This window comes from Oncorhynchus mykiss, chromosome 28 (genome assembly GCF_057628025.1).
Source record: "Oncorhynchus mykiss isolate SJ-2025 chromosome 28, ASM5762802v1, whole genome shotgun sequence".
NCBI classification, from domain to species: Eukaryota; Metazoa; Chordata; class Actinopteri; order Salmoniformes; family Salmonidae; genus Oncorhynchus; species Oncorhynchus mykiss.
Window position 1 is genome coordinate 7368670 of NC_143049.1, and position 69847 is coordinate 7438516.

Below are 69847 nucleotides of genomic sequence, written 5' to 3' on the forward strand. Positions count from 1 at the left end.
GAGCAGAAGCATGGAATATCGTTAGAAGGACAGATAGCTGTGGAATGTGTTGGAATGTGTTGGGGGACGGGATCAGAGAACAGTGTTGATACAGGGAAGACAGATGGACATCTGTGGATTAGGTGAAGGGGGGGTTGAGGTCAGGAGGTGAGGGGTGAGGTCAGTTCCCCTTAAAGGAGTAATCAGGGTTTGGTATCTGGTTACCTTTTTCCTGTTCGGCATAAACTGTAAGGATTGGAGAGAGGGAGTGTCTTAAGTGGGATATAAATATCTGGATGGGACAAATGCTGGGTTGTCTGATTACAGCTGTACAGAAGCTTTGGGAAGAATTAAACTTGGTGAAAGCTTCTCCAGTGTCCGTGGGTTATTTACTCTGAAAAATAAGAACCTAACAACACTAAAGTACACACACTAAAGTGGGAAGAAAATATGTTTTCAAATTTGATTTGATCATTGTTGTTCTGCTACTGGTACGCTCAAACACAGTTCCAGGAAGTGATTGTATGTGAAAACTGTATTATTGTGTTTGGTGTGTCATGGGGTTGGGCACGGTGACAACAAAAATACATGTTTCCATTATACACATGCACACCCTGTATGTGTGGGTATATAGCGGTACACTATGTGTATTTTGGCAACACAAAAGGGGGTACACCATAATGCATTCATTAGACCTTTATTAAATAATGAATAAACACTTTGTGAATGTTTTAATACTGCATCATTCATGATAACCCTCATACCACATTAATACAACATCAATCACATGTAATCTTCTAAACAAAAGGCCTGTTTTCATCACAGTATTACAAGTTATTTTATAGTAGAAATATCTGGTTGGATTGAATTGGATAGTTGCTGGTGTTACTGACGAGGTTAATTCTGCGCACTAAAATACTTTGATAGACTCTGCTGAGCTTAAGCCAAGATGTTAGCTTGAGTAGCTAATGAAAGGTTTCAGGTTTCCAGCAAGGTTACTCAACATTTTAATATGACACCAATTGCCCTGGTGCATTCCAGATCTTGGTTCAATAGTAGTTTAAATACTTTTAGCATTTGCTTTGGCCTGCCTGGCGTGCCAGATTGATGGCTTCTATACTTTTGGGACTATTCCATGTACATCAAAATAAAGGACATAACACATAAAAACATAGATTTTTGTATGCTATTACATGATCAGTTGAAGTTATCACGTTATTCATCATTCATGTTTAAACCTCCTAGACTTATGGCCTATGATCTATAATCACACTATGTACACTCTTATTCCCCCCTCTCGGCGTACAACTGATAATGACATTTCAGCTGGAGCTTTTGAGTTTCTCCATTTCAGCTGGAGTTTTTGAGTTTCTCCTTTTCAGCTGGAGCTTTTGACTTTCTCCATTTCACCTGGAGCTTTTGACTTTCTCCATTTCACCTGGAGCTTTTGACTTTCTCCATTTCAGCTGGAGCTTTTGACTTTCTCCATTTCAGCTGGAGCTTTTGACTTTCTCCATTTCACCTGGAGCTTTTGACTTTCTAATTTTCCTCCTTCGGGTTCCTAAGAGAGTGATAACACAATACTTGAAAAGCAAAGTAAACACAAAAAATAACAAGTATTAACATACTCTCCCATTATTGCCAGATCACTAATGTGAATAACATCAGTCTAAAACGTTGCACATACACTGCTGCCATCTAATGGCAATAATCGACGTTGCACCTGGGCTGGATTATTACATTATGGCCTTTCTCTTGCATTTTAAAAATTATGGTACAAAATAAAAAAATAATAATTTTGCACGCCCAATTTTTCAGTTTTTGATTTGTTAAAAAAGTTTGAAATATCCAATAAATGTCGTTCCACTTCATGATTGTGTCCAACTTGTTGTTGATTCTTCACAAAAAAATACAGTTTTATATCTTTATGTTTGAAGCCTGAAATGTGGCAAAAGGTTGCAAAGTTCAAGGGGGCCGAATACTTTCGCAAGGCACTGTATCAATCAGTATGGCGACTAAGTCAGGGAAAGCTCAATCTAAGTCTAGATATACAGATGTACACACAATTTTAGAAGAAATTGATCGGGAAAATGAGACAGAGATTGTTGGAGGACAATTCATTTAGCGATTCCCAAATGGAGGAATATTTTTTGAATGGAGAGGACATCGTTTTGGACTGGTAAGTTTTTATCATGCCAATGCCGTTGTTTGAAATTAATAATATAAAATATTATTTGTGAAATTAAATAGCCTATTTGAGGCTGTTGAGGGGAGGGCAGGCCCACAACAATGGCCAAAGTGAAATGGAGACAGTAGATACAGCTGGTCTGTTGTAATATAATAAAGACAGTAGATCTAGCTCGTCTGTCATAATATAATAGAGACAGTAGATCTAGCTCAAATGTCATAATATAAAATAGACAGTAGATCTAGCTGGTCTGTCATAATATAAATGAGACAGATCTAGCAGGTCTATAATAATATTTTCAACCTTATGTTCCTTGTACCCTATATATATCTGTTTATTATACCTGTTGATACAAGGCTCATATGTGAAACTATTCTAACTGAACATTTTCTTTCACAGTGACACTGACTCCGAATGGGAGCCCCCAGTGCCAAGGTGTCCATCCCCCACTGAAGCTGGTTCATCCAGCTCCTGCCACAAGTGGTGTTCATCTGCCCAAATTTATTTCTGCAGACATGGATGTGCCTCAGGGCCAAAAGGGCACAGCATGGAGGCGTCGCTGTGTTCTTTGCAAAATGAAGTTCCCCATCACCTGCACCACATGCTTGGTGACCCTCTGCTTTACAGCAGAAAGAGACTGCTATGGCACCTGGCATCAGCAGCACAATATTGTGTAGAGGACTGAGGATCTTCCAAATATTGAAAGTGTTATTTTGTAAATGTATATTTTTTTTCATGTTTTTTCTCCATTTTTTGGGGTGTGTGTTAGAATACCACTTTGGTATTTTGTATATAGTTATTCCATTCAAAATGTATAACTTCACCAATTTGGCCACTTGGGTACATCTAAACCAAAATTAATTGTGTTATATTCTTCTACATTCAATTCACATTTACACAAACTTCAGAGTGTTTTCTTTCAAATTAAATCAAGAATATGCATATCCTTGGTTCTGAGCCTGAGCTACAGGCAATTCGATTTGGGTATGTGTAGTGGAAATTTCCCGTATGTACCAAATCATGAGAGCAAACCACCACACAAGTCAGAGTTATCATAAAGTCCATCTTTAATTATTATGAGCTCCATCACAACCCTGTGACTCTCAGATCAATTCAGTGTCTATAAATTAATTCTCTGAGAGTGCTTACACATTGCAACTGAGATCCTTTATAGCAAAGACACACATAGCCAGACAGCATTGGCTATAAATTAGCGTTCAGATTTGTCTCCGAAACTATGTTCTTATCTCGCTCTTGGTACCCCTCAGGACCAAAAACCAAACCTCATCCACTAGCACATATCAAATACACCCCTCCTGGAAAAGATCACAGAGACACAGTGACTGCCACACAGACATTGTGGAGCCAAAAGATCATTGGTTACCCCTCAATCATCCCTTCACATGGTTTAAAATATATGTTTACATATGAAGACAAGCTTGACCTCTCCCCTCTCTGCGGCCCAAGTAACTGAACCCAGGACAGAGAAAGGATAACTGCAAATGGCCACCACTATAGTACAACAATATACATTCTAAATGAGAAGTAACTCACAAGCATATAATGAAAATAAAAAATCTTATCTATGTTACCCAACTATTCTGATTCATCCCCAACAGTATGTCTTCAGGCGGAAATTGAAAAAAGTAGGGGGGTAGCTGTAAGAGGTTTAATTAACACAGTGTCCAAAGAGGGGCCAGAAGTATACAGAATGGTGTCATCTGCATAAAGGTGGATCAGAGAATCACCAGCAAGAAGAGAAACATCATTGATGTATAGAGAGAAGAGAGTCGGCCCGAGAATTGTACCCTGTGGCACACCCATAGAGACTGCCAGAGATCCGGACAACAGGCCCTCCGATTTGACACACTGATCTCTATCAGAGATGTAGTTAGTAAACCAGGCGAGGCAATCATTTGAGAAACCAAGGCTGTGGAGTCTGCCAATAAGAATGTGGTGATTGACAGAGTCGAAAGCCTTGGCTGCATAGTAATGTCTCTTATCGATGGCGGTTATGATGCCGTTTAGGACCTTGAGCATGGCTGAGGTGCTCCCATGACCAGCTCTGAAACCAGATTGCATAGCGGAGAAGGTACGGCGTTATTCGAAATGGTTGGTAATCTGTTTGTTAACTTGGCTTTCAAATACCTTAGAAAGACAGGGTAGGATAGATATAGGTCTGTAGCAGTTGGGTCTAGAGTTTCACCCCTTTGAAGAAGGGGATGACCGATGCAGCCTTCCAATCTTTGGGAATCTCAGATGATATGAAAGAGAGGTTGAACAGGCTAGTAATAGGGGTTGCAACAATTTCGGCAGATCATTTTAGAAAGAGAGGGTCCATATTGTCTAGCCCGGCTGATTTGTATGGGTCCAGATTATGCAGCTTTTTCAGAACATCAGCTATCTGGATTTGGGTGAAGGAGAAATGCTTATTGAAATTCTCAATTATTGTGGATTTATCAGTGGTAAAAGTGTTTCCTAGCCTAAGAGCAGTGGGCAGCTGGGAGGAGGTGCTCATCTCCATGGACTTTACAGTGTCCCAGAACTTTTTTGAATTAGTACTACAGAATGCAAATTTCTGTTTGAAAAAGCTAGCCTTAGCTTTCTAGCTGCCTGTGTATATTTGTTCCTAACTTCCCTGAAAAGTTGCATATCGTGGGGGTTATTCAATGCTAATGCAGAACGCCACAGGATGTTTTTGTGCTGGTCAAGGGCAGACAGGTCTGGAGTGAACCATGGACTATATCTATTCCTAGTTCTAAATTTATTTGAGTGGGGCATGCTTATTTACGATGGTGAGGAAGGCACTTTTAAAGAATAGCCAGGCATCGTCTACTGACAGGATGAGGTCAATGTCATTCCAGGATACCCCGGCCAGGTCGATTAGAATGGCCTGCTCGCAGAAGTGTTTTAGGGAGCGTTTGACAGTTATGAGGGGTGGTCGTTTGATCACAGACCCATTACGGATGAAGGCAATGAGGCAGTGATCGCGGAGATCTTGATTGAAAACAGCAGAGGTGCATTTGGGGGGCGAGTTTGTTAGGATGACATCTATGAGGGTGCCCGTGTTTACGGACTTAGGGTTGTACCTGGTAGGTTAATTGATAATGTGTGTGAGATTGTGGGCATCAAGCTTAGATTGTAGGATGGCCGGGGTGTTAAGCATGTCCCCATTTAGGTCACCTAGATGCATGAGCTCAGAAGATAGATGGGGGGCAATCAATTCACATATGTTATCGAGGGCACAGCTGGGGGAAGAGGGCGGTCTATAGCAAGCGGCAACAGTAATTTGTTTCTTGTTTCTGGAAAGGTGAATTTTTAGAAGTAGAAGCTCGAATTGTTTGGGTACAGACTTGGATTGTAATACATAACTCTGCAGGCTATCTTTGCAGTAGATTGCAACACCGCGCCCTTTGGCAGTTCTATCTTGGCGGAAAATGTTATAGATAGCGATGGAGATTTCAGAGTTATTGGTGGTTTTCCTAAGCCAGGATTCAGACACGGCTAAGACATCTGGGTTGTCAGAGTGTGCTAAAGCAGTGAGTAAAACAAACTTAGGGAGTAGGCTTCTAATGTTAACATGCATGAGACCAAGGCTTTTACGGTTACAGAAGTCAACAAATGAGAGCACCCGGGGAATAGGAGTGGAGCTAGGAAGTGCAGGGCCTGGATTAACCTCCACATCACCAGAGGAACAGAGGAGAAGTAAGATAAGGGTACGGTTAAAGCCTATACAAACTGGCCTTCTAGCATGTTTGGAACAGAGAGTAAAAGGAGCAGGTTTCTGGGCACGATAGCATAGATTCAATGCATAGTATACAGACAAAGGTAAGGTAGGATGTGAGTACATTGGAGGTAAACCTAGGCATTGAGTAATGATGAGAGAGATATTGTCTCTAGAGACGTTTAACCTCTCTAGGATAGGGGACGCTAGCATCCCACTTGGCCAAAAGCCAGGGAAAATGCAGCACGGCAAATTCAAACAAAAATGAAATAAAAATCTAACTTTCATTAAATCAAGATAAAAATAAAGATACTAAATTGAAGCTACACTCGTTGTGAATCCAGCCAACATGTCCGATTTTAAAAAGGCTTTTTCGGTGAAAGCATAAGAAGCTATTATCTTATGACAGTAAACAAAGAGAGTAGCATATTTAAACTCTGCAGGCGCTACACAAAACGCAGAAATAAATATAAATCATGCCTTACCCTTGACGAGCTTCTTTTGTTGGCACTCCAATATGTCCCATAAACATCACAATTGGTCCTTTTGTCCGATTAATTCCGTCCATATATATCCAAAATGTCAATTTATTTGGTGCGTTTGGTCCACAAAAAAACAGCTTCCAATTTGCGCAACGTCACTACAAAATATCTCAAAAGTTACCTGTAAACTTTGCCAAAACATTTCAAACTACTTTTGTAATACAACTTCAGGTATTGTGGTATTGTGTAGAATGCAAACCCATACATCTCAACACAGCCTGCATGCTTCCTCCAATCAGTCTACATTAGAGGGAGCATCAAGGAGCTTGCTGGCTGCAGCACCACTACACCAAGCCCTGTCCCTTCTGCCCAAATATATTTGTGCAGGCATGGATGTGCCTAAGGGCCAAAAGTACATACACACACACACACACACACACACACACACACACACACACGCTATGGTTGTTCTCATACAAACAAACAGACCCTCACTCGCAATGACTAGCTAACGTGTACTTTACCCATTTCATTACATCTTTATATATTGCAAATAAAATGTAAAAACAATCACAAATATTTTAGATTATTTTCAAACAACGGCATTAGCATAAGAGCAACTTACCAGTCCAAAACAATGTCCTCTCCGTTCAAAAAATATGCCTGTTTCAGTCTTCAAAATGGAGTCTTCAAAAAAGCAGATCTGTCTCACTTTCACAATGAATTTCCTCTAAAATTGTTTCTACATTCGTCTACCTAGTCTTAGAATTAGCTTTCCTTGACTTATTCGCCATGATGTTGGATAAATAAACAGCTGAAGATGCAAGTCACTGAAAAACTGCGTGCATAATAATCTTTGCTGCTTCGCGGTAGAATTGGCAATGGCGAAAGAACGGTCCTTACGCCAGCGTTCAATGGAAAGGTTTGTCTTACAACAAAGAATCATGGGATTTTGCCGTTTACCTATGCCCATTGGCTATCTACCCAGCTAGATTTCAAGACTATCAGTGGTCATTGGGTTAAAAGACAGTCAATCAACGAGACAGTGGTCATATAATTGGTGCACAATGGGCTCGTCACTTGTTGTCTTCCAATCGGTTTTTCCCGGGTCAATACGTCCCACAAAATGACCCATCATGTTTGGTTGTGTTACAAACAAACAGTTGATTGCAAGGAAACCAAACATGACTGGATAAAGTCAGGGAAAGTCTGTCTATTTTACGTTGGATGTTAAGTCAAAAATTGAAATTCAACGAGATAATAATTCACAAAATGTTTTGTGTTAGGCTATAAAAATGTTTTATTTAACCAAACAAAAGACCATTCATTGTGTAACAATGAGCCTTGGGAAGATCTTCAAAGGTAAACGATTTATTTCAATGCAATCTGTGATTTCGTTACGCAAGTGCGGGCTGAATAAGTAGTTTGATATGGGGGTCTGTGCTCAGATAATCGCAGCGTATTATTTCGCAATAAATCATTTTTTAAATTAGCAAGATTCTAGGCTTTCGAATCATGTGAGACACTTGTATTTTCATGAATGTTTAATATGACTATTTATGTAGCGATCACCTATGTTGTCAAATTGAATCCCGCTAACGGGTTCGGTGCGCAGAGATGTTTAACAATTTTACTATTCCTTTTATGAGGTTTCTGTGTTATGCACTATAGCCCTGTCACACCCTGACCATAGTTTGCTTTGTATGTGTCTAGGTTTTGTTTGGTCAGGGTGTGATCTGAGGGGGCATTCTATGTTGTGTGTCTAGTTTGTCTGTTTCTGTGTTTGGCTTGATATGGTTCTCAATCAGAGGCAGGTGTTAGTCATTGTCTCTGATTGGGAACCATATTTAGGTAGCCTGTTTGGTGTTGGGTTTTGTGGGTGATTGTCTCCTGTGTCGGTGTTTGTACCACATGGGACTGGTTTCGGGTTTTCACTTTGTTGTTTTGGTTATGTGTTCAGTTTTCTAATTAAAAAACCATGGACAACTACCGCGCTGCATTTTGGTCTGCCTCTCCTTCCAAGGAAGAACCCCGTTACAAGCCCGTTACCATATATGTGATTAAATATTATCTGCTGTTGGCTTGTGTGGATGTATGTAGGTGTTATGCAACATAGCTGACTTGAAACATTGTTAACAGTTTCAGGGCCATGGGCCTTTCTCATGATGGAAAAATACAGAATAACATGAAGACAGGAACTGTGCAATGAGTTGGGGGGGCACTTTCAGAATGTAGTGTTGCGAGAACAAACTGTCTTTTGTTAGATAACAGGAGCCAGGTGCGAGATAACGGTATCTAGGGAATGAGCGCATAGATACTCCACACAGCAACAGTTACATCTATCAACTGGAGCGCCCGGGGGCTTGTACCAGCTCGTACGACAACAATCAACGATAGGCTGGGTGAGTCTAAACCACGCCCAGTCTCTACTCTGACAGGCCGGCTCGGAAGCAGGAACTTTTTCTGTCAGGGTATATTTATAATATCTTTGTCAAGAACAAGTCAGTTCTCCGTTTTCCCTGCGAGGTGGGACAGAGAGCCCGTATATACGAAAATTGCATTTACCACTTATTACTTAGCTAATAAAAAATACGTAGTATACAATCGGTGACTCATTGTCATATTCATCTTGATACCAGATTCGAATTAACGCAACTCTAACACTTTCTTACAGACAAAGGGGAGGCTATATGGTCAACCATCACATCCATCCGTCTCTAAATCCCCATCTTCAGGGTCTGACTGGTTCAGACAGTGTCTCTTCCTCACTTCCCGCTCACTCCAGGTTCCGTATGTTTTCTTTCCCTGGATAGATCAAACGTCTTGCCTTTAGGGCCTGGGTCTTTAAGGATAGAAGCGCCCAGCGGCGTAATTGTTCTCGATGTTGGAAAAGATTGTCCAGCTGTTTCATCATGGCCAGGAATATATGATAATCATCCCCACTTAAAGCTAAATACAGGCACATAATAGGTCACATCCTTGCAGGCTTTTGAAAATACATACAAACTAACCGATGTTGTAGCATTTGAACTATTGAATTGAGGCTGCACCAATACCCCAGGACATTACTGTTTCATATACAACAGCCCTAACGTCACTACAACTGTAACGGTCGTTGATGTTGGAAGGTGAGGACCAAGGTGCAGCGTGGTATGTGTCCATGTTTATTCAATGAACACGGAAATAACAAAACTAACAAAGAGAACGACCGAAAACAGTTCTGGCTGGTGCAGACACACAACAGAAAACAATCATCCACGAAACACAATAGAAAACAGGCTCCCTAAATATGGTTCTCAATCAGGGACAACGATTGACAGCTGCCTCTGATTGAGAACCATATCAGGCCAAACACAGAAATAGCAAATAATAGAAAACCCACCCAACTCACACCCTGACCATACTAAAACAAAGACAAAACAAAAGAACTAAGGTCAGAACGTGACAACAACAGGGGGGGCATACTCTTTGAAATGTTCAAACACATTCCCAGTTCAACGAGGTCCCTACACATCAATCATCATGACACCTTTACTTCAAAGGAACAGATGCACTATCTGGTTAAATAAGCACTCACTCTATAGCGTGAGAACTTCTTGTCAAGATGTCAGGACGTATATGGGCATAAGCACTCCCTCATACCGTGAGAACGTCCGGACAGGATGCACTTATATGGGCGTAACCTCCGGACCATAAAATAGGGTCATAAATCACACGCTATAGAGTGAGTGTTTATTTAACCAGATAGTGCATCATAAATCACACGTTTGACATGTACCGTCCACTGTATTATCTCTATTATTAACTAAATTGAAAAGTTATTACATCTAGAAAAGTTATTACATTAACCATTATTAGTTTGATTACCCTGACATAAAATGTGTAGTGTATTTGAGGTTGAAAAAGTCTTCTGAAGTTTGTAATTTCCACTTTTAAATTTCAGACTTGATTTTCCCTTGCGAAAAATATATCAACACCTACGAAAATTTACATTTATTACAATCCACATAATAATTCACATTTCCTGTTGCTGCAGGATTATTTTCCTGTCTCAAAGTAAGATCCCATACTGTAACTAACTGCAATGTTGTTTATCCATCCTCTGTTCTCAGTAGTCACAGTGGTAAATCCCAGCAACAAATAAAGGTGTATTTGGGTTTATTTGGCTTTTCTATAACAAGATAATTTTCTTGGGAACAGTCATATTTATACAACATGATGCCAAGTGTGTTGTTTTTACATAAACAGCCACTCCTTTCCCTTTTTGCAATATATCACACCTGAGGATATTTTAACCACAAATCTCAATATCCTTATCCGAGACCGAATCAGTCAGCCAAGTCTCTGTGAAAACCAGAATATCAGGGAATGTGTCCTGCACCCAGATATGAGGAAGGTCCAACTGAGATACCAACAAAGAAACAGCCAGGAGTACACTCAGACTAGCTTGGAACATAGAGTAGCTTTTTGTACCTCTTATCAGGGTGTTTGACAGTTTGTTGATAATTTTGAGACCTTTGTGAGAGGTTTTTCCTCCGCACACTGTTTCAGACTAGAAGGACAGACAAAGAGACATAGACAGAAAGAAAAGAGAGAGACACACAAAGCAATAAACACACAGACATTCAGTGTTGGAAGACAGCCATGGGAGTTGAGGAACAGAGGGCTGGGGAGTTTTACGTGGAGAGGGATGTTATGAACGAGCTTTGCTTGGACAAGTTGGCCAGAAGACGGACTCACTCCACCAGACCTCTCCTGAAGGAGCGGGTGAAAGATTCCCTCAGGTAAGATAGTAACATTCCATTGGGCACAAACTGATTGAATCAACTTTGTTTCAATGTAATTTGTCAACGTATTGTGATGTGGAATTTATTAAAATACATTGGATTTGCAAAAGTCATCAATGTTTGACTGATTTAGAGGGTGAAATTTCAACAACGGGATTATGTCATGGTAATCAATTTTCAACATAGACAAAACCTTGCATAAATGTGCCTCCACTTAAAAACTCAATACATTCACTATTGCAATCAAAGTCATTTCAAAGGGTAGATTTAACAGAGCAAATGAAAAGTAAATATACTTTATCATTCATATATCATCAATTATGCTTTTTAGGCCCATGTCTTCTAAAGCTATCATTTCATTTCAACCCAGAATTCAACAAGAAAATTGAAAATAGGCCTAATGTTTCAAGCTTTGGTTTATTTCACATCTCCATCGCTTACAAACATCTAAGTTAAAGAATAAGCCTAAATCAAACTTTAAATTATCAAACTTTAAATAATGAAGTTTAGTATAATTGTGGGATTTAAATTAAAAACCAATGTTCCCAGAGACTGCATTCATGGTAAATGCTGGATATCTGGGCTCAATTAGAAATTACCTTTAAATTTCAATCGCGCTACAGCACTAAACTTCCGCAATATGGATTCAATCAAAATCAAATGTTATTGGTCGTATACACATATTTATCAGATGTTATTGCGGATGTAATGAAATACTTGTTTTCCTAGCTCCAACAGAGAAGTAATATCTGACAATACACAACAATGGACACAAATCTTATTCCATCCCTTTACATTTGTGTGTATTAGGTAGTTATTGTGGAATTGTTAGATTACTTGTTATATATTACTGCACTCTCAGAACACTCGCATTAACATCTGCTAACTGTGACCAATAAAATTTGATTTGATTTGAAAAATCTAAAAGTAAAAGAATAGAATTAAGATATATATAAAAATTAGGATTAGCAATGTTGGAGTCCGGAGTGTATATATACAGTGCATTCGGAAAGTATTGAGACCTCTTGAATTTTTCCACATTTTGTTACGTTACAGCCTTATTTTCCTCATCAATCTACACACAATACCCAATAATGACAAAATATATTTAGCAAATATTGCAAAATGTATCACATAAGTATTCTTTTTTTTTTTTTTTTTCAATTTAAAGTTTTATTAAGTTCTTGTTTTTCAATCAACCAACAAAACACATTTCACATTCACAGGCTTCAAAAAAATAAAAAGTCAAAAAATAAAAATACAATTAAAATGAATGATAAAGTCAAATGAAAGCATTTATTTTCCTTGGTATATATATATATATATATATATATATATATATACATACATACATACATACATACATACTCAAAAACGAAATTAAAATAAAAAACAACATATAACACTTGCAGCAGCTCTATCAAGGTTCTTATCAGCTATTTCAAGCATTCGCTGAGACGACGGGCCAATAATTCGTTTTTAGGTTTTACAGTACCTTACACAACATGTATCTGCGCATTTCCCTAGTCACCCCGTTCACTCTGTCCAGTTTGAAATATAGTTGAATAGTGGAGACCAGAGTCTATCAAACTTGGGCTGTCTCTTGTGGAGGTCATAAGTGAGCTTTTCAAGAGGAAGAAAGTCAACAATCTGGTCAATCCACATTTTAAATGTAGGAGGGGTATTTGAGGCCCACAATAGAAGAATACATTTCTTAGCAAAGTATGTAATAGTCATGAGCAAATTTTCTCTGTCAGGATCAAGAACAAAGTCCTGCTGGGCATTAAGAAGATAGATACACGAGGTCATATCAAACTGTACCTCTAGTATTTTCTGTGCAGCAGTATGTACAGATTGCCAGAATCTGGCAATCTCCCTACAGCTCCAAAATACATGCATATAGGTTCCACTTTCAGAGGTACATCTTTTACAGTTAGGAGACATATCTGTTTTCATTCTATGGAGTCTCAAAGGAGTATAATAAAATTTGTACAAACATTTGTAATTAGATTCTTTCATTTTTACACTGGTAGAGGAGCAGTATACCCTGTCGCAAACCTCCGCCCATAACTCATCACTGATAGTCAGACCAAGGTCCTTTTCCCAGATTATTTTCAAAGGAGTAAAGGAGGAGCTTCCTTTCTCAGAAAGGAGTCTATAGATGTAAGATATTTTGCCTTTAATGGATTGTGCTGTGACAAGAAGGGTTTCAACTTCATTCAACTGAGTGCTAAAGCTCCTCTTGGAGGTAAATGAGGAAATGACATGTCTAATTTGAAGATATTTGAAAAAATGGGATCTTGGCACATCGAATTCACTGCAGAGCTCTTGAAAGGATTTCAGTTTTCTGATGAAATAGGTCTGAAAAGGTCCTGATTCCTAGAGTATGCCAAAGATTAAAGTTGGCCTCCCTCAGGGCTTTTGGCAAGTCTGGGTTGCCCACTATAGGCGAGTGAGAACATATTTGGGAGGAAATGCCCAGGTATTTCTTACAGTCCCTCCACGCTAGTAGGGTGCTGTAAATCACAAAGGTTTTGGCTATGTTTCCCACTTCACTAAAGTTATTAATGAATATAATTGAGCTTAAGGGCAATGAACCACAGGATTGGGCTTCTATCTGAATCCACGTTGACTCTTGTCTGTTTGAGATCCATGTTAGCATGTTGCGGATTTGGGCAGACCAGTAGTACAATTGAAGGGAGGGAAGGGCAAGACCACCCTTAGATTCAGGTTTCGATAGAGTGGAAAACTTGATCCTAGGTTTTTTATTGCCCCATATAAATTTGGTGATGCTTTGGTTAGTTGTTTTGAAGAAGGAAACTGGGAGATAGCATGGGAGCATCTGAAATAAGTAGTTCAGTCTAGGGAGGACGTTCATACGGATTACATTAATTCTTCCTACTAAGCTAATTGGGAGGGAGATCCAGGTTTGGAGATCGTTCTTCATTCGGTCCAGGAGTGGAAAATAGTTTTCCTTAAAAAGGCTATTCAGATCTGGTGTTATGAAGATCCCGAGGTATTGAAACCCCTGTGTTTTCCATTGGAAAGGACAAAGTGTCTTCATAGAGCTGGTGAGTGTAATATTGAGAGGGCAGGCAGTGGATTGGTTAAAATTGATCTTACAACCTGAAAACTTGCCATACTGAGCAATTGTGTCTAAAATGAGAGGGAGGGATTTCTCAGGGTTGGATATGTAGAGCAAGACATCATCCGCGTAAAGCGAAATCTTGTGCTGCAGGCCGCCTGCAGAAACACCCATAATACTTGGATTGCTCCTTATCAGCTCTGCCAGAGGCTCCGTCCCCAACAAGTAGAGCAGCGGGGACAGCGAACACCCTTGTCTTGTGCCCCGTTCCAGAGGGAATCTGTCAGAGTTCAGTCCATTAGTAGTCACCATGGCATTTGGATGAGAGTATAGTGATTTGATCCATTTAATAAAATTTGGGCCCATATTGAACTTTTCTAAGACTGAAAACAGAAAGCTCCACTCCATCCTGTCAAACGCCTTCTCAGCATCCAGTGAAGCCAGCAGGACAGGGGTCTTCTGTGTGTTTACTTGATCAATAATATTAAACCTCTACAGGATCGGTGTCACCCCCGTGGGACGGTTGAGCTAATGTAGGCTAATGTGATTAGCATGAGGTTGTCAGTAACAAGAACACTTCCCAGACAGACATATCTGATATGGGCAGAAAGCTTAAATTATTGTTAATCTAACTGCACTGTCCAATTTAAAGTAGCTATTACAGTGAAATAATACCATGCTATTGTTTGAGGAGAGTGCACCGTCATGAACTTGAAAATGCATCAATTAACCAATTAGGCACTTTTGGGCAGACTTGATACAACATTTTGAACAGAAATGTTAATTGGATCAGTCTTAAATTTTGCACATACACTGCTAGTGGCCAAACTCAATATTGCGTCTAACCTGGATTAATACATTGTGATCTTTCTCTTGCATTTCAAAGATGATGGGGGAATGTTATGCTTTTTCTTTGTTTACCAGATCTAATGTGTTGCATTATCCTACATTAAGTGTTTCCTTTCAAATTGTATCAAGAATAGGCATATCCTTCAGGTCCTGAGCTACAGGCAGTTAGATTTGGGTATGTCGTTTTATGCGGAAATTGAAAAAAAGGGTCTGATCCTCATATTTTCTTAAAACTGCATTGTTGGTTAAGGGCTTGCACTGCAATTAAACATCTAATGTATCTGGTTGAGAGAATTCCAAGAGTGTGCAAAGCTGTCATCAAGTATCCCTAACCCTAAATATATTTTCATTTGTTTATCACTTTTTAGGTTACTACATGATGCCGTATGTGTTATTTCATAGTGTTGATGCCTTCACTATTATTCTACAATATAAAAAATAGTAAAAATATAGAAAATGAATGAGTAGGTTTATCCAAACTTTTGACTAGTATATTAAAATATTAACTCAATATGTAAAGTGTTGTTCCCATGTTTCATGATTTGAAATAAACATCCCAGATATGTTAGATTTAAAATAAAAGCTAATTTCGCTCAAATATTGTTCACAAATTTATTTACATCCCTGTTAGTGAGATATGTATATTTTGCCAAGATAATCCATCCACCTGACAGGTGTGGCATTTCAAGAGGCTGAATAAATAGCATGATCATTACACAGGTCCAACTTGTGCTGGGGACAATACAAATATACTATAAATTGTGCAGTTTTGTCACGCAACACAATTGCACAGATGCCTCAAGTTTTGAGGGAGCGTGTAAATGGCATGTTGACTGCAGGAATGTCCAACAGAGCTGTTGCCAGATAATTTAATGTTACTTTCTCAACAATAAGCCGCCTCCAAAGTCATTTTAGAGAATTTGGCAATACGCTCAACCAGACTAAAAACCGCAGACCACATGTAACCATGCCAGCCCAGGACCTCCACATCCGGCTTTGTTACCTGAAGGATCGTCTGAGACCATCCACCAGGACAGCTGATGAAACTGAGGAGTTTTTCTGTCTGTAATAAAGCCCTTCTGTGTGGGGAAAACTCATTCTAATTGACTGAGTCTGGCTCCCAAGAGGGTGGGCTTATGCCCTCCCAGGCACACCCATGGCTGCGCCCATAGATTAGGGCCAAATTATTTTATTTAAACTGTATCTCAGGAAAATCTTGAAATTGTTGTATGTTGCATTTATATTTGTTCAGTATATACAGTGCATTCGGGAAAAGTATTCAGATCCCTTGACTTTTTCCACATTTTGATAAGTCACAGATTTTTCTCAAATGTATTAAATTATTTATTTTTCCTCATCAATCTACACACAATACCGCATAATGACAAAGAGATAATGGGTTTTAGAAATGTTTCTAATTTACTTACTTATTTAGACCCTTTGCTATGAGATTCATCTCAGGTACATCCTGTTTCCATTGATCATCCTTGAGATGTTTGTACAACTTTATTGGAGTGGTAAATTCAATAGATTGGACATGATTTGGAAAGGGAAACATCTGTCTATATAAGGTCCCACAGTTGACAGTGCATGTCAGAGCAAAAACCAAGCCATGAGGTCGAATTAATTGTCCGTAGAACTCAGAGATAAGATTGTGTCGAAGGCACAGATCTGGGGAAGGGTACCAAAAAATGTCTGCAGTATTGAAGGTCCCCAAGAACACAGTAGCCCCCATCATTCTTAAATGGAAGAAGTTTGGGATCACCAAGACTTTACCTAGAGCTGGCCGCCCGGCCAAACTGATTAATCGGGGGAAAAGGCCTTGGCTTCAACACCTCCATGCTATCAAACGAAGCGTTCCATACATTGGTAACTACATGGATAGACAACTACACACAAGACAATAAAGATTCTCCTGTTTCTCCGGCCACAATGTGGGACGCTGCTAAAGCCACACTAAGAGGTCATCTAATTGCATATGCTTCCTCTAAGAAAAAAGCAATGGAAGCACACAGGCTAGATCTTGAGAGGGAGCTGGAATGCTGTGAAAAAAATACATAAACAATCCCTAGACAGCACCTCCTGGAGTCATCTTAAAGCATCCAAAACCAAACTGAATTTGGACTACACTCGGGAGATAAAAAAAAGTTTTCTTGACTAAACAGAAATACCATGAGTATAGCAATAGGCCCAGTAGATTGCTTGCTTACCAATTAAAAAAGGAGCAGTCAGAGCGTACAATCATGGCTATCCGAACAGCAGAGGACGAGGTCACATATGACCCAAAAAATATCAATTTACATTTTCATGATTTTTACTGCAAACTATATACCTCTGAGAGAAAACACACGGAGGCAGAACTCCACTCTTTCCTAGAGGGAATCTCGCTACCTAAACTATCAGAGACCGACTAAGAAGACCTCAACTCCCCCTTCACTCCTGAGGAGATCCTGGAGGCAATTACCTCCATGCCACCTAATAAGTCCCCAGGCCCAGATGGATTCCCCAGAGAGTTCTACAAAGCTTTTTGGCCCCAGCTCAGCCCTATCTTCATGCCAATGCTGTAGGATTTTTGCAAAAACGGAGTTCTCCCAGACTCAATGCACACAGCTCGCATTACAGTGTTGCTAAAAAAAGACAAGGACCCCCTATCCTGCTCGTCCTTCCGGCCCATAAGCTTGTTGGATTTCGACTATAGAATAATTACCAAATTGCTCGCCAAAAGACTAAACACTCTTCTTCCCAAAATAATAAAAGCGGACCAAACTGGATTTATTAGAGACAGATACTCTTCTGATAACATTCGCCGTCTTTTTAATAACTTAGCTTCACAACCAAATACAATTCAATAAAGCTTTTTCAATACAGTTAAAAAGCCTAAAGTGAATGTGATCTTACTATTGTAACAGTATTTATTCAACCTTAAAATTAGAAAGACATTAATTGACACATTTGTCTTGAAGTTTACTGTAAATGTCCTCTTATGTAATCATAGAAAGCGTGCATGTTCAAGATAGCAAGCAAATGTTGCAGGTCTGTGGAGATCATATTTGCTTTAATAATCTGCACAGAACTTTGTTGTGCTTTAAAATGGTTAAAAGCGCAGTGACACATTGGGAATTTATCAATCTTTTGGCTGTCTTTTTGAGTGGGTATTGAGCAAAAATATAAACGCAAGATGTAAGGTGGTTCATGAGCTAACATAAAAGATTGCAGAAATGTTCCATAAGCACAAAAAGCATGTAAAAAAATTTCACAAAATAGTTTACATTGCTGTTAGTGAGCATTTGTCCTTGTCCAAGATAATCCATCCACCTGACATGTGTGGCATACCAAGAAGCTGATTGAACAGCATGATCATCACACAGGTGCATCTTATGCTGGGGACAATAAAAGGCCAATCTAAAATGTCCAGTTTTGTCCCACAACACAAAGTTGTGATGGAGCATGCAATTGGAATGTTGACTGCTGAAATTTCCACCAAAGCTGATGCTTGAGATTTTTATGTTAATTTCTTTACTATAAGCAAATCAAATCAAATGTATTTTTATAGCCCTTCGTACATCAGCTGATAACTCAAAGTGCTGTACAGAAACCCAGCCTAAAACCCCAAACAGCAAGCAATGCAGGTGTTGAAGCACGTTGGTTAGGAAAAACTCCCTAGAAAGGCCAAAACCTAGGAAGAAACCTGAAGAGGAACCAGGCTATGAGGGGTGGCCAGTCCTTTTCTGGCTTTGCCGGGTGGAGATTATAACAGAACATGGCCAAGATGTTCAAATGTTCATAAATGACCAGCATGGTCAAATAATAGGTCTGGGACAGGTAGCACGTCCGGTGAACAGGTCAGGATTCCATAGCCGCAGGCAGAACAGTTGAAACTGGAGCAGCAGCACGGCCAGGTGGACTGGGGACAGCAAGGAGTCATCATGCCAGGTAGTCCTGAGGCATGGTCCTAGGGCTCAGGTCCTCCGAGAGAGAGAAAGAGAGAATTAGAGAGAGCATACTTAAATTCACACAGGACACTGGAATAGACAGGAGAAGTACACCAGATATAACAAACTGACCCTAGCCCCCTGACACATAAACTACTGCAGCATAAATACTGGAGGCTGAGACAGGAGGGGTCAGGAGACACTGTGGCCCCATCCGATGACACCCCCAGACAGGGCCAAACAGTAAGGATATAACCCCACCCACTTTGCCAAAGCACCGCCCCCACACCACTAGAGGGATATCTTCAACCACCAACTTACCATCCTGAGACAAGGCCGAGTATAGCCCACAAAGATCTCCGCCACGGCACAACCCAAGGGGGGTCGCCAACCCAGACAGGAAGATCACATCAGTGACTCAACCCACTCAAGTGACGCACCCCTCCTAGGGAGGGCATTAAAGAGCACCAGTAAGCCAGCCCCTGTAATAGAGTTAGAGGAATCCCAGTGGAGAATCCCAGCCACCTCTAATGTCGTTTTAGAGAATTTTTGCAGTACATTCAACAGGCCTCACAACCGCAGACCACGTGTAACTATGCCAGCCCAGCACCTCCTAATCCGGCTTCTTTACCTGAAGGATCGTCTGAGACCAACCACCCAGACAGCTGATGAAACTCTGGGTTTGCATAACCAAAGAATTTCTGCACATACTGTCAGAAACTGACTTCAGGAATTTCCACCAATGCTGTTGCCAGAGAATTAAATGTTAATTTCTCTACTACTGTATAAGCCACCTCCAAAGTCGTTTTAGAGAATTTGTACATTCAACAGGTCTCACAACCACAGACCACGTGTAACGACGCCAGCCCAGGACCTCCTCATCCGGCTTCTTCACCTGAGGGATCATCTGTGTCGTATCTTTGGCATCATTAAAGTGAAGACTGTTACTTTATCAAATCAATTCTCTGTAATTATTATTACGTGATTAAACTAATCATGTAAATGTAATTAACTAGGAAGTCGGGGAGCCAAGGAAAATCTTCAGATTATAATTATCCTAATATAACTCTTCTGGTATTTTAATATCTGATCATTTAGTCTTCTAATTAATGAATTATTCATTACCTCACATTAGTCTCATTCCAAACGTTGTAAATTGTTGGTTATCTGCACGAACCCAGCCATTACTATGAATAATCCATACATCAATTGTCTTAATCATGTTTATACTAACTAAATAATCACTGAAATGCATAAACAAACAACAAGGCAGATATGGTTACAAGGAAATGATAGGGGAGGTTTCCTAGTGGGCTAAGCCAATATGACGGCTTGGTGGACAAAGGGAAGTGGGAAAAAAGGCAGGAAAGAAGAGAAGGAGTCACTACACAGTTGATAAATATATTAATTGAAATGCTAATCCTTTGCACATGAACGCTCACTCATTCGGAAATAATTGCAATCTATATATATTTACGCCCAGTGTGTCGTCGTGATCTCTATTGGAATCGTCAATCCTTCTGTTGGAGAATCAGTTCATCATCGTCTCTCTCTCTGCTTCCCTAAAGATCAGTCTTTCATGGTTAGAATGGATACTTCAGAGTACCATTCAGCAATGTTCTCATAGAATAGATGTTTCAGCAGTTGTCTGTCTTCTCATCCCAGGTTGACATAATTTCTAGCTGCAGACAAGTAATTAGTATCTAAGATTTGCTCTTATTCTGTCAGGATCCATAGTCTCAGAGTTTAACCATTTCCCGCCGTGTAGACAATGCTACACGTGGTATGGTTAAGAATTCAACAACCGTTGCAGGCTTACCTTAAACTGAGGTTTTTGTGGTCTAAACTCAACCTGTATCCCCTCGGTGTCCATCGAGGTACGCGTGGCCTGAAGAGGATTTCCTCAGGAGGGTTCTTTATTCGTAACAGTAGAAAAGGGCTGTTCCATGATGCCAGATCATGTCTGTGTTCATGGGGGCGGGCCAATGACTTAGTTAATCTCTCTTGGGTAGGGGGCAATATTTTCACCTCCGGATGAAAAGCGTGCCCAAAGTAAACTGCCTGTTACTCAGGCCCAGAAGCATATATAATATGCATACAATTGGTGGAGATGGATAGAGAACACTCTAAGGTTTATAAAACTGTTAAAATAATGTCTGTGAGTATAACATAACTGATATGGCAGGCAAAATCCAAAGGACAAACCATCCAGGGGGAAAACAAATTGAGGTCATAGGATTTTCTGGTTGCAGTTTCTATGGCTTCCACTAGATGTCAACAGTCTTTAGAAAATGTTCGATGTTTTTATTTTGAAAAATGAAGAAGTAGTGCTATTCATTGTAAGTGTCACTCCAGGTGGACTCTACTGTTTTGGTGTGCGTGAACTGGAGCGCGCTTCACGTGTTTTTTTCCGGTATTAGAAACAGTTTATTCCGTCTTAATTTGTGACTAGGGGGCAGTATTTTTTGGGGAAAAATAACGTTCCTGTAGTAAACAGGATATTTTGTCAGGACAAGATGCTAGAATATGCATATAATTGACAGCTTAGGATAGAAAACACTCAAAAAATATTGTCTGTGAGTTTAACAGAACGGATGTTGCAGGCGAAAGCCTGAGAAAAATCCAATCGGGAAGTGCCTCTTGTTTTGAAAGCGCTGCGTTCCAATGCGTCCCTATTGAGCAGTGAATGGGCTATCAACCAGATTACTCTTTCTCTGTATTCCCCAAGATGTCTACAGCATTGTGTCGTAGTTTTACGCATTTATGTTGAAGAATACCCGTAAGCGGCTACATTGCGCAAGTGGTCACCTGATGGCTCCCAGAGTGACTCTCGCATAAAATACAGAGGTAGCCATTATTCCAATCTGTCCTACTGAAAAAACGAATTGTCCCGGTGGATATATTATCGAATAGATATTTGAAAAACATCTTGAGGATTGATTATAAACAACGTTTGCCATGTGACTGCCATGTGACTGCAATTTCCGGGCGATTTCTCAGCCAAACGTGAAGAACAAACGGAGCTATTTCGCATAAAAAAATAATATTTTTGGAAAAAATGAACATTTGCTATCTAACTGGGAGTCTCGTGAGTGAAAACATCCGAAGCTCATCAAAGGTAAACGATTTAATTTGATTGTTTTTAATTTTTCCGTGACCAAGTTACCTGCTATAAGCTGGACAAAATGCTATGCTAGGCTATCGATAAACTTACACAAATGCTTGTCTAGCTTTGGCTGTAAAGCATATTTTGAAAATCTGAGATGACAGGGTGATTAACAAAAGGCTAAGCTGTGTCTCAATATATTTCACTTGTGATTTTCATGAATAGGAATATTTTCTAGGAACATTTATGTCCGTTGCGTTATGCTAATTAGTGTCAGTCGATGATTACGCTCCCGCATGCGGGATGGGGAGTCACTAGAGGTTAATTAACCTCACTAGCGTGGGGGCAGAAATCAAAATTTTGGATGAAAAGCGTACCCACAGTAACCTGCCTGCTACTCAGGTCCAGAATCTAGGATAGGCATATAGAGAATAGAACTGATATGGCAGCCGAAAACCTGAGGAAGATCCATCCAGGAAATGCTATTATTTTGAAATGCCTGTTGTTCCATTAAAAGCCTATCCACCATACAAAGATTTATGACCCAGTTCACAATCTCTATGGCTTCCACTACATGTGGCCAGTCTTTAGGCATTGTTTCAGGCTTTTACTCTGAAAAATTAGGGAGAAACACCACTTTCAATGAGAAGACAGTAGAAATTTCCAGACATGAGTCCTGCGCGTGACCGGGAGCGTGCCTTTCTTGATTGATTATAAACATCGTTTGACATGTTTCTACAAACTTTTATGGTACTTTTTTGATTTGTAGTCTGTCTGTTGTGTCTGCACTTTGTTCAACTGGATTACTGAACAAAATGCAACAACAAAACGGAGGTTTTTGAATATAGAGAGGGACTTTATCGAACAAAATGAACATTTATTGTGTAACATGGAGTCTTGTGAGTACAAGCATATGAAGATCATCAAAGGTAGTGATTATTTTATCGCTATTTCTGACCTGTGTAACTCCTCTTCTTACTTGTATATAACACATATATTTTCACGCTCTGCAATCTCGCAGGATGTTGGCCAGGTGGGACGCTACCGTCTGACCTGGCCATAAGAAGTTAAACTTTAAAGGGAATACAATTATTTCACATTAAAAGTTTAATATCACATTACTTCATTTCACAAATACACTGCTCAAAAAAATTAAGGGAACACTTAAACAACACAATGTAACTCCAAGTCAATCATACTTCTGTGAAATCAAACTGTCCACTTAGGAAGCAACACTGATTGACAATACATTTCACATGCTGTTGTGCAAATGGAATAGACAACAGGTGGAAATTATAAGCAATTAGCAAGACACACCCAATAAAGGAGTGGTTCTGCAGGTGGGGACCACAGACCACTTCTCAGTTCCTATGCTTCCTGGCTGATGTTTTGGACACTTTTGAATGCTGGCGGTGCTTTCACTCTAGTGGTAGCATGAGACGGAGTCTACAATCCACACAAGTGGCTCAGGTAGTGCAGCTCATCCAGGATGGCACATCAATACGAGCTGTGGCAAGAAGGTTTGCTGTGTCTGTCAGCGTAGTGTCCAGAGCATGGAGGCGCTACCAGGAGACAGGCCAGTACATCAGGAGACGTGGAGGAGGCCGTAGGAGGGCAACAACCCAGCAGAAGGACCGCTACCTCCGCCTTTGCGCAAGGAGGAGCACTGCCAGAGCCCTGCAAAATGACCTCCAGCAGGCCACAAATGTGCATGTGTCTGCTCAAACGGTCAGAAACAGACTCCATGAGGGTGGTATGAGGGCCCGACGTCCACAGGTGGGGGTTGTGCTTACAGCCCAACACCGTGCAGGGCTTTTGGCGTTTGCCAGAGAACACCAAGATTGGCAAATTCGCCACTGGCACCCTGTGCTCTTCACAGATGAAAGCAGATTCACACTGAGCACATGTGACAAACGTGACAGTCTGGAGACACCGTGGAGAACGTTCTGCTTCCTGCAACATCCTCCGGTTTGGCGGTGGGTCAGTCATGGTGTGGGGTGGCATTTGTTTGGGGGGCCGCACAGCCCTCCATGTGCTCGCAAGAGGTAGCCTGACTGCCATTAGGTACCGAGATGAGATCCTCAGACCCCTTGTGAGACCATATGCTGGTGCGGTTGGCCCTTGGTTCCTCCTAATGCAAGACAATGCTAGACCGCATGTGGCTGGAGTGTGTCAGCAGTTCCTGCAAGAGGAAGGCATTGATGCTATGGACTGGCCCGCCCATTCCCCAGACCTGAATCCAATTGAGCACATCTGGGACATTATGTCTCGCTCCATCCACCAATGCCACATTGCACCACAGACTGTCCAGGAGTTGGCGGATGCTTTAGTCCAGGTCTGAGAGGAGATCCCTCAGGAGACCATCCGCCACCTCATCAGGAGCATGCCCAGGCATTGTAGGGAGGTCATACAGGCACGTGGAGGCCACACACACTACTGAGCCTCATTTTGACTTGTTTTAAGGACATTACATCAAAGTTAGATCAGCCTGTAGTGTGGTTTTCCACTTTAATTTTGAGTGTGATTCCAAATCCAGACCTCCGTGGGTTGATAAATTTGATTTCCATTGATCATTTTTGTGTGATTGTTGTCAGCACATTCAACTATGTAAAGAAAAAAGTATTTAATAAAAATATTTCATTCATTCAGATCTAGGATGTGTTATTTTAGTGTTCACTTTCTTTTTTTGAGCATTGTAGTTTAATCTTTACTCATTCATTTCATACAAGAATTAGATGCAAACCCCATAATTGAGAAATGTACATATTCAGAGATATAGTTATGTGTGTTTCCTGTCCTCTCTGAGGTCACCAAATGAAACACACTCGGCATAAGTGTCCACGGACCATTCCCACCTTATCCCCATTTTGGTGGATTTAGGAGTTAGCCATGTGAAATCCTTTGTTCTCGCTATCTGTCTCTTTCTGTGTGGCCAGGGGGAGAGAGTCTCGACCTGAGTTAACAGAACCTGTGTGTAGGAGAGAGAGAGGGAGAGGTGGAATCCTCTAGCTATACCCAAAAAGGGCCATGTCATCTGGGACCAACCACCCAGAGAGCTGATGAAACTGTGGGTTTTAACAACCAATTAATTTCCGCACAAACTGTCAGAAACTGTCTCAGGGAAGCTAATCTGTGAACAGAGTGCCCCATGTTGACGGTGGGGTTATGGTATGGTCATAAGCTATGGACAATGTTCACAATTACATTTTATTCATGTTCATTTGAATGCAATAAGACTGAGATAGAAATCGAAAGTTATGCTTTTCCTTCAGCAAGCACACCTAATAACATGAGTATGTAAGAAATCTAGAGCTGATTTCCTGGTGTTTTTATAGTATTTTGTGTCTAATGACATAAGACAAATTAAACCACTCGTGGGCCAAATTCGGCCAGTTGGCCACCAGTTGGGGAACCCTGCCTTACAACCTCCCCCCCCACATTGTGGACTTCAAACCGCGAGCAGCGCAAGTGATTGATACAAAATCTGAGCGAATTAATTGTGCTTCCTCACAATAATATGGTCAATGTGATAGAACATTGATTTTAATTGTAGAATTTCACCTTTTTTCAAAATCCTATGTAGGCTTACTCCCTTTCCCGCCTCGATTGTAACTACAGCCCTATGACACAGTGTTACCAGGCTCTATGTGCCACCAAAAGAGATGAAACCTGGTCCTGAATGGCCACCGTGTGTGCTGGCTTATGTTCCAGCCTAGCTGTAAGACTCCTGGTTAGTTTAATTAGAAGTGTAAGAGATGGAATGGAACAAAACCCTACACTCACTGTGGCACTCAAGGAGCTGAGTTGCCTGCATGCCCTATTCAACACACAGCAGAAACACATCCGTTGTCACAAATGGATAACAAAAATGTATTATTCTTTTCTCCACTTCTCCAACTCTTCCCCCTGGCCGCAGGTGTTCAGTGCCCAAGCTGAAGCGTTCTGTGCTGAGCTTTATACCTATCCTGTCATGGCTGCCTCGTTACTCAGTGAGACAAGACGCACTGGGAGACCTCATATCTGGCATAAGCATTGGCATCATGCACCTGCCTATGGGTCTGTATCACCTCTACTGTTTGAACAGACATACAGGGCCCAATCCTAACTTGAAATCAACAACACATGGTGGGAAAAGTACTAAATAGTCATACCTGACCAAAATGTATAGAAAATGACTCAAGTGAAAGTTAACCAGTAAAATACTACTTGAGTAAAAGTCTAAAACTATTTATTTTAACATGTACTTACAATAAGTACAATGGGGGAAAAAGTACCAATTGCTATACTTGAGTATAAGTAAAGTTAAATGCTATGCTATGAATCAAACTCCTTATATTAAGCCAACCAGACAGCAGCATAAAACAAACTCCAACAATCTGACATGATTTACAAATGAAGCATTTGTGTTTAGTGAGTTTGCCAGATCTGAGGCAGTAGGGATGACCAGGGATGTTCTCTTGATAAGTTAAAATATTGGACAGTTTTCATGTCCTGCTAAGCATTCAAAATGTAACCAGTACTTTTGGGTGTGAATGAAAATGTTTAAAAAGTACATTATTTTCTTTAGGAATGTAGTTAAGTAAAACTTGTGACAAATAGAAATATTTAAGCACAGATAGGCCTAACCATATAAATTACTTAAATAGTACTTTACACTACTGAGTACTTAGTCACTTTAAGCCACTGCATTTAATCACCTGTAAATCTTTCATTGATACCAATGCTTGAGGTACGTGAAAGCCTGATTTACACAAGTTGATCTCAAGTTAGTGTTGCATCTCTTTGAGCTGAGAATACTATATGATAACTATCTATTTTGTGAAGTCTATGAAGACTGACATTTCTGTAATGTTTCCCCAGGTTTGGCCTATGCTCTGCTGGCCTCTGTGCCCCCAGTGTTTGGCCTCTACACTTCCTTCTACCCTGTACTCATGTACTGCATCTTTGGCACCTCCAGACACATCTCCGTAGGCAAGACAGAGTGTGGAAGGGGGGAAGGAGAAAGAGAGAGAATTTGAATGTTTTAATATAATTTGGTCAAAGGAATATGCTAATGATTTCCCTACCATGATCTTGTGTGTGTTTTCTCAGGCGCATTTGCTGTGACCAGCATCATGATAGGCACCACGACAGAGAGGCTGGCCCCAAACAGTAACTTCATGATTCTAAATGGAACCAATGGGACTGAAGTTATAGATGTAGTAGCCCGTGATGTCGCCAGAGTACAGATAGCAGCCAGCACCACCTTACTGAGTGGGATCTTTCTGTTTCTGCTGGGCATGATTCGGTTTGGTTTTGCGGTGACGTTCCTGTCGGATCCCATGGTACGTGCTTACATGACAGGAGCAGGTATACATGTGGTACTTTCCCAACTCCCAAGCCTCTTTGGGATCCGCGTTGGACGCTTCTCCGGACCGCTGTCTCAGGTCTATGTGAGTGCACACAACACAGAAACAGATGATTCACACATACAAAAGTTGTAAATGTTTTCCAACTGCTGCATGTATGCAGAAACTCACTCACTCACTGTCTCTCTCTGTCTCTGTCTCTCTCTCTATCTCTCTCTGTCTCTCTCTCTCTGTCTCTCTATCTCTCGCTGTCTCTAGCTCCTAATAGATATCTGTAGACATCTGCCAGAGACTAACATTGCGGCCGTGGTGGTAACTCTAGTGGCCTTGGCGGTCCTCATAGCGGTCAAAGAACTCAACATTTACTATGAGAAGAAAATGCCTGTGCCCGTTCCAATAGAACTCATAACGGTAAGTCCTCTACACCAGGGTTAACCAAACTCGGTTATTTGAATCAGCTGTGTAGTGCTAGGGAAACACCTCTCAGAAACACCTCTCTGTGTCTCTCACCTCTCTCTTTCGCTCCTCATTCCTGTCTCTCTCTTTTGGTCTCTTGAACGACATGTCTAGTGAAAACCACTAGTGGGCAAGCTGTCACCATGGCTGATGTCACCAAACCATTCCAGTTTAATGTTCCGGTTTAATATTCCGGTTTAATGTGCCGGAGGAGTGTATGTATTGCACTGTGTGCATGTGCCCAGTTAGTCACATTGATCCAATAAAATATGGTAAAATGATTAGTTGTGTTAAATAATAGGCCTGTATTTGTGCATTGATCCCGAACAAAGCAAAGCTTCTGAACACAGCAAAACTTATGTGTGTCTATGTGTATGTTACAGATCGTAGTAGCAACACTTATCTCTTACTACTGCAAACTGCACAGCCTATACAAAGTGGCCGTCATCGGACAGATCCCCAAAGGGTGAGTGTTTATGAGTGTGTGTGTGTGTGTGTGTGTGTTTTTACGTTATTGTTTGTGGGTGGGTAGGGGAGTTCTAAGGTCAGTTGAGTCCACAGGAGAAGAGGAGAGGAAGAGGGTAGATAGGGGAAGGTGATATGGTGTAGTTCATTGGGAAAGAGTCATCCTATTCGCCTTGTTCTGGAATGTCACAGTGATCATGGCGAGTTAGTTGCAATTGTGTTTCTATTTCCGATGCTGGCGCATGCAGAAGTGGTACTTTTAGTTGAGAGCTTGACAGTTTCACACTGACAGAACCGTACAAAATCCTAAAATTGGTCAACATGACAAGCATTATATGTTCAGTACGAGGCTGTCTCAACAATTGGATGAAGAGAAGGCAGTTTTTACAACAGCAATGTTTTGAACACCAACCTCAACGTCCATCTGAATGTACCTGAGGAGCCCCAAATGACCTGTATCCACCTTTTAAAGATGCTGAGTCTTTGTGGCTCTGGACCAAAGCGATGGACTTGACAGACCAACTCCTGATAACACTGATGAAGCTGAAGCTCAACTTGCTGCAACAGTAGCTAGCAGAAAGGTTTGGTGTTTCCCAGAGTATTGTCAGTCGAGTGATTAGTTATTGGATTGACATGATGGAAAAGGAAAAGAGTACATTCCATGGCTGCCAAGGGTAACCATTCATGCTACAATGCACAATGTTTTAACAATCACTACCCAGGAACAACTTGCATTATTGACTGCTCAGAAACTGCTTTACAGAAGTGAAAGAATATGGATTCAAGGGGAGAGTCATTCCAGCCATTACTACACCCAGAACAATATCAAGTACCTGGTGGCAATTGAAGTTAATCTCCTCAGCATATGGAGGTAGATGTAGCAACAAACATATAACATCAGATTCTGGGTTCCTGGAGTACCTCTGTCCAGGTGATGAGGTCATGGCTGACCAGGGCTTCACAATCTGTGATCTGCTACATGAGAGTAAGGTCAAATGAACAATTCCAGCCTTCACAAAAAGAGGCACACAACTGTCAGAAGAGGACACCCCATGTACAAGATGGATAGCTAACGTGAGGGTTCATGTGGAACACGTAATTCAAAGGCTAAAACGTTTTAGATTAATCTCACAGACAGTGTCAATCAACCTCTAATCTAATGTCACTCATGGACGGATGGGGTACCTTATATCTTGTTTATCTTGGAACTACCCATCCCGGATCCGTGAGAATTGTCGGTCAAAAATATAACAAAAATAACGGTCAAAAATATTTAAAAAAAATATTCATATTCATGAAATCACAAGTGAAATATAGCGAAACACAGCTTAGCCTTTTGTTAATCACCCTGTCATCTCAGATTTTGAAATGATGCTTTACAGCCAAAGCAAGACAAGCGTTTGTGTAAGTTTACCGATAACCTAGCATAGCATTATGTCCAGCTAGCAGCAGGACGCTTGGTCACGAAAATCAGAAAAGCAATCAAATTAACCGTTTACCCGTGATGAGCTTCGGATGTTTTCACTGACGAGACTCCCAGTTAGAGAGCAAATGTTCCTTTTGTTCCATAAAGATTATTTTTAGACCCAAAATTCCTCCGTTTGCTTGTCACGTTATGTTCAGAAATCCACAGGAAATAGCGGTCACGACAAAAAATTCTAATTATATCCATAATATCGACCGAAACATGGCAAACGTTTTTTATAATCAATCCTCAAGATGTTTTTCAAATATCTATTCGATAATATATCAACCGGGACAGTTGGCTTTTCAGTAGGAGCGAGAGGAAAAATTACTACCTCTGAGAGCCCTCAGCTGGCCACTGATGCAATGTAAGTCGTTTACGCTCAATCTTCAAAATAAAGGCCTGAAACTATGTCTAAAAGCTGTAGACACCTTAGGGAAGCCACAGAAAAAGGAATCTGGTTGATATCCCTTTCAATGGGAAAAAGGGATGCATAGAAAGACAGGGGTTTCAAAATAAGAATCACTTCCTGATTGGATTTTTCTCAGGATTTCGCCTGCAATATCAGTTCTGTTATACTCACAGACAATATTTTTACAGTTTTGGAAACTTTAGAATGTTTTCTATCCTAAGCTGTCAATTATATGCATATTCTAGCATCTGGTCCTGAGAAATAGGAGGTTTACTTTGGGAACATTATTTTTCCAAAATTAAAAATAGTGCCCAATAGTTTCAAGAGGTTAAGATGTGTTAATGATGCATGTTTTTTAATTATTAGCTGGCTACCACTCTGAGGTAATTCGCTAGCGTTGACAGAAGTTGTGAATGGAAACACAAACACAATCGCGTTCGAATGGAACTGGGTCGAGTGGGCCGGGCTACATAAAGCGAATAGATAAAAATGTCAAAGTCAAATAAGGAAACACAGATACAGTGAGCAGAGAGAAGTGTGTTGACAGTGAAACAATTATCAACAGCCAGTAAATGTCAACCTGTTTCATCAAGATTTGCTAAGGCAGTTTTGGACATGTGTTTTAGCTGATTCTGCATGGTCTTCAGATTGCAGGACTGCCAAAGACAAAAATTACAGTAAGAAGTGGCTACTGCTCAACATAAGCTGTTGTAGGCAGCTTATCTGAATGGAGGAGATAGTATTCATAGGCTTGATCATTGTCACTGGTGTAAATTGATCATTTAATTCTTTCAAGTATCAAATCATTTTCTTCATGACATGGCTTTACCTCAGGTAGCCTACAGGTCCTTTATCACTTTGTTTATCATTTAGGTTACTTTGAGCAATCATAACTTAGCCTGTGCATTGATACACAATTAAACACCAATGTCATTATTTGTTTGTGTACATGTTTCAACACTTGTTACCAGCAGCAAGAGTCAAGGGGATGTGTTGGGGAAGGGGGAGGGGTCTGGATGAGGCAGTAATCAATGAGATACATATTGACAGTGTCTTTGAACCACATAATTCTCCTCTTTCCCGTCCTCTCCCTTTCTCTCCACTACTGTTGTCTCCACATCTCCCTTTCCTCTTTATCCTTAGACTAAAGGCTCCCAGGTCACCTGACGTTAGTATGTGGGGTTCGGTAGTTGGTGATGCATTCGTTGTAGGCATAGTGGGATATGCCCTTAACATCTCCTTGGGAAAAATCTTTGGCCAAAAACACGGCTACAATGTGGACAGCAACCAGGTGGGACATGCACGTACACACACACACACACACACACACACACACACACACACACACACACACACACACACACACACACACAGGCATGCAGGCAGACCAACAGGGGCATGTGCTTGGGGTTGCTTTGCACTGAAGGAGTGAGAGAGGAAGGGAACACACAGTGTGTGTTACAGCTCTTTGATCCTGAATGTTTAATGGCTGACACGTTCAAATAAGCACAAGGAGTTATTTACTGGGGGTGGCCACAAGTAAATAAACCCCAATTTAATTGAGCTGCTCCATTCTTCTAATCTCCCCCCACTCTCTCTTTTTCTCTCTCACTCTCTTGGTCTTCTTTCTCTCTTTCTAGGAGATGGTAGCTATTGGTCTCTGTAACATAGTGGGAGGATTCTTTCAATGCCACGCTATTGCTGCTTCTCCGTCACGTACCCTCCTCCAGGATAGCACTGGGGGCAAGACACAGGTAACACACAAAGACCTACACTCATGCATGCACATACACGTATCTCCACTTGCTAATATTTACGCACACGTGCACACTAACTAATGTGTGTGTTTGTACATTTTGTCAGGTTGTGGGGCTGATTTCTTCAGTACTTGTGCTGATCTTCATTCTGCAACTGGGGTCACTATTTGAGGAGCTACCCAAGGTATCTATGTCTCCATCACCTCCACACCATCCAAACACAGACAACACCATTGATCTGATGAGTGTTTGTGTGTCCCCTAGGCTGTCCTGGCCTGTATAGTGCTTGTGAACCTGAAAGGCCTTTTTATGCAGTTTAAAGACATTCCTGCACTCTGGAAGAGCAATAAGGTCGACCTGGTGAGAGCTTTTTTTATTTTTATTTATTTGACCTATATTTAACTAGACAAGTCAGTTAACATCAAAATCGTATTTACAATGAGGGCTTACCCTGGCGACGCTGAGCCAATTGTGTGTCGCCCTATGGACTCCCAATCCCAGCCAGATGTGATTCAGCCTGGATTCCTACCAGGGACTCTAGTGACGCCTTTTGCACTGAAATGCAGTGCCTTAGACCACCGCGCCACTCGGGAGTCCGAGGGGCGAGTTACACATTCATACACATTATAGATATATCCTAAAACATGCATCCTAACTTGAGATTGACGTATATGACTCAAATGGGGTTTGGGAAACCCTGATTCCTGGGTATTCCCCATACTGACTACATGTGTCTCTGCTGTCCCCTAGCTGGTGTGGTTGGTAACGCTGGTGTGTACTATCTTACTGAACCTGGACATCGGCCTAGGTGCATCCATCGGCTTCTCTATGCTCACTGTCATCTTCAAAACACAACTGTGAGTCTGAGTGTATTTTATTTGTATTTACTATGGATCCCCAAGGCAGCAGCTACTCATTCTGGGGTCCAGCAAAAGGAAGGCAGATTATACCATTTTAAAAAGTGTGTTTGCATGAGTGTGTGTGCATGAGCACACGTGTTTGTGTTTGCTTGTTTTCTTGTGAGAGAGAGTAAGATAGATTAATCCTTCTAAAACAGTGGTATTCAAACTTTTTCAGAGTGGGCCCCATTTTTTTCACAATAATTTCTCACGACCCCACCCCAAATAAGATGATACAACCTTAAAAACGGTACATTTACATTTTTGCATCAACAAATAACCTTCATTACGTTTAAATTTCTTACCGAAATGAAAAGAAACCAGTAAATATCTTTCTCAAAAATGTTTGTATATTGTCCCATACAAAAATCTGTACACGTATTATTATAATTTTTTGGACAATCCCACTGGTCGCAACTTTGAATACCATTGTTCTAAAGTGAATGTATTGTGTTTCTCTTCTTCTTAAAGTAGATAACATCTGTTCTCTCTCTCGCGTGCATGCTCTCTTTCCCAGGCCGAGGTACTCTATCCTGGGGCATGTTCCTGGGACTGAGCTCTACTTGGATACAGACACATATGAGGAGGTGAGACGGAGGAGTTGACATTTTTTTTTTGTATCGCTTTAGTGCAATTTTCATGTGGTACATTTTCACAACTTTTAGTCCAAAACTCAAAACAGATCATCAAAAAGGTAGTTGTTTCAAAATTCTAAGTACATTTTTTAACTGACCAACTACAACACCAAATCATACAGTCCCTTTTTCACCAAACTTAATCAGTGTTTCATCTAGAAATACATGTTTCACATTGCAACACATGTTCATATATAAAGTATTTGCCTTTTACAATGCAATGCAGAGTTCACACTGCTTTACTAAAATTGCATTGGCCAATACAGTACTGTAATATATGCTATTTATGTAGCAGATACTTTCATCCAAAGTCACAACATTTTTGGTATGTGACCACAGAACTCTGGTGTTGCTAGTGCCAGGCTCTTACAAACTGAGCCATGTACAGGACTACTACATTAATGTAAAATACAATACAGCATTACAATACAGGTGGAAGATTTATGATTGCCATCCCCATGAGCACACCACCTCATGGATGAGTCATGCAACGATTTCAGTGGTTCTGTGGTGAACAAACAAAATGAATGCACAATGAAAGGTTTTGAATGCAAGACTGTCCATGTTACAAGTGTTGTCAGTTTGGAGCTTTGTACTAAGAGTTTTGGAAACTCATCACATACTTTTGAAAATAAGACCAAAGCAATAAAACAAAACTGTAATATGTAATTAGGGGGGTGTGAGTGGGTTATTCAACAGTGGGTTTTAAAACAGTTTTTAGATTACCATCTATTGAAGTCCCCTGTTTGTGTGTTGGTTTGTCCAACAGGCTAAAGAGATACCAGGTATCACCATCTTCCGTTCCTCCACCACAATGTACTATACCAACGCTCAGCTATACCTGGACGCACTGCAGGAGAAGGTAGTTTGATTATTTCATGACCGGTATACGCCCACACCATTCCAACACAGAAAATCTGCTTTTTAAAAAACAATTCTTAGGGAAAATGATTTCACTCATATTGTAATTAATTATAGGTCATATCTTATTGTAATCTGTAAACACTGGGCAGTTGCTTTAAATACACACATGATTAGTACAATTGGCTAATTTGAAACTTGCTAGACTACAAGGGCAATATTGGTCACACCTTTTTTACAGTTGTTATTACTCGTAGCCTATGCTATTTAATAAACTGTAGTATCAATCCACAATAGAACCCTACCACTGAAGAACCATATCTCAGTTTTGGAACATTTTGGTGATATGGAGAAGTTTTGTAGTCGATCAAATCAAATCAAACTTTTTTGTCACATGCGCCGAATGCAAGTGTAGACCTTACCGTGAAATGCTTACTTACAAGCCCTTAACCAACAGTGCAGTTCAAGAAGAGTTAATAAAATATTTACCAAATAAACTAAAGTAAAAAATAATAAAAAGTAACACAATAACATAACATTAACGAGGCTATATACAGGGGGTATCAGTACCAAGTCAGTGTGCGGGGGTACAGGTTAGAGGTCATTTATACATGTAGGTAGGGGGGAGTGACTATGCATAGATAATAAACAGCGAGCAGCAGCAGTGTACAAAACAAATTGAGGGGGGGAGTCAATGTAATTGTCAGGTGGCCATTTGATTAATTGTTCAGCAGTCTTATGGCTTGGGGTAGAAGCTTTTAATGTCCCGTTGGTAGGATAATCGTAAACGTAGGTCATCAATTTCATTTTCCAATGATTGCATGTCAGCAATTAGAATAGATGACAGTGGGAGTTTACTCGCTAGCCTACAGATTCTCAAAAGGCAGCCCGATCTGCATCCTCTTTTCTTCACGCAAATGACTGGGATCTGGGCCTGTGCCCGGGAGAGCAGTATATCTTTCTCATCGGACTCGTTAAAGGAAAAATCATTCTTCCAGTTCGAATTGAGTAATCCCTCTTCTGATGTCCAGAAGTTATTTTCGGTCATAAGAGACGGTAGCAGCACATCGATATGAATCATCCAGAGTCTTGATTTTACATACAGACTATAAGCAAGTAGCCTAGCGCTTAAGAGCGTTAGATGAGTAATCAAAAGTTTGCTGGTTCGAATCCCTGATCAAACTTGGTAACAAAATCTGACATGTGCTCATGAGCAAGGCATGGAACCATAATTTATCCTGTAAGTCACTCTGGATACGAATGGCTGCTAAATGAGTTAAATGCAACTTAAGACAAAGGAGATGATTGTGGACTACAGGAAAAAGAGGACCTAGCACACCCCCATTTTCATCAACGGGGCTGCAGTGGAGCAGGTTGAAAACTTCAAATTTTCCACATCACCAACAAAACTAACATGGTTCAAGCACACCATGACAGCTGTGAAGCGGGCAAGACAAAACCTATTTCCCCTCAGGAGACTGAAAAGATTTTGCATGGATCCTCAAAAAGATCTACAGCTGCACCATCAAGAGCATCTTGACTGGTTGCATCAATGCCTGGTATGGCAACTGCTCAGCCTCCGACCCCAAAGCACGACAGAAGGTAGTGCTAATGGCCCAGCCCATTCCATCACTGAGGCCAATCTTCTTGCCATCCTAGACCTCTATACTAGGCGGTGTCAGAGGAAGGCCCTAAAAATTGTGAAAGACACCAGCCACCCTAGTCATAGACTGTTCTCCCTGCAACCACACGGCAAGCGCTACCAGAGTGCCGAGTCTAGGTCCAAGAGGCTTCTAAACAGCGTCTACCCCCAAGCCATAGGACTCCTGAACTTCTGGTCAAATGGCTAACCAGACGATTCACATTCAGAATAATAGTAGAGAGAATGATTAATTTCAGTTTTTATTTCTTTCATCACATTCCCAGTGGGTCAGAAGTTTACATTCACTCAATTTGTATTTGGTAACATTTCCTTTAAATTGTTTAACTTGCGTCAAATGTTTCGGGTAGCCTTCCACAAGCTTTCCACAATAAGTTGGGGGAATATTGGCCCATTCCTCTTGACAGAGCTGGTGTAACTGAGTCAGGTTTTTAGGCCTCCTTGCCAGCACACCATTTTTCAGTTCTGCTCACAAATTTTCTATAGGATTGAGTTTATAATTTTTTTATTTCACCTTTATTTAACCAGGTAGGCTAGTTGAGAACAAGTTCTCATTTACAACTGCGACCTGGCCAAGATAAAGCAAAGCAATGCGACACAAACAACAACATTGGAGATGTTTAATATGAGTCTGGAAGGAGAGTTTACAGTCTAACCAGACACCTTGTCCACATGTTCTAAGTCAGAACTGTCCAGAGTAGTGATCCTAGTCGGCCGGGCGGGTTCGGGCAGCGAACGGTTGAAAAGCATGCATTTAGTTTTACTAAGATTTAAGAGCAGTTGGAGATCACGGAAGGAGTGTTGTATGGCATTGAAGCTCGTTTGGAGGTTTGTCAACACAGTGTCCAGAGAAGGGCCAGATGTATACAGAATTGTGTCGTCTGTGTAGAAGTGGGTCAGAGAATCGCCCACAGCAAGAGCGACATCATTGATGTATACAGAGAAAAGTTTGGTTCTAGAGTGTCACCCACTTTGAAGATGGGGGATGACCGCAGCAGCTTTCCTATCTTTAGGGATCTCTGACAATATGAAAGAGACGTTGAACAGACTGGTAATAGGGGTTGTAACAATGGCGGCAGATAATTTTAGAAAGAGAGGGTCCAGATTGACTAGCCCAGCTGATTTGTACTGGTCCAGGTTTTACAGATCTTTCAGAACATCTGCTATCTGGATTTGGGTGAAGGAGAAGCTGTGTAGGCTTGGGCAAGAAGCCCGGGAGGGTGCAGAGCTGTTGGCCGGTGTTGGGGTAGCCAGGAGGAAAGCATTGCCAGCCATAGAGAAATGCTTATTCTAATTCTTGATTATCGTGGATTTATCGGGGTTGACAGTGTTACTTAGCCTCAGTGCAGTGTGAAGCTGGGAGGACATGCTCTTGTTCTCCATGAACTTTACAGTGTCCCAGAACCTTTTGGAGTTAGAGCTACAGGATGCAAATTTCTGTTTGAAAAAGCAAGCCTTTGCTTTCCTGACTGACTGCGTGTATTGGTTCCCGACTTCCCTGAACAGTTGCATATCGCAGGGACTATTCAATGCTATTGCAGTCCGCCATAGTATGTTTTTGTGCTGGTCGAGGGCAGTCAGGTCCGGAGTGAACCAAGGGCTATATCTGTTCTTAGTTCTACATTTTTTGAAAGGTGCATGCTTATTTAAGATAGTGAGGAAATTACTTTTTAAGAATGACCAGACATCCTCAACTGACCGGATGAGGTCAATATCCTTCCTGGATCCCCGGGCGAGGTGTAATTGAAAGGCCTGCTCGGAGAAGTGTTTTAGGGAGAGTTTGACAATGATGAGGGGTGGTTGTTTGACCGCGGACCCATAACAGATGCAGGCAATGAGGCAGGGATCGCTGAGATCGTGGTTGAAGAAGGCAGAGGTGTATTTGGAGGGCAAGTTGGTCAGGATAATATCTATGAGGGTGCCCATATTTATGGTATTAGGGTTGTACCTGCTGGGTTCCTTGATAATTTGTGTGACATTGAGGGCATCTATCTTAGATTGCAGGACTGCCGGGGTGTTAAGCATATCCTAGTTTAGGTCACCTAACAGAACGAACCTTTCTCCACCAAACAGTTCTATTTTTGTTTCATCAGACAAGAGGACATTTCTCCAATAAGTATTTTTGTCCACTTGTGCAGTTGCAAACCGGTGTCTGGCTTTTTTATGGCGGTTTTGGAGCAGTAGCTTCTTCCTTGCTGAGCAACCTTTCAGGTTATGTCGATATAGGACTCATTTTACTGTGGATATTGATATTTTTGTACCTGTTTCCTCCAGCATCTTCACAAGGTCCTTTGCTGGTGTTCTGGGATTGATTTGCACTTTTCACACCACAGTATGTTCATCTCTAGGAGACAGAATGCGTCTCCTTCCTGAGCGGTATGATGGCTGCATGGTCCCATGGTGTTTATACTTGTGTACTATTGTTGGTACAGATGAACATGGTACCTTCAGGCTTTTGGAAATTTCTCCCAAGGATGAACCAGACTTGTGGAAGTCAACTATTTTCTGAGGTTTTGGCTGATTTCCCCATGACGTCAATCAAAGAGGCACTGATATTGAAGGTAGGACTTGAAATACATCCACAGGTACACCTTCAGTTGACTCAAATGATGTCAATTAGCCTATCAGAAGCTTCTAAAGACGTAATTTTCTGGAATTTTCCAAGCTGTTTAAACAACACAATGTAACTCCAAGTCAATCACACTTCTGTGAAATCAAACTGTCCACTTAGGAAGCAACACTGATTGACAATACATTTCACATGCTGTTGTGCAAATGGAATAGACAGCAGGTTGACATTATAGGCACTTAGCAAGACACCCCCAATAAAGGAGTGGTTTTGCAGGTGGTGACCACATACCACTTCTCAGTTCCTATGCTTCCTGGCTGATGTTTTGGTCACTTTTGAATGCTAGCGGTGCTTTCACTCTAGTGGTAGCCTACAACCCACACAAGTGGCTCAGGTAGTGCAGCTCATCTACCATGGCACATCAATGCGAGCTGTGGCAATTAGGTTTGCTGTGTCTGTCAGCGTAGTGTCCAGAGCATGGAGGCGCTACCAGGAGACAGGCCAGTACATCAGGAGATGTGGAGGAGGCCGTAGGAGGGCAACAACCCAGCAGCAGGACCGCTACCTCCGCCTTTGCGCAAGGAGGAGCACTGCCAGAGCCCTGCAAAATGACCTCCAGCAGGCCACAAATGTGCATGTGTCTGCTCAAACGGTCAGAAACAGACTCCATGAGGGTGGTATGAGGGCCCGACGTCCACAGGTGGGGGTTGTGCTTACAGCCCAACACCGTGCAGGATGTTTGGCATTTGCCAGAGAACACCAAGATTGGCAAATTCGCCACTTTCGCCCTGTGCTCTTCACAGATGAAAGCAGGTTCACACTGAGCACATGTCACAGACGTGACAGAGTCTGGAGAGGCCGTGGAGAACGTTCTGCTGCCTGCAACATCCTCCAGCATGACCGGTTTGGCTGTGGGTCAGTCAATGTGTGGGGTGGCATTACTTTGGGGGGCCGCACAGCCCTCCATGTGCTCGCCAGAGAAACCTGACTGCCATTAGGTACCGAGATGAGATCCTCAGACCCCTTGTGAGACCATATTGCTGGTGCGGTTGGCCCTGGGTTCCTCCTAATGCAAGACAATGTTAGACCTCATGTGGCTGGAGTGTGTCAGCAGTTCCTGCAAGAGGAAGGCATTGATGCTATGGACTGGCCCGCCCGTTCCCCAGAGCTGAATCCAATTGAGCACATCTGGGACATCATGTCTCGCTCCATCCACCAATGCCATATTGCACCACAGACTGTCCAGGAGTTAGCGGATGCTTAAGTCCAGGTCTGGGAGGAGATCCCTCAGGAGACCATCCCCCACCTCATCAGGAGCATGCCCAGGCATTGTAGGGAGGTCATACAGCCACGTGGAGGCCACACACACTACTGAGCCTCATTTTGACTTCTTTTAAGGACATTACATCAAAGTTGAATCAGCCTGTAGTGTGGTTTTCCACTTTAATTTTGAGTGTGACTCCAAATCCAGACCTCTATGGGTTGATACATTTGATTTCCATTGATCATTTTTGTGTGATTTTGTTGTCAGCACATTCAACTATGAAAAGAAAAAAGTATTTAAAAATAATATTTCATTCATTCAGATCTAGGATGTTATTTTAGTGTTCCCTTTATTTTTTTCAGCAGTGTACAATTGTCTCAATGTTTCAAAAGCCTAGAATCTTGCTAATCCAACTACGTTGTCAGATTTAAAAAAGGATTTACTGTGAAAGAATACAATGCGATTATCTGAGGATAGAGCCCCATAAAAACAACTATTTCAACCAGCACAGGCGTAACAAAATCACAAACTGCAATAAAATAAATAGTTTACCTTTGATGATCTTCCTCTGTTTGCAATCCCAATGCTCATTGTTACACAATGAATGGTCTTGTTTGATAAATCCATTTTTTATTCTAACACGAAACATTTTGTGAACCGCTTGTGTCGTGAATTCCGTCTCATTCCATTTTCCACAACACATTCGATGTAAATTCACAAACTAAACATGACTTTTCCAGTCATGTTTGGTTTCATTGCAATTAACTGATGGGTAATTTCGCAGGACGTATTGACTGAAAGAAACCGATTTGAAGACAACAAGTAATGACATCATTGTGCACCAATGATATGACCTCTGTTTTGTTGATTGACTGTATTTTAACCCATTGACCACTGATCGTCTTGAAATCTAGCTGGGTAGGTAGCCAATGAGCAGAGGTAAACGACAATATGTAATGTTTATGTTGATGACAATGCAAAGACTATCAATGAACTTGAGACAACGGCATGCCATATTAGGCTGGCTTCACGTCGTCTGATGTGGATGTGTTCAAGTGCTTTTGAACACTGAACAATTCTTCAACCAATAGGATTTCAGATAGCTTAATAATTAAGTTAGCTAGCTTGCTTAACATTGACAATATGGTCAGACCAGCTTCAGTATTTGTATTGATGAGCAATTTGTTGTCATCTTTTGGCTGAAAGAGTAAAAGGTCAGTGGTGAAATGTCACAATTCGGCAACTCAGGTAACAACATTTTCTCAGAGTTTCCCACTTGTTATTCTGACTTGGATTCGGGGTCATTCAAGTGAAATTTCCCACTGGGAACTAGCAGCTTCTGATAACTCTGATAGGACGTGGACACAGCCTTAGGCCATGAAACACATTGATTGGCAAGTGATTTATTCATCAAAACCCAGTCCTTTTGTGCCACTTCCACCTATTGTGCTCGTAATTCCCTCTGTGAAAATAGCACAAATATTTCTGACACCCTGTGGTTGGGTGCAGGTGAACAAACAGCTGACCCACGTATGACTGGTGTTTGTGTGTCATTCTCTCAATTGCTTTCTCTCTCCTTGTCTCAAGCATTCCATTTTCTTACACAGAGTGGAATTGACATTGGAATGCTGCTGATGGAAAAGAAGAAAAGAGACACTGAAGAAAAGAGGAAAGACAAGAAAGAAAAAAACAAAGCAAAAAAGGAGGCAAAAAAGGTATAATACGTCCAACACACATACACCACCTTTCAAAGTTTGGGATCACTTGCTTCTACACCTGCATTGCTTGCTGTTTGGGGTTTTAGGCTGGGTTTCTGTACAGCACTTTGATATAACAGCTGATGTAAGAAGGGCTATATAAATGCATTTGATTTGACTTAGAAATGTCTTTGTTTTTGAAAGAAAACCACAAGTACATTAGAGTATCTAGTTTGAGAAACAGACGCCTCACAAGTCCTCAACTGGCAGCTTCATTAAATAGTACCCACAAAACACCAGTGAAGAGTTGACTCCGGGATGCTGGCCCGGAGTGAAAGAAAAATCCATATCTCAGACTAGCCAATAAAAACAAAAGATTAAGATGGGCAAAAGAACACAGGCACTGGAGAGAGGAACTCTGCCTAAAAGGCCAGCATCCCGGAGTTACCTCTTCACTGTTGACGTTGAGATGGGTGTTTTGCGGGTACTATTTAATGAAGCTGCCAAATGACTTCTTGTGAGGAGTGTTTCTCAAACTAGACACTCTAATGTACTCGTCCTCTTGCCCAGTTGTGCACCGGGGCCTCTCACTCCTCTTACTATTCTGCTTAGAGCCAGTTTGCGCTGTTCTGTGAAGGGAGTAGTACACAGCGTTGTACAAGATCTTTAGTTTCTAGACTGTTTCTCACATGGAATAGCCTTCATTTCTCAGAACAAGAATAGACCGACGAGTTTCAGAAGAAAGGTCTTTGTTTCTAGCCATATTGAGCCTGTAATCGAACCCAGAAATTCTGATGCTCCAGATACTCAACTAGTCTAAAGGCCAGTTTTATTGCTTAATCAGGACAACAGTTTTCAGCTGTGCTAACATAATTGCAAAAGGGTTTTTTAATGATCAATTAGCCTAAAATGATAAACTTGGATTAGCTAACACAACGGGCCATTGTGTTAGCCTCTGTACGCCTATGTAGATATTCCATTAAAAATCAGCCATTTACAACATATTTCTGATCAATTTGATGTTATTTTTATGGTAAAACAATTTTGGCTTTTCTATCAAAAACAAGGACATTTCTAAGTGACCCCAAACTTTTGAACGGTAGTGTAGGACAAACAAACACGAAAAAATTGCACTGTTAGTGACCTTAATTCTCTTCCCTTCCCAGAATGGTGTGAATGGACGCCTACCCAACAATACAGTCCATCCAGATGACAAGTGGGATGAAGTTAAAGGTTCACCAGAGCTGAAATTGAACCAGACAGCCATTGCCCTAGTTGACCGACCCATCAACGGACAGGTTTGTAGTGTGATATCCGAAAGTATAGTGAGGCATTTTAGCAAAACAATTGTGTAGATGTATGAACCCTAAAAAGATTCAGATGTGTAGCCACCCCAGATTTTGCCCCTGGGGCTGTGGCAGCCATTTTTCAAAATGGCAGCATATTGCAACAGTTTGTTTTGAGATAAACACATCAAATCTGGCACAGAGTTAGATTTATGTAGCCTGAAAATATTTACATCTGCAGTCCATGGTGGCCATCTTACAAAATGACCACTATCGGTAATAAAATGTTACAATTCTGAGGAGCTTTTTTGAGATAGATTAATGTACCCTGTAAAGACCATATATAAAAAAACAGAGCTAGATTTATGAACCCTGAAAAAAACTTGCCTTGGCATCTTACACAATGGCCGCTGTTGGTAATACGATGTTACAGTACTGAAGGGCTTTTTTTTTAGATAAACTTACAAAAGGTGGCATATAGGTAGATTCCTAGGGGCATGCAGGTGGGGCAACCCAGCTATATTGTGTGCAAGTAAAGAGAGCTCTACATTATTATTATGAGATAAATATATGCAGGCTGTGCTGTGTCTGTGTGTATATGTATGTATATTTGTGTTTTTTGTTGTTTCATTTTTTTACATTTGTTTCTGAACCTTTCCCTTGGGAAATTATTTTTTTTAAAGATTGGAAGGAAATCGTGTTGGGGGAGAGTTAAAGTATTGACAGGCTGGCTGTGCAGTCTCGCTGTTCTACGGGTCACTCTTGTGGCGATGGATGGGCTTGTCGGCCCGGGTGGCTTGGGCTGGTGGCAAGTGTCTTGGACTCTCCTATTCCTGACAAGTGTCATATGTTTGGACCCATTCTGGTATGTGTGTGCATGGGGGTGTGTGCGGTTGGCGGACATTTGTCTAGGGGGGTGGGCATGGGTCTGCTTGTCCGCACGCATAAACATGGACTGAGTTTGCTCGAGGGTAATGTGGATCCCTGTATCTTTTTCTTTACAATATGGCCTACTGTAATATACTGTGTTACTGTTACAGTTTTTGGTTTTCAGGTGATCCAGGGCAATTGTATAGGCCAAAAATATATCGAAGAAGTATCGGCAATGATTTTGTAGATGAAAGGTTTGTAAAGTAGTGGTACAGTCTGCAACCATAGTAAAATGTCTGTCACGATCCAGGGGACAAATCTATGATGGGACTATATCTAAATCTTTTTAGTGTACATGCATCTTCCTCTGTGGCAAATTTGGTGTGTTTATCTAACATTGTATTACTGACAGTGGCCTTTTTGTAAGATGGCCGCCACATCCCCCATGGTCCAATCAAATGTATTTATAGAGCCCTTCTCACATCAGCCGATGTTACAAAGTGCTATACAGAAACCCAGCATAAAACCCCAAACAGCAAGCAATGCAGGTGTAGAAGCACGGTGCCTAGGAAAAACTCCCTAGAAAGGCCGGAACCTAGGAAGAAACCTAGTGAGGAAACAGGCTCTGAGGGGTGGCCAGTCCTCTTCTGGCTTTGCAGGGTGGAGATTATAAGAGGACATGGCCAAGATGTTCATAGATAACCAGCATGGTCAAATAATAATAATCACAGTGGTTGTAGAGAGTGCAACAGGTCAGCACCTCAGAAGTAAATGTCAGTTGGCTTTTCATAGCCAATCATTCAGAGTATCACTACCACTCTTGCTGTCTCTAGAGTTGAAAACAGCAGGTCTGGGACAAGGTAGCTTGTCCGGGGAACAGGTCAGGGTTCCATAGCCGCAGGCAGAACAGTTGAAACTGGAGCAACAGCACGACCAGGTGGACTGGGGACAGCAAGGAGTCGTCAGGCCAGGTAGTCCTGAGGTATGGTCCTAGGGCTCAGGTCCTCAGAGAAAGAAATAAAGAAAAAGAGAGAGAATTAGAGCAAACTTAAATTCACACAGGACACCGGATAAGACGGGAAATACCCCAGATATAACAGACTGACCCTAGCCCTCCGACACAAACTATTGCAGCATAAATACTGGAAGCTGAGAGAGGAGGGGTCGGGAGACACTGTGGCCCCGTCCGACGATACAAACAGGCAGGATATAACCCCACGCACTTTGCCAAAGCACAGCCCCCTCACCACTGTCGTGGAAGATCGTTTCAAAATATAACACTTACAAGAACTTGTGAATTCAATATAGGCTTTTAATACAAACATATCAGAAGCCTAGATGGTCCGCGGAACACACCCCTTCCCAGAGCACTGGCTCTGTATTTATACACACACAGTATAGGAGTCCATTCCATATGTTAATGGAGTTACTTCCCTCAGGTCATCGGCCACCATTATCTTTCAGTCCAGGCTTCCTCCATGTTCATGCCTAATAATGCCTGTATCCGCTCTTGATTAGATTACAATGGTGGCAGGACCCTCTCGGGTCCTAAAATTAATATATGTCTATCTTACCCTAAGCACTTATGGCCTTTAACCTAAGCACTTATGGCCTTTACCTCTCTATCTAATCTTTATAATGGTGTCCTGCTCTTTCCATAATAGATCATGTATTTAAGTGTCACCTCCTCCTCTTTGCCCTAAGCCCTTATGCACAGTAAAGCACGTATGGCTTCGGCCATTACACTTATGTCTGTTTAATCTTTGGTTTCCTGTCCGCTTTCTGTTTGTGGTCTAATGTACACCTATCTTTGCTCAATAGTGTCATATCGGTCTCTATATGTAACAATAACTACAACACCACTAGAGGGATATCTTCAACCACCAACTTACTATCCTGAGACAAGACCGAGTATACCCCACGAAGATCTCCCCCACAGCATGAACCCAAGGGAGGGCAAGATCACGGTGACTCAACCCACTCAAGTGACGCACCCCTCCTAGGGATGGCATGGAAGAGCACCAGTAAGCCAGTGACAGAGCCCCTGTAATAAGGTTTAAGGCATAGAATCCCAATAGAGACAGGGGAACCGGCCTGTCAGAGACAGCAAGTGCGGTCCGTTGCTCCAGTGCCTTTCCGTTCACCTTCACACTCCTGGGCCAGACTACACTCAACCATAGGACCTACTGAAGAGATGAGTCTTAGGTAAAGACTTAATGATCGAAACAGTGTCTGCGTCTCTCACATGAATAGGCAGACCGTTCCATAAAAATGGAGCTCTATCGGAGAAAGCCCTGCCTCCAGCTGTTTGCTTTGAAATTCTAGGGACAGTAAGGAGGCCTACGTCTTGTGACCGTAGCGTACGTGTAGGTATATCCGATTTGGAAAGATAGGTAGGAGCAAGCTCATGTAATGCTTTGTGGGTTAGCAGTAAAACCTTGAAATCAGCCCTAGTCTTAACAGGAAGCCAGTGTAGAAATTCTAGCATTTGGGTAATATGATAAAAATGTTTGGTTCTAGTCAAGATTCTAGCAGCCGTGATTAGCACTAACTGAAGTTTATTTTGTGCTTTATCTGGGTAGCAGGAAAGTAGAGCATTGCAGTTGTCTAACCTAGAAGTGACAAAAGCATGGATACATTTTTCTGCCTCATTTTTGGACAGAGAGTTTCAGATTTTTTCAATGTTACGTAGTCCAAATCTGTGGGGGCTCCATATCTAAACATTTTCATGCTTGATATATCTGTATTTTTCTCAAAATAGACCTTCTGTATTGTTATAGTGTTATCGTATACGGATATTTCAAAAAAATTGCTGCCACATCCCCCCCAGTGTAACGGTTTTCTAGGTGTGAAGGAGAGTCGGACCAAAATGCAGCGTGTAGATTGCGATCCATGTTTAATGAACGAACGTAAAACATGAATCAATAACAAACACTACAAAACAAAGAACTTAACGAAAACCGAAATAGCCTATACTTGTGTAAACTAACACTGAGACAGGAACAACGACACATAGGACAATCACCCACAAAACACTCAAAGAATATGGCTGCCTAAATATGGTTCCCAATCAGAGACAAAGATAAACACCTTCCTCTGATTGAGAACCACTCCAGACAGCCATAGACTTTGCTAGATCACCCCACTAGCTACAATCCCAATACATACCAAAACCCCAAGACAAAACACACCACAATACAAAAACCCCATGCCACACCCTGGCCTGACCCAATACATGAAGATAAACACAAAATACTTCGACCAGGGCGTGACACCCAGGGACCAAATCTAGGGCGGCTCCATATAGAAATCTTTTCAGTTTACATAAATCTACCGCTGTGCTAAATTTAGTGCTTCAGTAAAACCTCCAGGTGCACCTAGGCTAGCCCAAAAGGCTTTTGAAATGTGTATTTTAGCAGAGCAGAGTAAAGATTGAAACTCTGTCTCTGTCAATCTAAGGTGAACTGGGCCTTTGAGCAGCAAGTTACTGGGTTCGACCGGGGCCCCGAGACTGGTATTCATGGCGATGATCACATAACCCAGATGTCCAGTACAGGAGGAGAAGGAGAGATGGGGAGGAACTCCTTCAACGACACACACACCATCATCCTGGACCTATCCACATCCAACTTTGCTGACACAGCCACTGTGAAGACGCTGAAAAACGTATGTGTGTGTTTTTGAACGATGGTGATGAAGGAGTGGGGTTTGAGCACAGAGGAGATGGAGAGGAGACAAGGAAAGTGTGTGAGAGAGAGAAACAGGTTATGTTACCAGATGTTTTCAGAAATGTGTTATTAGTTTCCTTGTATCCAGTCGCTCTCCTGTGTCCCTTGTGCTTAAAACAAACAAAGGTCTTGTGTTCTGTGAGTTGGCAGGCATAAATTATGTTTTTATGTACTGTATGTCGGGAAGAGGCCCTGATCGAAAGAGGTGGAAATTAAGAGGGATGGAAGAGAAAAACAAGATAAATCCAAACTGTTGTAACAAAGTCCCTTAGAGAAACATGGACTTGTTATTTGACCTTCTCTGTCGCTCACTTTCTCTTTTTTGCAGATATTCCTGAACTACAGAGAGATTGACATTGACATTTATTTAACTGGATGCCAAGGTGAGTATGTGTCAGTGCAGGCTCCTCAGATGAGGAAGGGGAGGACCACCCTCTTCAGTGAAATTCTGCTAAATGAAAATAGTCAAACATAATTTATAACAAACTATACTAAATATATCCACGTCACCAAATAATTTATTAAACCATACTGTTTTACAATGGTCTACAGTATATTCAACAGCACTCTGTAGCATAGCACCGTAGTTTCCGTCCTCCTCTGGGTACATTGACTTCAATACAAAACCTAGGAGGCATGTGGTTCTCACCCCTTTCCATGGACTTTCCAGAGAATGAATGTAGTACTGAAAGCATAAGCTACAGCTAGCTAGCAGTGCATAAAATGTTGTAAGTAGTTGACTCAAAGAGCGAGAAAGACAATTGTTGTAGAGTTAACAAATTAATTAACAAGTGAAGGAGAATTGAGAAATAAAGGGATATTTAGATTTTTTTTTTTTTTACTTTCACTTAGCTAGATAATTCAGCTAGCTAGTTTAGCCTACTCAAACACCCGGCTCAAACTCAAACAGAGAGGGATGTTATGTTAGCTAGCTGGCTATGTCTATCCAGCACTGAAACTCTTCCAAGTTAAGGTAAGCTTTTGGTTTTATTCATTTATTGCCACCAGGTCCCACCGGTGTAACAGCTCAACTGCTTGCTTCTGACTGTACACTGTACTGCATGATTGTAGTGGGTTTACTAGCACGTTAGATCTAGTAGCTATGTTTATAACGTTAATATGGTGACAACAATGTAGGCTGTGTGTAGAGGTTAGCGGTTATTATATTAAGGTTTGGCTTTTTTCGCCTGGTCACAGACAGCTGATGTGTTGTTACTGAAGACCACACGCGAAGGGAAAAGGTGAGAGGAGGAAAGCATGTAGATGCAAGAAGGAATTATACAATGATCAAAGAGATCATGCTGTTTGTAGGTGGCTGATATGAAAGTAATATGTTTGATTTTGATCAGGGGTAGTATTCATTCCCTCGATTCTGTTGAAAAATGTTTCTTAAATGGAAGCAAACAGAGAAACATTTATTTTATTTTACCAGGTAAGTTGACTGAGAACACATTGTCATTTACAGCAACGACCTGGGGAATAGTTACAGGGGGGATGAATGAGCCAATTGTAAACATACCTGAATTTGTCCAATAAAAACTATTTGCAACTGTTGGACTAATGATTACACTCCAGATCAGCTACATGCAGCCAAGAGGTGATACTGTTGGACTAATGATTACACTCCAGATCAGCTAGATGCTGGCAAGAGGTGATACTGTTGGCCTAATGATTACACTCCAGATCAGCTAGATGCTGGCAAGAGTGTGTAAGGCGGTAATGAATGTGTCAATGTCTGTCACCTTGATTACTAAAAGTTCTCAACCTGTGTACCTACGCTGTAAACGTTAATTCATATGCTAGGTTGTAACAACCTCATGATGGGTATAGGAAACATTTGAGTATCATGCAGTAGCCTAAACCTATCGATGTTACGTTGAGCTGGGTTAATGAAATATGAATGACAGTCGTCCAATATGCTGTAAAATAAATATTGTAAGGCCATGCTCACAAAAAAATAATCGTCATCACTCATCTTAAACGGCAGCGACCGCTACTGATATGTGTGGTAATTCAGGCTCCTCGCTCTGGCCGTAGCTTGTGTTGTGTGTGTTTGTGGTTCACGTGTGTATTGTCTAACCTGGTTTGTCTCTCCTCCAGTCTGTGTGGTGGAGCAGTTATCGAGTGCAGACTTCTTTTCTGAGTCCATCCCTAAAAGCTGTCTGTTCAGTACGATCCACGACGCGGTGCTACACAGCCTCCGACTGCATGGGGCCTCAGACGTACCCATCATCTACGAGTATGCTCTGGTGAGTGGAGCAGACTTCATGACTTGTTATTATTTCTTAGGCGATACCTAGAAATGTATTCATTGATTAATTCATATAGTCACAGAATCTTATGTTCTGACACTATCTCCTGTTCTACTAGGACTTGGCCTGCACTACCAAGATGTAACCATCAGGGGTCACATTGTTACTCTTCCACTCCACCTACCTCCTTCCATCACTCCGCTGCCTAGCTTCCCATTGGTTCCCCTCACCTCTTCCCCCTCTGTGAAAGAGAATGCACCACCACCGTGTGTGTGTGTTTTTTTTTATTTTTAGGTTGGACCAAGGCAGTTCCCCCGTCACGTTATGTTTAATAACTGAACCCAAAATACCTCCCCCAAATATTTGTCAGACACTTGAGATGTGTAGTCTAGTCAGCAGTTCTATTCACCTCCCCATCATCCTATTTAATCCATTCCTCCTGGGGCCAGTGTAACCCAAACAGTAGTATATCCTGTACCTGTCAAAAGTTTGGATCCACCTACTCATTCAAGGGTTTCTCTTAATTTTTCCTATTTTCTACATTTTAGAATAACAGTGAAGACATCAAAACTATGGATTCATGTAGTAACCAAAAAAGTGTTCAAATCAAAATGTATTTACATTTGAATTTCTTCAAAGTAGCCACCCATTGCCTTGATGGCACACTCTTGGCATTCTCTCAACCAGCTTGATGAGGTAGTCACCTGGAATGCATTACAATTAGCAGTTGTACTTTGTGTAAGTTTTTATTCTTCATACATTTGAGCCAATCAGTTGTGTTTTAAAAAAGAAAATGAAAAACCCTTGAATGTTTTTTTTGTAGGTGTCCAAACTTTAGACTGGTACTGTATATATAAATATAACACTCTTGCCTTTCATGAACAAACACACACACTTGCCTTTTCCCCTTTTAGCACTGACTTTGCTGATAGCTACTTTATTGAGGAAAAATGTACTTACTATGACTGAGCTGTGTGGTTGTCCCACCTAACTATCTTAAGATGAATGCACTAACTGTAAGTTGCTCTGTATAAGTGTCTGCTAAATGACCTAAATGTAAATTATAATGGCTTTAATAACATTAGCTCTAGCTAACTCCTGTCTCTCATAAGCTGGGGTTATACGGTTTCAATGCAAAGGGAAAAACATACAATGTGTAACACCTCACTGCTGATGTCATCCACCCTGAGACAGAAACATGGTAGTTCAATATCCACTGAATGAATAGCAGCTTTTCACTCTGTTATCCAAAAGTGTTTGTGTCATGTCACTGACAACTTTGCACAACTATTTACTACATGTTAGCAACTTTGCAACAACATAGCATCCTCCCCCTAACCCCTAGCCTAGCTAACATTAGCCACAACAAATTGGAATTCATAACATAATAAATGACGGGAGACAGACTTACATTTTCTACCACTGAGTCCAGGTTTGCATCACATAGCCTTGAGCCACATCTATACATCATCATGTATTTCAGGGTCAAATCAATTTCAAAGGGTGTATAGTTCTTCCCTTGTTTGAACACTGTCATAGAGCTAATCTCTTTGTATTTTTCTAAAGAGGATGTGAATAATTTATGTTAATGTGCATTTTGAACATTTTACTAAAATGTTAATTTCCTGATCGAATTCATCTACTTTGAATATGATTTGTAATATTTTAGCATTGATCGAACACAGAGTCCAATATCTTAAAGTAAATAATTATTGTTTCTGAGCACATGGCTAAATAAACACCAGTAGAGTGAGCAGATCTGGTGTGTGATCTATTGTGTGTATCTGTTTCATATTGTATGATTGAATTCACTTCTGAAGCATAGCTGCACTCTTTATTCTCGCCAAAATAATATCCTACACATTTTATCATTAGTTGCACATTGCAAACTAGGTGAAACATCTGTTGTGTCCTTGAGCAAGGCGCTTTACCAAAATTGCTCCTGCAGTTGCTCTGGATATGAGTGTCTGCTAAATGACTAAAATGTACTTGTAAATGTTTTAGCCTGGTCCCAGATCTGATCTCTATGTGCTTTAAACGTCTCCCTGACTAATCATGACATGTAGGTGGTTCAAGACCATACCGATCTGAGACCAGGCTATGAATGTGTGACTCTCTGATTGTAACCGTCAGTGATTGAGCTTTGAGAGTATCTGCAAATACATATATTTTTTTAAGTGACAATGCCTTTGAAGCTGGAGTTGAGGATATATTTGCACGGGTGTCGAGGGACAGCCAACCGTGCCAAAATATCAACAGCTTCGAGGGCATTATCACTTTCATACAACAGGTTACCTACATATTCAAATAATGATTGAGATATTTTCTTTAAATTATTCATTCTATTTCATCCTTCCACAAGATATAATCCCGACACAAATGTAGAGTTGCTACCCAAACCAACTGGTTGCTTGTTCTATCGGTTCGGTTGCCAGAGATGGTTAGGGTTAGAAATAGATAAATAGCCTTATTAACGTCATAGATTTAGCCGATGGTAACTTGTGGAATAGACACCGGATGGAATGTGATTTTAACCAATCAGCATTCAGGATTAGACCCACCCGTTGTATAAATACAAATTGTCTATTTAAATAAAGACACTAAAGAATAAAGTGTTTCCATCTTGTATTTTTTTGCTTCTTTCTTGGCTTGGCATTAAGACATATTGCTATCTCCCTTCCTCTCAAATTGGTAGGCTTCTCTCTCTCACACAAGGTGGAAATATTGATAATGATCTCCTCGCCAATGTTAAAAATGATACACACACAATACTCACACATTAGTTAGTTACACTGGAAGTGGTGGTGCTTTGTTTTTTTATTTTACAGAGGGAAGTTTCTTAAGTTTGAAAGGTGTGGAAGGATAGAAAATGGCAGTTGGGTGACAGGTTGAGCTCAGAGTCAAAGGTGAACACAAACACAGAAAACACAGAACGGTACATCTCTTCCTAAGTCGCATGCACACACGCACGCAGACACAAGCTCACACACAAACGCTCACAGTACACAGATGTGTTTCCTCAGCTTGGGATCAGTAAAATTAATTCAATACCATCAGCAGGGACTGGTTAATACAAAGACTGGGTCACCAGCGCTGAACAGCCCCACAAAATCCATTACAAAGGAAGGAATGACACAAATACGCACACACAGGAGAGAGGAGAAAGGGGGAGACACCGTGGTAATAGAGAAGAGATGAGATGGGGGGACAAGATATTGCAAATGTGTTTGACATCACAATCACAAAATGAGACAGGACCAGACAGCACTGAGACACAGATTTGAGAAGGGAAAATTAAGGATTGTGAAGAGGAGAGAAAATGAAGGATTGTGGAGAGGAGAGAAAATGAAGGATTGTGTTGCTTTTGGATAGCAATTGTGTGATTTCACATAATTTGTAACCTATTTTGTACATAAAGTTTCTGCCACATTCTCTTATGACCGAAAAGAGCTTCTAGATATCAGGACAGCGATTACTCACCCTGTACAGGAATAATATTTTTTCTTTAACTTCCCTAGGATAGGGGGCAGCATTTGGAATTTTGGATGAAAAGCATGCCCAAATTCAACTGCCTGCTACTCATCCCCAGATGATATGCATATTATTAGTAAAACTGTTTGAATTTTGTCTGTGAGTATAACAGCATTTATGTAGCAGGCGAAACCCCGAGGACAAACCATTCAGATTTTTTTTTTAGAGGTCAATCTCTTTCCATCGGGAATCCAGCTTTTTAAGGGACTTGCTTGCAGTTCCTACCGCCTCCACTAGATGTCACCAGTCTTTAGAAATTGGTTGAGGTTATTCCTTTGTGTAAAGAAGAAGTACGGCCCTCTTGAACGAGGGTCACTTCATGTGTACTGTTTGATAGAGGAGCATGACGAGAAAGCTAGCGTCAGTTTGTTTTCTTCCTGTATTGAACACAGATCATCCCCTCTTCAATTTTATTGATTATTTACTTTCAAAAAAACTAAAGTTGTATTACAAAAGTAGTTTGAAGTGTTTTGGCAAATTTTACAGGAAGCTTTTGAGATATTTTGTAGTCACGTTGCACAAGTTGGAACCATTGTTTTTCTGGATTAAATGCGCCAAATAAATGGACATTTTGGATATATATGGACAGAATTAATTAAACAAAAGGACAATTTGTGACGTTTATGGGACATATTGGAGAATCAACAGAAGAATCTCGTCAAAGGTAAGGCATTATTTATATTTTTATTTCTGCGTTTTGTGTCACGCTTGCAGTGTTGAAATATGTTTTTTCTCTTTTGTTTACAGAGGTGCTATCCTCAGATAATAGCATAATTCGCTTTTGCCGAAAAGCCTTCTTGAAATCTGACATGTTGGCTGGATTCACAACACATGTAGCTTTAATTTGGTATCTTACATGTGTGATTTCATGACAGTTTGATTTTTATAGGAATTTATTTGAATTTGGCGCTCTGCCGTCCCACATATCCCAGAGAGGTTAAGAACGAATTCTTATTTACAATGACAATCTAGGAACAGTGGGTTAACTGCCTTGTTCAGGGGATTTTTACCTTGTCAGCTCAGGGATTCAATCTAGCGACCTTTTGGTTACTCGTCCAATGCTATAACCACAAGGATACCTGCTTTTACAGGAAAGCATGTGAAGACTATCAGTTTCCCCCTTTGGACACCTGACTCATAACAATCAAAATAACAAAAATAGAATTACAAGCCTTTCCTTTTAACTTAATGGTATCATGTAAAGGTAATTCAAGGAATAGACTAGAGACAGGTATCCCTCATTCAGGGGCAGCGCTCTCCCTGTGTTCTTCTCGTGGTTCGAATCACACATAGCCCATTTAAATCTTACCCAATGTCTCGTCTTTCTAGTGAGGTGATCAGGCCTCACCAGAAAGTCAGAACAGAGGTCATTCAACCCCATTAAGTGAGTGTTTACTTTCCATGTCCTTCCATGTACCTTAGACTCATTATTTAAAGACATTTCAAACATTCCAAACCTTTTGGGTACCAGGTTTGCAGGTTTTGCAATATTTAACTTTCACACATTAACAAGTCCAATACAGCATATCAAAGATAAACATCTTCTTAATCTACCCATCATGTCTGATTTTTTAAAATGCTTTACAGCGAAAACACAACATATATTTATGTTAGATCACCACCAAATCCAAAAAACACACAGCCATTTTTCCCAGCCAAAGATAGTCACGAAATCAGAATTAGAGATAAAATTAATCACTAACCTTTGATAATCTTCATCAGATGACACTCATAGGACATCATGTTACACAATACATTTATGTTTTGTTCGATAACATGCATATTTAAATCCACAAATCTCGCTGTGCATTGGCGCAATGTTCAGAAATGCCTCCAAAAAATCCGGAGTAATTACAGAGAGCTACGTCAAAAAACAAAAGTACTCATCATAAACTTTGACGAAAGATACATGTTTTACATATAATTAAAAGATTCAATAGTTCTTAATGCAACCGCTGTGTCAGATATAAAAAAAAAGCATACCATGCGATAATCTGAGACAGTGCTCAGAAGTAACAATATTTCTCTGCCATGTTGGAGTCAACAGAAATACGAAATTACATCATAAATATTCCCTTACCTTTGATGATCTTTCATCAGAATGCAGTGCCAAGAATCCTAGTTCCGCAATAAATCGTTGTTTTGTTCGATAATGTCCATTACTAGTGTTCAAATAGCTACTTTTGCTAGCACGTTTAGTTCACGTCCAAAAGCTGGCGCTGGGCCAGGCGAACTCGGACGAAAACTTAAAGTTATTTTCTAGGACGAATAAACTGGTCAAACTAAGTAGAGAATCAATCTTCAGGATGTTATTATCATATATATCCCAAAAATGTTCCAAACATAGCATTCGTTTCTGTCTACCGAGTAATGGAATGCATGGCGATATCATGAGTAATGCGCATAAACAGGAACTGGCATTCTGCCAGACCACTGACTCAAATAGCTGCCATACGGGCCCCACATCACACTGGAGGCTTCATTCCACGTTCTACTGACTGTTGACATCTAGTGGAAGGCGTAGGAAGTGCGAACAGATCCATATCTTACGGGGATGTGAATAGGTGATAAATTGAAAATCCACCAGCCCCAGAATTTCGACTTCCTGTTTGGAAGTTTGCCTGCCCTATGAGTTCTGTTACACTCACAGACATAAGTCAAACAGTTTTAGAAACTTCAGAATGTTGTCTATCCAATAGTAATAATAATATGCATATATTAGCATCTGGGACAGAGTAGAAGGCAGTTCACTATGGGCATGCAATTCATTCAAAGTGAAAATGCTGCCCCCTATCCCTCAAAAGTTAACTTCATATGGCTGGATGGGCAGTATTGAGTAGCTTGGATGAAAAGGTGCCCATTGTAAATGGCCAGCTCCTCAGCCTCAGTTGCTAATATATGCATATTATTATTGGATAGAAAACACTCTAAAGTTTACAAAACTGTCAAAATATTGTCTGTGAGTATAACAGAACTGATATTACAGGTGAAACCCTGAGGAAGATCAAAGCAGGAAGGGGCTTCTATTTTGAAAACTCCATGTTCCATAGCCTCCCTTTGCTCCATTTAAAGGGATATGAACCAGAATCCTTTTCCTATCGTTTCCTCTAGGTGTTAAGTCTCCAAACATAGTTTCAGGCTTTTATTTTGAAAAATGAGCCAGAATGATAACATCGTGTCAAATGGTCACATAAGTTTTGCTTGCGCAATATAATTTGGATAGCCGTTGTTTTCCCCTCTCCTCCATTGAAAGACATTTACGGTGGATATATTAACAATTATATATTTTAAACAACCTGCGGATTGATTCTAAAAAACATTTGACATGTTTCTGTGGACATAATGGAAACTATTTGGAATTTTCATTGTCATGACCACTCTTTCCTGTGGATTTCTGAACATAACGCGACAAACAAACAGAGGTATTTTGGATATAAAAATCCTCTTTATGGAACAAACGGAACATTATTTGTCTAACTGCGAGTCTCGTGAGTGAAAACATCCGAAGATCATCAAAGGTAAGCGATTAATTAGATTGCTTTTCTGATTTTTGTGACCGAGCTACCTGATGCTAAGTGTACTTAATGTTTTATTGTGCGATCGATAAATTTACACAAACGCTTGGATTGCTTTCGCTGTAAAGCATAATTTCAAAATCTGACACGACAGGTGGATTAACAAAAGGCTAAGCTGTGTTTTCCTATGTTGCACTTGTGATTTCATGAATATAAATATTTATTATATGTAGCTCTATGCTATTCAGCGGTTGCTGATGACACTTATCCCGATAGGGGGATTTCAGCCATAACAGGTTAAACACTGGAATGGTAGAATGTGCAGAAGATGAATGTGCAAGTAGAGATACTGGGGTGCAAAGGAGCTAAATAAATACAGTATGGGGATGAGGTAGATTGGATGGGCTATCTACAGAAGAGCTATGTACAGGTGCAGAGATCTGTGAGCTGCTCTTTAAGCTGGTGCTTAAAGATAGTAAGGGAGTCTCCAGCGTTTAGGGATTTTTGCAGTTCGTTCCAGTCATATGCAGCAGAGAACTGGAAGGAGAGGCGACCAAAGAAAGAATTGGCTTTGGGGGTGACCAGTGAGATATACCTGATGGAGCGCGTGCTACGGGTGGGAGCTGCTATGGTGACCAGTGAGTTGAGATAAGGCGGGGCTTTACCTAGCAGAGACTTGTAGATGACCTGGAGCAAGTGGGTTTGGTGACGAGTATGAAGCGAGGGCCAGCCAATGAGAGCATACAGGTTGCAGTGGTGTATATGGGGCTTTGGTGACAAAACGGATGGTACTGTGATAGACGACATCTAATTTGTTGAGACGGCGGCAGCTTTCCAATCTATGGTAATCTCAGAAAGAGTTTGAGTAGGTAATGGGGGTTGCAAAAATTTCTGGAGATAATTTTAGAAGAGAGTGTAACGGTTGTCTTGGGTGGAAGAAGGAGAGGACCAAAGCGCAGCGTGGTTAGTGTTTATCTTATTTAATAATAATCCAAACTGAACACTGAATAACAAAAACAACAAAGAAACAACCGAAACAGTTCTGTCTGGTGCAGACACACAAAGACTGAAAATAACCACCCACAAAACACAATAGAAAACAGGCTACCTAAATCTTGTTCTCAATCAGGGACAACGATTGACAACCATATCAGGCCAAACACAGAAATAGAAAATCATAGAAAAACGAACATAGACAACCCACCCAACTCACGCCCTGACCATACTAAAACAAAGGAACTAAGGTCAGAACATGACCGAGAGGGTCCAAATTGTCTAGCCCGGCTGATTTGTTCGGGTCCAGATGTTGCTGCTCTTTCAGAACATCAGCTATTTGGGTGAAGGAGAAATGGGGAGGCCTGGCAGAGTTGCTGTTGGGAGCGCAGGGCTATTGACTGGGGTAGCCAGGTGGAAAGCATGGCCAGCTGTAGAAAAATTATTATTGAAATTCTCAATTATTATGGATTTATCGGTGGTAAGTGTTTCCTAGCCTCAGAGCAGTGGGCAGCTGGGAGGAGGTGCTCTTGTTCTCCATGGACTTTACAGTGTCCCAGAACGTTTTTGAGTTAGTACTACAGGATGCAAATTTCTGCTTAGGAAAGCTAAGGCTAGCTTTTTCAAACTGCCTGTATATATTTGTTCTTAACTTCCCTGAAGTTGCATATCACGGGGACTGTTTGATGCTAATACCGAATGCCACAGGATGTTTTTGTGCTGGACAAGGGCAGTCAGGTCTGGAGAGAACCAAGGGCTATATCTGTTCCTGGTTCTACATTGTTTTTGAATGGGGCATGCTCATTTAAGATTGTGAGGAAGGCACTTTTAAAGAAAAACCAGGCATCCTCGACTGACGGGATGATGTCAATATCCTTCCAGGATACCCGGGCCAGGTTGATTAGAAATGCCTGCTCGCTGATGTGTTTTAGGGAACGTTTGACAGTGATGATGGGTGGTCGTTTGACTGCAGACCCATTATAGATGCAGGCAATGAGGCAGTGATCGCTGAGATCTTGGTTGAAAACAGCAGAGGTGTATTTGGAGGGCAAGTTGGTTAAGATTATATCTACGAGGGTGACCGTGTTTACGGATTTGGGGTTGTACCTGGTGGGTTAATTGATTTGTGTGAAATTGAGGGCATCAAGCTTAGATTGTTGGATGGCCGGGGTGTTATTAATGCAAACGCTGTGTCAGATTTCAAAATCTGTCTGCACCTAGCCACAGAAATGCATACAGCCATTTTCCAGCTAAAGAGTGTCACAAAAGTCAGAAATAGCATTAAAATGAATCACCTACCTTCGATCTTCATCTGGTGGCATTTCCAGGTCTCCATGTTAGACAATAAATGTTCGATAATGTCCCTCTTTATGAGCAACAACATTATTTTTGTTTGCACGTTTGTCCAGTAATCCGAATGCAGAAGGCGCGTGCACTAATTCCAGGACAAAAAGTTTTTTAAAAGTACAATAAATGTTAGTAAAGATGCATGCATATTGACTGACGGCTATTTAATAACGTGACTGAAAGTAATCGGCTCACGGTTTACGTTGCAATGTCTATTTTTCAGAATAATTATCAGTATTATTTTTCAGAGTAAATGCCTAAACCCATACCTAAAGACTGGCCACATGTTGAGGAAGGGACAGAGCTCATGAACTGGGTCCTAAGTCTTTTTATGGTGGATGGGCTTTCAATGGAAAAACAGCCTTTCAAAATAATAGTACTTCTTGGTTGGATTTTCCTCGGGTTTTCACCTGCCATATCAGTTCTGGAAACTTTAGAGTTTTCTATCCTAATCTACTAATTTTATGCTTATCCTATCTTCTGGAACTGAGGAGCAGGCAGTTTAATTTGGGCACGCTTTTCATCCAGAATTCTGAATGCTGCCCCTTACCCTAGTGAAGTTAAGGCACATTGAGCAGGGCTAGAGGCTCTACAGTGAAATAAGACAATCACTAACCAGGAGAGTAATGGACGAGGCTTATTGATATTAGGGGGAGGCATAGCCGGGTGATCAATAGGGGTCCAGTGAGTGGTTGGGCTGGCTGGAGACATGGCGTTTCAGACAGCTAGCAGGCCGGGGCTAGCAAGCTAGCAGAAGGGCCTTAGTCCCGGATATGTAAATATGTCTCTGACTATCTGTCATCAACTAGTCAAAATATGACACATGTTGTTTAACAAATCTGCTAGGACCTTCAAAAAGTTGGTGCTAGTTTATCAGCTCAATATTCAGTACTAAAAACATTTACTTGGATCTACTTCAATTCTGGACAAAGTTCCAAGTAATGGTTTTAGATGACATTACCTTCTGTTAGGTTCCAATTTTCAGAGTAAAACTCAAAAGACACTATGAAAGCTTAAATCACATTTATTCTTCCCATGGGGTGAACACAGCTGCATTAGACAAACACATTGGTCACACTAGCCCTAATATTTAACTTTTTCTCCTAAGCGGAGTCTCCTCCTACACATCTGAACAAACATTGTATCTTTCCTGCTAGGCAGGAAGCTAAGTAATTTGGCCATGAACTTTTAAATCTTCCTTAACGTGACCTGACCTCGACCCCCTTCATTACTAATCCATGGCTCTCTACCCTTATCAATGCCTGCCACATGTGATCACTTTCCCTGCACATTCCAAGCTTATTTGCACACACTACATACCTTCCTCCAACAGATAACAGTTAACTTCTGGTGTAGACCCTCAAAATCCTATGTGACATGAAAAAGTATATATTCATATTCTCAGAACCCAACACGTCCTACTTAAATCACTGGGAATAATAACTGGAAATTGTCAAACATCTCTTATTCAATTATTCATACCTCTGTCCCAAATTTCCCACAATATCCCTCACAGCCTGTTTGAGTTCAGTGAGTACTACTTATTTTCCATAAGAGGCTTATCTTTAACCCCAATAAAGAGATGATGACCTCTAATTTAACTTATTGAAACTAGGGGGCACTATTTTATTATTGGACCAGATGCTAGAATATGCATATGATTGACAGCTTAGGATAGAAAACACTCTAAAGTTTCCAAAAACTGTCAAAATATTGTTTGTGAGTATAACAGAACTGATATTGCAGGTGAAACCCAGAGGAAAATCCAATCAGGAAGTGCCTCTTATTTTGAAACCATTGTGTTCCTATGCACCCCTATTGGCGATTGAAAGGGATATCAACCAAATTCCTTTTTCTACGTATTCCCTAAGGTGTCTACAGCATTTTGACGTAGTTTCATGCCTTTATGTTGAAGAATGAGCGTGAACGATTACATTGCGTAAGTGGCCAGCTGAGGGCTCTCAGAGTGATTCTTGGGTAAAAGACAGAGGTAGTGGTTTTTCTTCTCGCTTCTACTGGAAAGCCAATTGTCCCGGTTGATATATTTTCGAATAGATATATGAAAAACACCTTGAGGATTGATTATAAAAAACGTTTGTCATGTTTCTGTCGATATTATGGATATAATTTGGAATATTTTATATATTAGCTGCATTTGCTAGCACTGTCAGCTCACGTGCCCAAAAGCTGACGCTGGTCCAGGAGAACTCGGATGAAAACTTCAAAAATATATATTCCAGGTCGAATAAACTGGTCAAACTAAGTAGAGAATCAATCTTCAGGATGTTATTTTCATATATATCCAATAACGTTCCAACCGGAGCATACGTTTTCATCTGCAGCCAAATGGAATGATGCTGACACCCACAGACAAATGCGCCACAGGAAAATGTCATTCTGTCGGGACAGTGACTATTTCCCCTCCCATTCAGTCAAAGTTCACACCAGAAGCTCCATTCCACGTTCTACTGAATGAGGACATCTAGTGGAAGGCGTAGGGGGTACTACCAGATCCATATCTTATTTGGAAGTGGATAGGCGATGACTTGAAATTAGTATGTATTCAGAATTTCACCTGCCCTATGAGTTCTGTTATACTCACAGAAATAATTCAAACAGTTTTAGAAACTTCAGAGTTGTTTCTATCCAATAGTAATAATAATATGCATATATTAGCATTCTAGGACAGAGTAGAATGCAGTTCACTATGGGCACGCAATTCATCCAAAGTGAAAATACTGCCCCCTATCCCCAACAAGTTCCTCACTTGGGTAGGGGGCTGTATTTTAGAATTTTGGATGAATGAGGTGCCCAATGTAAACTGCCTGTTACTCAGGCCCAGAAGCTAGGATATGCATATGCATGGAAGTATTGGATAGAAAACTCTACAGTTTCCAAAACTGTTAAAATAATGTTTGTGAGTATAACAGAACTGATATAGCAGGCGAAAATCTGAGGAAAATCCATCCAGCATGTGGGTACTTTTCAATTGAAAGCCTATACAGTACGTAATGGGATAGGACCCAGATTGCAGTTCCTATGGCTTCCACTAGATGTCAACAGTCTTTAGACATTGTTTAAAGCTTTTTTTTCAGAAAAATTAGGAAAAATGAGACCATTCTTTCAGTGGACTGTAGAAAGAAGCAGAGCTGGTTTGCGCACGTGACCGAATGCGCGCCCTTCGTCATTTTTCCTTTCTATTGAAAACGCTTGAGGATTAATTATAAACATTGTTTGACATGTTGAGACAAACTGTACCGGTACTATAAGGATGTATTCATCTGCATGTCATGACTGCCTTTGAGCCAGTGGATTACTGAACAAAACAGAGTTTTTGGTACATGAGGGACTATCGAACAAAACAAACATTTGTGTGCCGGGACTCTTGTGACTGCAACCATATGAATATCAAAGTTAAGTGATTAATTTTATCACCATTTCTGACTTTTGTCATTTCTTTACTTGGTTGTAAAATGTTTGTATGCTTTTGTAAGCGTGGAGCTGTCCTCAGGTAATCGTATGGTATGCTTTCTCCGTAAAGCCTTTTTGAAATCTGACACAGCGGCTGTATTAACAAGAAGTTAATATTTAAACTTCTCTGTGTGTGGAGTAAAGGTGGTCTGGAGTTATTTTCCTTCTGGTTGCACATTTAACATGTTCATTGAACTTTGGCAAAATGGATTTAAGTTTCCCTGCATTATGGAGTGCTGCCTCTGGATGAGCGTTTTCCTGTTTGCTTTTGGCGGAATCAAGCGCATTGAGTGCGGTATTTGTGCCAGCATCGGTCTGTGGTGAAATGTAGACAGCTACGAAAAATACAGATGAAAACTTTAGGTAGCTAGAGTATCTCATGATAAGCTGTAGAACGCAAAACCCCAAGTCTTTATTAGATAACGTGCACCAGCTGTTGTTTACAAATATACACAGTCCACCACCACTTGTCTTACCAGTGGCCGCTGGTCTATCCTGCCGATACAGCGTATAACCAGCCGTCTGTATGTTGATAATGTCGTCGTTCAGCCACGACTCCGTGAAGCATAAGATACAGTTTAGTGTCCCTTTGGTAGGTCAATCTTCCTCATAGGTCATCAATTGTATTTTCCAATGATTGCACGTTCGCTAGGAGAACAGAAGGCAGTGGGGGTTTGTTCGAGCACCTAGGAATTCTCAATAAGGCAGCCAGACCTCCGCCCTCTTTTTCTCTGTCTTATCTTCACGCAAATGACAGGGATCTGGGCCCGTTCCCAGGAAAGCAGTATGTACTTCACGTCGGGCTCATCGGACTTGTTAAAGGTAAAAAAGCTTCTGCCAGTTTGTGGTGAGTAATTGCTGTTCTGATGTTCAAAATTGATTTTTGGGTAATAAGAGACGGTAACAGCAACATTATGTACTAAATAAGTTAACGCAAAAAAACAAGAGTTGGTTAGGAGCACATAAAATATCAGCCATCTTCTCCGGCCCCATGGTGATGGGTAATAAAGGAGATTAACGAGTGTGTTTGGGAATAGTACTGAGTGAACATGGATGTAAAGTCTGAGTGTGGAAAAGTGATTGAAATTTGGATAATGAGTGGTTTGAAATTGAGCAATTAAGTACTTAGTGGATGAGAGTAGACTAGCTCTGGTGTGAAAGAGGTGAATGAATACCCCAACCAGTTCTGTGTGAGATTAGTTTTTCGATCTTTCACATTATCTACGGTCCTGTCCACTGCCTCCCGTCGAATTTACAGGTAGAGGATAACGTCTCTGAGACCTCACTCGAGGGTAACATGTCTCAGAGGATAACATTTCTCATTATAGGATAACATGTTCCATTAGTAACGAGCATAACACGTCGCATCAGTGCATTTAGATAAATTACGTTATTATGTATGTGGAGATAAGGAGAAAGTACTATTCCCAAATGTGCTGTTAAATTGGAACGCTAGTGTAGAAGAGTGGGTTACTAGACATTTGATAAAGTAACAATGGAAAATAATAAACAGCTTGCACACCCAGATGTAGACTTGCACACCCACCTGTAAGTCGTGTAAAAAGTTAACGGAAATACTAGTATAATAGGTGACTAGATTTGATAAAGTAACAATGTTTGAATGTATAATGGTTTACTAGAGTGCTAGATAGAGACGTATTATGGACAGAGCACACCATCTAGGGGACTGATAGACAGTGACCGCCTAGTTATAGTGAAAGTTGATCACAGAAAGAGACTTGTCTCGAGAGCTACCTCAAAAAAGGAAGCTCCCTCCAAAGTGTCTCTTCTCCTTTCCGATGCATTTTTTAAACGTTCATGTTCATCTTAAAATAGACATTTACTATGTGTGAAGCACAAAGTGAATATCCTACAGAAATTATTAATACATATGAGTAACATTGTTAGGGTAGACTAAAATTAAAACGATGCCTTCCAAAATGGAGAAAGTTATCATGTTTATTTTGTTTTGTTTTAAACCTTACAATAGGGGTGAAAGCAAAACATTGTTTGAGAGTGATCCATGTGTATTAGCAGTAGTGACCTAGAAGGTCTTCCTGTTGAGAAGAAGAGAGTCTTAGCTGAAGGAAACAGATATGGAGACTAGTGAAAGTAACAAAGTTAATGGTAATATTAGTGGCTTTCAGAAAGCACTCATACTGCAATGTCTTAGTAAATTGAAGAAGAATTTTTCAATACAAGGTCACATGACAAACAGAGGGATTGAGCATTGTGACTGATATTAACCTCATGTGCCTAGGGGGCAGTATTTTCATTTTTGGAAAAATAACGTTCCCAAAGTAAACGGGATATATTGACAGCTTAGGATAGAAAACACTCTAAAGTTTCCAAAACTGTAAAAATATTGTCTGTGAGTATAACAGAACTGATATTGCAGGCGAAAGCCTGAGAAAAATCCAATCCGGAAGTGACTCATGTTTTGAAAGCTCTGCGTTCCGATGCGTCCCTATTGAGCATTGAATGAGCTATCAACCAGATTACTTTTTCTACGTATTCCCCAAGGTGTCTACAGCATTGTGACATAGTTTTGAAATGAATGTGAATGAAAACATCTGAAGCTCATCAAAGGTAAACAATTTAATTTGATTGCTTTTCGTGACCAAGTTACCTGCTGCTAGCTGGACAATCGATAAACTTACACAAATGCTTGTCTTGTTACGGTTTTCTTCCGTCGAAAAAGAGACGGACCAAAACGCAGCGTGGTTATTATTAAACATCTTTAATGAAAGATGAAAAATACGAACAATATACAAAACAAGAAATGTGAAAAACCGAAACAGCCCTAACTTGTGCAAACAAACACAGAGACAGGAACAATCACCCACGAAACACTCAAAGAATATGGCTGCCTAAATATGGTTCCCAATCAGAGACAACGCTAAACACCTACCTCTGATTGAGAACCACTCCAGGCAACCATAGACTCTCCTAGACTACTTCACTAACCACATTCCCATAACCTTCAAAAAAAACCTAGACAAAACACACCACCTAAATACCCATATCACACCCTGGCCTGACCAAAATAATAAAGAAAACACAAAATATTAAGGCCAGGGCGTGACATGTCTTGCTTTGGCTGTAAAGCATATTTTGAAAACATGAGATGACAGGGTGATTAACAAAAGGCTAAGCTGTGTTTCAATATATTTCACTTGTGATTTTCATGAATAGGAATATTTTCTAGTAATATTTATGTGCGTTGCGTTGTGCTAATTAGGGTCAGATGATGATTACGCTCCCGGACCCGGATGGGGTGTTACAACAGGTTAATCTCTCTAGGGTATGTGGGACTCTAGCCTGGCCAACATCCAGTGAGATTGCAGAGCGCCAAAATACAGAATTACTTATTATAGAAATTCAAAAAACCTAACATATTTTACATAGGTTTAAAGAGGAACTTCTTGTGAATCCAACCACGGTGTCAGATTTCAAATTATTTTTCGGCGAAAGCATACCTTACGATTTTTTGAGAACATATCCCAGCAGACAAATCATTATAAACAGTAACCAGCCAAGTAGAAGAGTTACACAAGTCAGAAATAGAGATAAAATTAATCCCTTACCTTTGATGATCTTCATATGTTGGCACTCAGAAGACATTAATTTACTCAATAAAAGTTCCTTTTGTTCGATAAAGTCTCTTTATATCCAAAAACCTCAGTTTTCTTCAGTAATCCACAGGCTCAAACACAGTCAAAACAGGCAGACAAAACAAATCAAAATTGTATCCGTAAAGTTCATAGAAACATATCAAACGATGTTGACATGTAGTGGAAGGCATGGGAACTGCAATTTGAGTCCTAAGTCAATGGATACTAATGGCATTGAATGGATTTTTCTCAGGTTTTTGCCTGCCAAATCAGTTCTGTTATACTCAGACAATATTTTAACAGTTTTGGAAACTTTAGAGTGTTTTCTATCCAAATCTACCAGTTATATGCAAAAAGAAAAAGTTTAAATACTCTAACGAGATATTTGTAAGAGTCAGTATAGTACAATTAACCCTTTCTAGCACACAACAAAATGCTGCTGAAAAGGCAGCGAGGGAAATTCAAAAATATTTTTTAGAAATATTTAACTTTCACACATTAACAAATCCAATACAGCAAATGGAAGATAAACATCTAGTTAATCTACCCATCGTGTCTGATTTTTTAAATGTTTTACAGCAAACACAACATATATTTATGTTAGATCACCACCAAATCAGCCATTTTTCCCAGCCAAAGATAGTCACAAAAGCAGAATTAGAGGTAAAATGAATCACTAACCTTTGATAATCTTCATCAGATGACACTCATATGACATCATGTTACACAATACATTTATGTTTTGTTCGATAATATGCATATTTATATCCACAAATCTCTGTTTACATTGGAGCCATGTTCAGAAATGCCTCAAAATATCCGGAGTAATTACAGAAATACTCATCAAAAACTTTGACAAAGGATATATGTTTTACATATAATTAAAGATACACTGGTTCTTAATGCAACCACTGTGTCAGATTAAAAAAAACGTTACGAAAAAAGCATACCATGCAATAATCTGAGACGTTGCTCAGACGTAAATATATTTCTCCTCCATGTTGGAGTCAACAGAAATATGAAATTACATCATAAATATTCCCTCACCTTTGATGATCTTTCATCAGAATGCAGTGCAAGGAATCCTAGTTCCGCAATAATTCGTTGTTTTGTTCCATACTGTCAATTACTAGTGTCCAATTAGCTACTTTTGCTAGCACGTTTAGATTACATGTCCAAAACCTGGCGCTGGTCCAGGCGAACTAGGACTAAAACTTCAAACAATTATATTCCAGGGCGAATAAACTGGTCAAACTAAGTAGAGAATCAATCTTCAGGATGTTATTATCATATATATCCAATAACGTTCCAACCGGAGCATTCGTTTTTGTCTACAGAGTAATGGAATGCATGGCGATATCATGAGAATTGCGCCTGCCCAGGAACTGGCATTCTGCCAGACCAGTGACTCAAATAGCTGCCATCCGGCCCCACATCACACTAGAGGCTTCATTCCATGTTCTACTGACTGTTGACATCTAGTGGAAAGGCGTAGGAAGTGCGTACAGATCCATATCTTACTGGGATGTGAATAGAAGATGTTTTGAAAATCAACCAGCCCCAGAATTTCCACTTCCTGTTTGGAAGTTTGCCTGCCATATGAGTTCTGTTATACTCACAGACATAGTTCAAACAGTTTTTGAAACTTCAGAATATTTTCTATCCAATAGTAATAATAATATGCACATATAAGCATCTGGGACAGAGTAGGATGCAGTTCACTATGGGCACGCAATTCATCCAAAGTAAAAATGCTGGCCACCTGGGTGGCGTAGTGGTTAAGGGCGCTTTACTGCACGCCAGCTGTGCCATCAGAGACTCTTGGTTCGCACCCAGGCTCTGTCGTAACCGGCCGCGACCGGGAGGTCCGTGGGGCGACGCACAATTGGCCTAGCGTCGTCCGGGTTAGGGAGGGCTTGGCCGGTAGGGATGTCCTTGTCTCATCGCGCACCAGCGACTCCTGTGGCGGGCCGGGCGCAGTGCACGCTAACCAAGGTTGCCAGGTGCACAGTGTTTCCTCTGACACATTGGTGCGGCTGGCTTCCGGGTTGGATGCGCGCAGTGTTAAAAAGCAGTGCGGCTTGGTTGGGTTGTGTATTGGAGGACGCATGACTTTCAACCTTCATCTCTCCCGAGCCCGTACAGGAGTTGTAGCGATGAGACAAGATAGTAGCTAACAAACAAACAAAACAATTGGATACCACGAAATTGGGGAGAAAATGGGGTACAATTAAAAATAGAAAAAGTGAAAATGCTGCCCCCTATCCCTAAAAAGTTAAGCAAAAACAGATTACCCATTCGATGTTGGATCCTTACAAGACATCCCCGATATCTCCGTGTCTCCCTCCCTTGAATGACGGGGATGAGGGCCTTGTCGGGTAAATCCTTTGCGTCCGACCCGTTAACCTTTCTGGGATATGTGGGACGGTAGCGTCCCACTTGGCCAAAAGCCAGAGAAAATGCAGAGCGCCAAATTCAAATAAATTCCTATAAAAATCTAACTTTCATGAAATCACACATGTAAGATTCCAAATTAAATCTACATGTGTTGTGAATCCAGCCAACATGTCAGATTTCAAAAAGGCTTTTCGGCGAAAGCGAATTATGCTATTATCTGAGGATAGCACCTCTGTAAACGAAAGAGAAAAAACATATTTCAAAACTGCAGGCGTGACACAAAACGCAGAAATAAAAATATAAATAATGCCTTACCTTTGACGAGATTCTTCTGTTGGCACTCCAATATGTCCCATAAACATCACAAATGGTCCTTTTGTTCGATTAATTACGAACAACATATATCCAAAATATCAATTTATTTGGAGCGTTTGATCCAGAAAAACACCGGTTCCAACTTGCGCAACGTGACTACAAAATATCTCAAACGTTACCTGAAAACTTTGCCAAAACATTTCAAACTACTTTTGTAATACAACTTTAGTTTTTTTTTTAAGTAAATAATCGATAAAATAGAAGACGGGATGATCTGTGTTCAATACAGGAAGACTCTAGCTTTCTCGTCATGCTCCTCTATTAAACAGTACACATGAAGTGACCCTCGTTCAAGAGGGCCGTACTTCTTCATTACACAAAGGAATAACCTCAACTAATTTCTAAAGACTGGTGACATCCAGTGTAGGCGGTAGGAACTGCAAGCAGAAATCTGGATTCCCAATGGAAACCCATTAAAAAGAGATTGACCTCTAAAAAAAAATCTGAATGGTTTGTCCTCAGAGTTTCGCCTGCTACATAAGTTCTGTTACACTCACATACATGATTCAAACAGTTTTACTAATAATATGCATATCTTATCTTCTGGCGATGAGTAGCAGGCAGTTGAATTTGGGCATGCTTTTCATCCAAAATTCCAAATGCTGCCCCCTATCCTAGAGAAGTTAAAGAAAAAATATTCTTCCTGTACAGGGTGAGTAATCGCTGTCCTGATATCTAGAAGCTCTTTTCGGTCATAAGAGAATGTGGCATAAACTTTAAGTACAAAATAAGTTACAAATTACGTGAAATCACACAATTGCAATCCAATAGCAACACAATCCTTAATTTTCTCTCTTCTGATTTCTCTCCTCTCCACAATCCTTCATTTTCCGTCCTCAAATCTGTGT

General features: G+C 40.8%; 1 protein-coding gene across 1 annotated transcript; it reads left to right on the forward strand.

Annotated features, from left to right (window-relative positions):
• The first annotated feature begins 10639 nt into the window (after positions 1-10639).
• On the forward strand, positions 10640-51512 carry LOC149970693 (solute carrier family 26 member 6-like). Its single transcript, XM_090225685.1, has 19 exons — positions 10640-11157; positions 26049-26188; positions 26993-27103; positions 27224-27564; positions 27739-27891; positions 28320-28402; positions 31422-31569; positions 31919-32032; positions 32142-32219; positions 32300-32395; positions 32786-32892; positions 33452-33521; positions 34339-34431; positions 41531-41638; positions 42787-42918; positions 47236-47442; positions 47833-47887; positions 49605-49753; positions 49875-51512. The coding sequence occupies exons 1-19, from the start codon at positions 11018-11020 to the stop codon at positions 49899-49901; spliced, it is 2352 nt and encodes a 783-aa protein (XP_090081811.1). The 5' UTR covers positions 10640-11017; the 3' UTR covers positions 49902-51512.
• Positions 51513-69847: the final 18335 nt, after the last annotated feature.

Coding starts and splice junctions, on each gene's coding strand:
- LOC149970693 (XM_090225685.1), top strand. CDS start 11,018: ATGGGAGTTGAGGAACAGAGGGCTGGGGAGTTTTACGTGGAGAGGGAT. Junction 27,892..28,319: donor TTCCAATAGAACTCATAACG/GTAAGTCCTCTA, acceptor TGTATGTTACAG/ATCGTAGTAGCAACACTTAT. Junction 32,893..33,451: donor GTCATCTTCAAAACACAACT/GTGAGTCTGAGT, acceptor TCTCTTTCCCAG/GCCGAGGTACTCTATCCTGG.